This window comes from Olea europaea, chromosome 2 (genome assembly GCF_002742605.1).
Source record: "Olea europaea var. sylvestris chromosome 2, O_europaea_v1, whole genome shotgun sequence".
NCBI lineage: Eukaryota > Viridiplantae > Streptophyta > Magnoliopsida > Lamiales > Oleaceae > Olea > Olea europaea.
In genome coordinates this window covers 14,859,646-14,931,734 of record NC_036238.1, presented here as the reverse complement: position 1 = coordinate 14,931,734, position 72,089 = coordinate 14,859,646, and the positions used below count along the sequence as shown (strand labels likewise).

Genomic DNA, 72,089 nt, shown 5'->3' with positions numbered 1-72,089 from the left:
TGTCTAATATCTCGAAGTTAAAAAAAAAAAAAAAAACCATGAAAAAAATAAACACATTATTGGTTCCTAGAGAATCAAAGTAGATTTGCCAATTAATCACGAAAATGCTGTGGTTCGTACATATAATTTCTTAATTTGTTCAGAAATAATTCGCGAGATCATGTGCCCTTATTTGGACTCCATTAAAATCAAATTTTGGAAAAATGGTATTTCGAAATAGTGATTTTTTTTTATAAATGTGTGGTTAAAAAAGAAGGAAAAATTTTGAATTTACACGCAATATTATTTTATTATTGAAAAGAAAAGAGAAAAATGCGTTTCAAAAAAATGGAGTCCAAACAGAAGCTATATTGCGTAGCAAAAAATATTTTATCTTATTACTTATGTTGCATTACAAGAAATTGCATTTTAAAGTGTGTATTTCCTTTGATTCTCCTACAAGAAAGGCCTATTTTACTTTAGTCTAGGTATAAACTAAGAATTTCTAGAAGATTACAAATCTATATAGTTCAAATTCAAGTTAACACAGCGTTTTTCCTTTATAAGAATCAGGGAACAAGACAACATAGGAAATACAAATTGTAAATTGACATGCAATACTGTGTCACAAATTTTTCTTTTGTTCTAATTTATTTCAAACATTTGTCAATTTAACCAAAAACGTAATGGTTATTTGTTTGGTAAAAAATGCTTAGAAAATTTTTCTTCTAGTTTATGTTGTTCATATGATCGTTTAAAAATGATTTCAACTAATAAAGCATGCCTTTGAAATAAAGAATAATAATGTTCACATTTTTATTTTTTATTTTTTTTATCATTTTTTTGGTTCTCCATGAACGTACTCCTTGTTAAGGGAATAAATCTCACATCGGTTAAATATCGAAATATTGACCAATTTAAATAGATATTGGACCCCTCCTTTTACTAAGGTTGACCTTATTAAGATGGACCTAAAGTTTTAACATGGTATCAGAGCCCATTAAGTTCCAATGAGCTATTCGATCCGATTAAGTCTAAAAAATGAGCACACGAATTTCAAAATTGGTCTACTCAAAAAGAGCAACCATCTTGCGGGGGCATGTTAAGGCAATAAATCCCACATCGGTGAAATACCGAAATATTGATCAACTTAAATAAATTTTGGGTCACTCCTCTTATTAAGGTTGACCTTATTAAGATGGACCCCAAATCTTAACACTCCTTGTGACTTCATTTTTTTAAAACTTATCCGTGTATTCTTTTGTTCATTTTTCTACGAAATCTAAAATTATATTATGTTTTGAATAATAATATGTTTTGAATAATAATTTGACACATACATTATGCACGTGTAAAATATAGCATTTCAAATACTTTTTCGTTAATTACATTTATTAATGGTTGGATATCAAACACTAGGGAAACTCGAGGAGACGAAAGCTACGAGTGATTGGTTGTAGCATCCGTGCCACGTTGTAGTGGAAGTCCAAAGAAAATAAATTCTCCATCTTCAGAAACTTCTGAGCCAGCTCATCGTCAAATCGCGGGCCAACTCCTTTGCAAGCTGGTGTTCCACGTTCTGTGCCGTCAGATCTTGCTAGTGCCAACTTCTTCAAAAGATCCTGTTCCACCTCCTGTGCAAACTCCAGTTGTGCAATCTTCATTACTATTTCCAGAATACCAGTGGGAATAGGAAGAGCTGAGGAAGAGAAAAACACTGAGTTACTTGACGGATGATTTCTTGCTGGATACAGCATTCCTCCACAAGATACATGCATAAAGGAAGGTAAGTATAAACCTGAAAAAATTGGAGCAGATGCTGTCATAATATTTTAATTGGAGTCTTGTCTCTTTGTTTAAATCTTTTATTTATAGCTGCAGAAATGGTGGAAGTTGGTTTGAATTAATACTGGTTTAAAACTTGGACCCGAGCAAGTTTTCCATTCGAAGTATTATAATGTTTTATTATTTTTAGATAACACAAAAAAAAAAAAAATAGAAAAAAAAGAAAAGGAAAAGAAACACATGTTTTTCAGTTTTATTATTTTCAGAAATCAAACCCTAGACCAATAACACAGTTTTCACATGTTAAGCACAGTTAATACTTTTGGAATACGCATATATTACTATAGAATAATGGCACAAAAGAAGCACATTTTATTCCTTTTTGTTCTCATTCTGTAAAAGATAGTAATTGTAACATATATACTTGCACAAAAGAAGCACATTTACTACTAATTTTAGAACACACCTAAATTCTTTACCAATAGCTCAGAATTAGCACCATGAGTTGCCTGTCTACTACTTTTACATTAAGGATGCGTTTGATCGCAAACATGAAATTTGTATGGAAAGAAAATAAATTTTAGGTAATTCAATTGCCTATAATTTATTTGTATAGAAATTGTCAATTAAATGTGTTTGATTGATTTAATTTTCAACTTAGAAAATATTATACTTGTTTATTTTTTATTGGTGAGTTAATGAGAGAGAGTGGATAAATAAGAGAGAGAGAGAGTGAATTCCGTAGAAAATAAAATCTCACTCTTCTTAAAGAAAATATTTTCCTTGATTTTGAGGAAAATATGGTCACGTGACCAAAAGTGGAAAAATATTTTTCATGAAAAAAATGACAATCAAATAGCACAAAAGTAGGAATTTGAGTGAAAAAAACAAATTTTCCATGAAAAATATAGGCAATCAAACGTATCCTAAATTCAAACTTAAACCAATAACAAAAAGGAAGAACATGTTTCTAAGAGCTACTAATCTTAAGGAAAAAAAGCCTTTTTAATAGCTCAAAGTTCAAAAACAAGATCTGTAAAAAGAAATAACTGTATTGTCTAGGAAAATATTTTACCTTTTTACCTAAGTTGCACCACAAAAATTGCTTTATTATGTGTCCATTCAAGAAATCGTACTTGTGGGACATGCATTGCCTCTAATTCTCCTATTGTTGTGATCTACATATAAACTAAGAATCGCTAGAAGTTTTTATGTGTATACATTTCAAATTCTGCTTAATTTGGCATTTTTCCTTTGTAAGAATCAGGGAACAAGACAACATAAGAATCACAAATTATCTATTGACATACAATATTGTGTCCTGTTCTCATTTTATTTCAAACATTTATACGTCTAACCAACAATGTCATGGTTATTTGTTTGGTATAAAATTCTTAGATTTTCTTTTAGTTTATATTGTACAAATGTTCGCTTTAAGTGATTTCAACTAATAAAGCATGTCATTGTAATAAAGAATAATAACTTTGTACTTTATATCATTTTTTTAATTCTCCAATTACGTATTCCTTGTGAATTCCTTCTTATTTATTTATTTATTTATTTATTTTTAACTTTTCCATGAAATCTTTTGTGCATTTCTCTACAAAAGCTAAAATTATATTGTATTTTGAATAGTAATGATACATGCCTCATGCATGTGTGTAATATATCATTTCATCGACTTTGTCCTTAATTAGATATTTGAAAAGTTGGAATATAAAACACTATAAGGTCTGTTTGATTGGATTGAATTCCATGGAAAATGTCACGTTCGAAAAATTTGTTTTCTACTTTGACTGTTTAATACGAATGTGGAAATGAAGTTTGAATTTCAAGATACAAACACTTAAATGATATTTTTGGCCAATTCCATGGAAAATGTATTCATATGGTTTTGATTTTTTTTTTCCCTTTTTTACCTTATGTGAAATTGGTTTTTCTTTTCAAAATACAAACGCTTAAAGCATGTTTTTGCCCAATTGAGTGGAAAACAAATTCCTATGATTTTGGAAGATTTTTCTTTTCTAACTTACATGAAATTGGTTTGCCTTTTCTACCTTTGTAATGAAACAGACCATAAGAAAACATGAGATAAAAACTACGAAGAGTGCTGGATTTTGCCTTGCTTTAAACCTGGCAAATAGTTTTATTAAAAAACTACAGGTTTGGTTGTAGCATCTACACCACGTTGTCGTACAAGTCTGGATGAAATAAATTCTTCATCTTCACACGCTTCTGAACCAGCTCACGGGTCAAATCCCATGACAACTCCTTTGCGAGCTGGTGTTCCACCTTCTGTGCCATAAAATCCAGTGACAACTCCTTAGCAAGCTCCTGTTCCACCTCTTGTGCCAACTCCAGTTCTACAATCTTCATCTAGTATTTCCCGAATACCTAGGGCAATAGGAAGAGCTTGAGAAATAGAAAAAGAACGAGTTACTTGAAGGATGATTTCTTGCTGGATACAATATTCACACGATACACATAAAGGAATTTCCGTTTGGCCCCCATTAAATTTTATTTCATTTTCTCTCTTCTATTTTTAATCACACAATTTTGCAGAAAATAATATTACATGTAAATTGAAAAATTTTCATTCTTTTTTCAACCATCAATTTTTCAAAAAAATACTATTCCACTCATTTTCATTTCCAAAAAATGGAGGCCAAACGGGGCAATACTGGCAAGTAGTCTTGTTACTGCTTAAGTTTTTATTATTTACAGCTGCAGAAATGCAGGAATGGGGGAAGTTGGTTTGAATTAATACTGGTTGAGAACTTGGACCCTAGAAAGTTTTCCATTCAAAATAAATTATGCTTTTACGTCACCAAAAAATAAATAAATAAAAAGGCAAAGTAAGGAAACACTTGTTTTAGACTTTTACTATTTTTAGAACACACGAATCCTTAACCAATAGCACAAAGGTCTTGTTTTGAACACTTTTAGAAAATAAGCAACCTTAGACTAATTGCACGAAAGTTGCATACTTAATACACCTACTTGCACAAAAGAGGCACATTTAATACTATATTAGAATACTCTTAAATCCTTGACCAATAGCAAAAAGTAGTACCATGAGTTGCATATCCACTATTTTACATTACACTCAAATTCTAGACAAATAGCACAAAGGAAGATATGTTTTGAAGAGCTACAAATCTTATAACTGAAATCGAATTTCAATAACTTGAAGTTCAAAAACAAGAACCATAAAAACATATAACTAATTGAATAGAAAAATTATTCCACTTTTATTACATATATGTTGAATTACCAAAAATCCCATTTTGAAGTGTCAATTCCACTAATCCCTCTTGCATTGCTTCTAATTTCCTACAAAAAGGCATATATATATATATATATATATATTTTATTTATTTATTTATTTATTTTTATTTTTTTGATTTATGTAAAATCTATGAAGTTGCTAGAAGATTCCAAATGTATACAATTAAAATTCAAGCTAACATGATTTTTTCCTTATTAAAACCACGGAACAAGCCAACATAAAAAAACAAATTGTCAATTTACATGCAATAGTGTCTAACAATTTGTTCTTTTGTTCACATTTTATTTCAGTCAATATACATCTAACCCAAAAAAAAGTCATGGTTCTTTATTTGGTATAAAATTCTTAAAAAAATTTACTTTTAATTTATGTTATTCAAATGTATGCTTAAAAATGATTTCAACTAATAAAGAGCGCCTTTGAAATAATCAATAATAACTTTTCAAAGTTCTTTATGATTTTTAAATTTTTCTTAGATGTATTCCTTGTGACTTCAGGCATTATTTTATTTTATTCTTTTACTTTGCCACGTATTTTATTTTTTTCAAAGCTAAAATTTATTTTGAGAGTAGAATAATAATGTTACATACCTTATGCATATGCAGCATATAGCGTTTCATGGACTTTTTCCTTAATTTCAAATTCGAAAAATTGGAACATCATGTACTAAGGTAACTCGATGAGACAAAAATATATGGGGGATTGTTTGGACAAAATTGGTAAGCGTATGAGATCGTTGACAAGTAATAGAAATAACGGAATTTTGAGTTTATTGTTCTCACTAGAAACAATGTCTAATATCTAGTTCAATAGTTTTTACCAAATTCGATGTATAGTAACACAAAAAAGATTGAATTTGTAGTTTATACTAATTCTAACAAAGAAAGCAATTAAAAGTGGTTTTATCAACACGAGACGAATGTATTGAATTTCAGAATTCCCCTATTAGTACTATTTTCAATTCTCGACCCATAAAAATAGTAAGTATTTTTTATCGTTAATGACAATTGATAATCCAATTTTAGTCAATATTATTTTTCAATATATATTAAACCAATGTTTAATATGAAACAGTCATATTCCTGATTCGAATTCATATGAAAAATGTGTATTAATTCACAGGATCTATCGCATAAGATTGCACACATCATTAATAGCTAATATCTATTATCGGTATGTCAAATATGTAGTGAAATCCATTGTGAGCCTCCTAGCACTACAAATAGGAAACAATTTATCCAATCAATAGAAAGCAATTAAATAACACAATGTGAATGCATACATAATAAAAAAATCCAAGAATTATTAAATTAACGAGTTGTGAATTGAATTTAACAACTAATAAGGTCCATCATCCATCCCATGTAAAGGAAATCTAGCTAAACATATTTCTAATGATAAAACAACAAGAAGAATGAAAGAATATAACTTGAAATTTATAAATACAAGAAAAAGATATCATGGTCTAATTCTCGTTATTGATTATCGACCACAAGATTTTTTTTTTTTAAGTTTTTAATATTTCTTGATTCAATGCCTTGTGAGATTTATTTTCTTCTCCAACTTATAATGAATTTGCCCTTCGTTTTTGAATGATTTTATGACCTAGATCTAATTTGAGAGGTGAGAGAGAGTTCCTCCCGTGTCTGTCATTGGCTTTTATTTCATACGATAAAATTAGGTTAAAATTCACGTCCAAATTGCCTTGTAAAAGAGATTCAAACAAATAAGGAAGTAGGCTTCTTGCACGCATGATTTTGTATCTGCACAGCTTTTAGTATTTTAGTCATAACTTTTTTTTGATATCCTATTGAGGTGATCTAAAGTGCGTTGGAAATCTAACTCAAACAACTACAATTCTTCTAGAGATATATTATTTTCAATTCGAATATTTATTATTTCAAAATGGGTCTCAAACTCTAGTTGAAAATTTAGAATGTACCTCGTGCGGTTGGAAACTGATTTGTAAAGGTTCTTTGATTATATTTCATTCATTTTTACTGTTCCAAAAATGGGTCTTTAACTCTGGTTGAAAATTTAGATTATGCGTTACGCAATTGAAAATAGATTTGTAAAGATCCTTTGATTATATTTCATTCCTTTTTAATTTCTTATTGCATCCTAGAAATCTCCAATTATCGATTTGAAGTCCGTCATGAGTTTTGAATATTTGCACTTTACTCCCTGAACTTTAAATTTCTTCAGTTATCCCTTTTCGGTTCTTTCTTCCAATTTTTTGTCCAAACATGAGTTTTTCCTAATAAAAGTAATAAATAACAAATTAGGAACTAATGCGCCCAAAGAATAACAAAATTTCGTCATGTAAGATCCCAAATATGTGTAAACTATACTTATGAATGATATTGGTAGCATTTGCACCACGTTGTCATAGAAGTCCCAAGAAAATAAGGTCGCGGTTGGTTTGCCGTTTCGGGCCATTTTCCATTTTTCGTTTTCGAAAATGCGGAAAACGCGTTTGGTCCGACATTTTCGAAAACGAGTTAAAATTTATAACTGAAAACGTAAAACAACTTTTTATTGTTTTTAGCGTTTTCAGTTATAAATATCGAAAACGCTCAAAACGGGCCGTTTTCGGGGAAAACTAAAAATCATTTTGAAAATGAAAATGGAAACCGACAGCACTCTGAACTTTACATATTCACAAACTCCAAAGCCAGCTCATCGATCAAATCTTGTTCCATCTCCTTTGCAAGCTAGTTTTCCATCTTCTGTGCTGTCAAAATCAGTGCAAACTCCTATGCAGGCTCTTGTTCCACCTCTTATGCCAATCTAGTAGTACAATCTTCATCTAGTATTTCTATAACGCCGGTGTAATGCCCCAGATTTTCATAAATACTTGAGCGTTACCAAAAAATCATTTTTCTTTATTTTAAGTGCGGAACAGTAAAATAAAATTCTTTAATAAACAAATTTCTGGAACATTCATAAATTTAAATTTAAATCATGAAAATCGTGTTTTTAAACATAATTAACTAACTAGTTCAATAACATGTTTTCGTTTTTTCAAATCCTCTTGGCGATCCGCATCACCATTCCGCCACAGAACCAATTGACCTGAGCTAACCCGTAAAATTATAGTAAGAACGAGTATTTAAAAATACCCAGTAAAATACATGCAATTTTAATACATAATTATATATTACAAATAAATAAAACTTTATATCACTCTTCTTTTATTGAGTATATAGGTGACCAAGCAACACATCCTTCTTAAATCCTCTTAAAATCTCGAAGGATTTCATATCTCTTATTAAAGAACTCAAAGGTCTATTGACAATTTATGTATATTTAATTGAATACATAAAAGTATAAGGAAACAAACCACTTGTACAAAAGTATTTTACCTCGTCAAATAAAATGAATTTTTGAAAGAATTCCAATATCTTTTCTACTTTCTCAACTGTGTTGATAATATCGTGACTGACTCTTCGAAATTATTTTCTCTCTCTATTGTCTATAGTGTAAAAATTCTTGGTGGAGAATTATGGGACAATTGCATATTATTTATAGTAAAAAAAAATAGTAGTTGAGTCATAGTGCAATTGTGATGAAGAAAAACGTGTACCAAAATTGGACATGAATTAAATTTTTGTAAAACAAATCATGAAATGATATATGTACTTTGATTGAAAGCTGATACCTGAATATTCTACAAATAGGATTACAATTTAACTTTTAATCTTTATCAAATAAATATAGGATAACCATTAACTTTTTCCTCCACACGTGAAACATGGCTGCACCAATACATTAAATCATAAACCAACTTAATTAATTGCAAAGATATCCATTCTTAGAACTACAATATTTTGGGCCTAATTTATCCAAATTACTATATTGATATACTAAATCTCGTTCCACAATATCTAGTTATTTAGCCTAAAGTTTAAAACCTATTCCATTTTAGTCCCCTACTTTTCTAAATATAACATATAAAACAAATAATTTTCATTCTAAAAATTTTCGGGTGCAACAGCTAGTGTTAATAGGAAGGGCTTGAGGAACAGAAAAACAGCGAGTTACTCGAAGGATGATTTCTTGCTGCCGCTGGACACAACAGTCACGAGATACAACAGATAAAGAAAGGTAAGTATCAACCTGAAAAAAAATTGGGAGCACATGCTGTCAAAAGATTTTAATTGAAGTCTTGTCCGTGTTTTAAAAATTTATGATTTAGAGCTTTAGCAACGGTGGAATTTGTTTTGAATTAATACTTGGACCTACAAAGGTTTTCTAGTCAAACTAAAATAATGTTTTTATATCTCTGAAAAAAACACTAAGGCAACACATATTTTGCACTTTGCTATTTTTAGAACACAAGAACCTACACCAATGGCACAAAGTTTTCACATGTTTTGAACATTTACTACTTTCAGAGTACAAACGAAGCCTAGACTAATGGAAGAAAAGAAACACATTTTAGTACTTATTTTGTTAGCTTTCATGTGAAAGAGAACAAAAATAGCACATCTACTTGCACAAAGGAAGCACGTTAAATACTAGTTTTTGAATAAACTTAAACCCTTGAAAATAGCATAGAAGCAGTACCATGATTAGCAATCTACTACTTTTACATTGCACTCGAACTCTAGACAAATAGAACAAAGAAAGAACATGCTTCGTAGAGCTACTAATCTTAGAAGAATTTTTTTTAATAACTCAAAAGTTAAAAAACAAGAACGGTAAAAAGGTAAATATATATATATATATGTTTTAGAAAAAATATTATACCTTGTTAATTATGTTGTACTGCACATAATCGCATTTTTAAGTGTATGTTCCACTACTTGCTCTTGTAGGTTTTTCATTGCATCTAATGCTCCTATAAGAAAGGCATATATTGATGTTATCTATGTATAAGCTAAGAATACGTAGAAGTTTTCAAATGTATACATTAAAATTCAAATTAACGAAGTATTTTTCCATATTAAGAATCAGGATCAGAAACACAAATTGTCAACTTGTGTGCAATATTGAGTCAAAATTTGTTCTTTTATTCTCATTTTATTTTAAACATTTATTCATCAAATAAAAAATTTCCTGGTTATTTGTTTTGGAGGAAATGCTTAGAAATATTTCCCTTAGACTTAAGTTGTTCAAATATTAGCATAAAAATGATTTCAACTAATAAAACATGCCTTTGAAATAAAGAATTATAACTTCGCAATTTTTTTTTTTAACCATTTTTTAATTCTCCATGTAGGTATTCCTTTGTGACTTCAGTTCTTTTTTTAAACTTTGCCATGTATTCTGCTGTTCATTTTTCTACGAAAGATTAAATTATATTGTCTTGAATTATAACGATACATATCTTTTGCATATGTAGAATGTAGCATTTCATCGACTTTGTTATTAATTTCAAATTTCAAAAACTGGAACATCAAATACTAAGGAAACGCGAGAAAATGAAAAGTTATGGGGATTATATGTAGCATTTGCTCCATGTTGTCTTTGAAGTCCTAAGACAATAAACTCTGCATCTTCACAACTCCAGAGCCAGATCATTGGTCAAATCCTGTGCCAACTCCTTTGCAAGCTGGTATTCTTCCATCTTCTTAGCCTTCAAATCCAGTACCAACTCCTTCACAAGTTCTTGTTCCACTTACTGTGCCAACTCTAGTTGTACAATCTTCTAGTATTTCCATAATACCAGTGGGAATAGGAAGGGCTTGAGGAAGGGCAAATCCCGAGTTACTTGAAGGATAATTTCTAGCTGGATACAACATCAAGATACAGAAAGAAAGGAAGGTAAGTCTTAACCTCAAAAAATGGAGAGCAGATTGTCACGGATCGCAAGGTCATGACTTGAAACTTGACATGACACGGGAATGTCATGGCACAAGGTCGAAAAATGAGATAGACTTATGGCAAATAAGATCTATGCTTTGGCAGTACAAGGCGATGAGTGCGTCGCCAAATTCAGTGGGGGAGTAACTTACCCACGCGATCGCATTCGATCCGTCCCGGTAGCGGTCGCAAAACAGTGTGGACAGCACGCTTCATCAAGATGGAACAGCTTGCGATAGGGGACGCAGGCAGATTCGATAAATGTCGCAGGTAGATTCGGGCTGGGGACACATAGATTGTTTTAGGGCAGAATGCAAGCTGCCTAAATCGTGCAATTTTCCAGGGCGTTAATGAGGTTTTTCTAAGTCCCGACCCAATCATTTTGGGAGGTAAAATACATGAACTTGTAGCTGGATATTTTGAGGATACAAATGGGCAACTTGCACAACTTGTCCACTTGTGCCACTTGCAAGTTAAGCGTGAGTTGTATGCAAGCTAAGCACGAGTTGGCAATGATAAATATCAACGATGCAAGTTAAGCGTGAGTTGTATGCAAGCTAAGCACGAGTTGGCGATAACTTGCAAGGCAAGTTGTAAGACCATCCACTTGACGACAACTAAGCATGAGTTGGCGACAACTAAGCACGAGTTGTAAAGTGGAATGTTGAGGAGTTTAAGTTTTCCTATAAATAGAGATGTAGTGCGTAGAGGTTAGAAAGTGTAGAGAATGTAGAGTGAAGAGAGTTTATTCATTAGAGAGATTGTAAAATTTTTCCTTTCATTTATACAAAGAAAGTTTTCCCATCCTTACTTGTTTTCCATATATTACTTACTTCAAAGTTCTCTTCTCAAAGTGGTTATAATTTAGCCTCATTGGTTAAATTATTTGTGAGTGTGGAAAGGCTGACTCAACGTTTTCTCGTGAGGTGCGGGAATTGTAGAACGTTAAGGCCGCACAATTCTAGTTTGTTCGGGTGTAACGAAATTAGGCCCGTAACAAGTGGTATTAGAGCCAGGTTTACGTGGGGTTGAACCAATTTTTCATCTCAGAGGTGAGGTGATGTCCGTGTAAGGTTCATGTGGTGTGGACTACGGAGGCAGTTCAAGGCGAAGGTTTGGTTGTGGTAACCAAGTGCGGCTATGGTAGCCAGATTCGCCGGAGATTCTTGAAAGCTAGATTTGGGTGAAGTGCTCAAATGGCGGAATCTCAAGAAACTGTTGATATTGAGATTGAGGAGAGGGGTCGAGGTACTGCTCGAACTGAAGTAAGGAAAACTCGAGGCAAAAGTAAGGTGAGGGAAACCACCAACATGGCACGGAAACTTGACCAAATCATCTCAAATATGGGTGATCGGGTTGAATCTCTTGAAAGCTCCTTCGAGGCATTGGAGGGACACGCCATTGGAAAGCTAGAAACTCTACAAATTAATGTCCAAGAGATGATGGACACACAGGCATCGTTGGGGGATGATGTCCAAACGATGAAAGATGATGTTTGGGCTGTGGTAGCCGGACAAGCCGCGGTGATGGATGATTTTGGTCGTCTCCAAACCAAAGTCTTGGATGCCGTTTCCGCCATGCATAGCCAAGTTAACCAATTGGCAGTGATGATGGAAAGAATGAGCAAAGAGCTTGATCAATACAAGCAATCCACTGCCGGTACAAGCGGAGGTGCCGCTTCAACTATTGTTGCCCCGATGATTGAATACCCGAAGCCTAAACATTATGATGGGCGACGGGATGCCAAAGATGTGGAAAACTTCCTATGGCAAATGGAAGTCTACTTTGAAGGTGTAAATCTTATTGATGAAGCCATGAAAATTCGGACCGCTTCTATGTATCTCTCGGATATTGCGGCATTGTGGCGGCGTCGTAAGCATAGTGAAATTGCAAGGGGAGCTTGTAAGGTTGACACTTGGGATGAGTTCAAAAGGGAAATAAAGAGGCAATTCTACCCGGAGAATATCGTCTATGAGGCGCGCAAGAAATTGAGGGAATTGAAACATACGGGAACAATTCGTGACTATGTCAAAGAGTTCACGACCCTTATGCTTCAAATCCCAAGCACGCAGGAGGATGATTTGCTATTCTATTTTCTAGACGGTTGTGCAACATGGATACGACAAGAGTTGCAATGTCGTGATGTTAAAACCGTAGACGAGGCAATTGCAGTAGCCGAATCCTTGACGGAGTTTGAAGAAAGTCTTGAGACCGAAGCTAAAACTATCAAACACGCCAAAGAAAATTTTGGGGGTAACAAGGAAGATACAAGGAAAGCTATGCAATGGAGTAAGCCGGATTGGAGGCCAAATCCCAAAGTTGATTACAAACTCGATGACAACAAACCAACTACTTGGAGTAAACAGTGTGATGAGAAGAAGATGAGTAATTTTACACCTTGAGGTTGTTTTATTTGCAAAGGATCACATCTCATGAGGGATTGTCCTAAGTTGGGATCATTAGCATCTATTTCCATTTCGGAGAGCAAATCGGAGGCCATAGATAGCCAAGATGAGGATGAAGTTCAAATGAATTCATTCCAACTGTTTAATGCTATGAGTGCCGAAACAGTTTCTGTGGGGATGGAAACACAACAACTGTCAAGGATGTAGTTAACGGAAGTCTTTGAAGATAATAAGGACATTATGCTCGCGGAGTTGCCGAGGGAACTACCGAAAAAAGAAGGAAAGTGTGGAAGCATTGTCAAAGAAGTCCGAAATTGGGTGCACAAAGGTTCAAAGCTTCGACAAGTGTGGGGACACTACAACCAGAGGAGTTGTCCATCCAAGGAACCAAGGCAGAGGTGCTGAGGGTGAAGGTTGGTGTCGAAGGTGGCATGCAAGACGTTGCAACGGGAAGAGGTGCAAGGGGCACTGTGGAAACCCGATCATCGAGGAGATGGTGCTGCAAGTTGGGAGAACTTTGATGCCCATGGACGTGGAAGACAATGCAAGGTTGCATGATGATGCATCGAACACGTTTCGCTACGAGGACGTTTGTGGATTGAGTGGGGGAGAATGTCACGGATCGTAAGGTCATGACTTGAAACTTGGCATGACACGGGAATGTCATGGCACAAGGTGGGAAAATGAGATAGACTTATGGCAAATAAGATCTATGCTTTGGCGGTACAAGGCGATAAGTGCGTCGCCAAATTCAATGGGGGAGTAACTTACCCACGCGATCGCGTTCGATCCATCCCGGTAGCGACCGCAAAATAGCGTGGACAGCACGCTTCAGTAGGACGGAACAGCTTGCGATAGGGGACGCATGCAGATTCGGCAAATGTTGCAGGTAGATTCGGGCTGGGGACACATAGATTTTTAGGGCAGAATGCAGGCTGCCTAAATCGTGCAATTTTCCAGGGCGTTAATGAGGTTTTTCTAAGTCTCGAACCAATCATTTTGGGAGGTAAAATACATGAACCTGCAGCCGGATATTTTGAGGATACAAGTGAGCAACTTGCACAACTTGTCCACTTGTGTCACTTGCAAGTTAAGCGCGAGTTGTATACAAGCTAAGCACGAGTTGGCAAGGATAAATATCAACGATGCAAGCTAAGCGCGAGTTGTATGCAAGCTAAGCACGAGTTGGCGACAACTTGCAAGGCAAGTTGTAAGACCATCCATTTGACGACAACTAAGCATGAGTTGGCAACAACTAAGCACGAGTTGTAAAGTAGAATGTTAAAGAGGTTTAAGTTTTCCTATAAATAGAGATGTAGTGTCATTTGTAAATGATGTAGTAGAGGTTAGAAAGTGTAGAGAATGTAGAGTGAAGAGAGTTTATTCATTAGAGAGATTGTAAAGTTTTTCCTTTCATTTAAACAAAGCAAGTTTTCCCATCCTTACTTGTTTTCCATATATTACTTACTTCAAAGTTCTCTTCTCAAAGTGGTTATAATTTAGTCTCATTGGTTAAATTATTTATGAGCGTGGAAAGGTTGACTTAACGTTTCTCGTGAGGTGCGGGAATTGTAGAACGTTAAGGCCGCACGATTCTAGTTTGTTTGGGTGTAACGAAACTAGGCCCGTGACAAGACGCTGTCATAAGATTTTAATAGAATTCTTGTCTCTTTCTTCGAGATTTTTGATTTACAGCTACAAAAATGGTGGAATTGTGTTTGAACTAATATCGGGTTAAAACTTGAATCCGAGAAAGTTTTACATGGAAAATAAAATATTATTTATAAATCTCAAAAAAAAAAACAAAAAAAAACACATGTTTAGCACGTTTTATATTTGTAGAACCAATGAACCCTAGATCAATAGCACAAAGGTTGTACAAGTTTTGCACATTAAATCCTTTTGGAATACACGAAAGTCTAGATTAATGGCACAAAAGAAGCAGATTTAATACCTTATTTTTGTTATCTTTCCTTAATAGAGAACACAAGTAGCACATTTACTTGCATAAAAGAAGCACATTTAATTATATGTTAAGAAGACACTAAAACCCTTGACCAATAGCAAAAAAGTAGTACCAAGAATTGCAAATCTACTATCTTTTCACTACACGCAGACTCTAGGCCAATAGCACAGAGAAAGAAAATGGTTTGAAAAGCTACTAATCTTAGAAAAGAAACCATTTTGATGCCTCAAATTAAGTTTAAAAGAGAATGGTAAAAATGATATAACTTAACAAAAATGTTCTACCTTATTACTTGTGGCACTACAAAAAATTGCATTTTCAAGTGTCCATTCCACTGATACCTTTTGTAGATCTTGCATGCCACTAATTTTCCTACAAGACAGGCATACATTGTCGTGAAATATGTATGAACTAAGAATTGCTTGAAGATTAAGTATACATTTGAAATTCAAGCGGGGATTATAAAGGGAACATGTGAGTGTCCATTCCACTAATTATTCTTGTAGGTCTTGCGTTGCGTCTAATTCTCGTACAAGAAAAAGTATACATTATCGTGATATATGTATAAACTAAGAATATTATTAGAAGATCATATATAAATGTAAAATTCAAGTAAGCGGGATTACATATAATCAGGAAAATAGACCACATACGAAACACAAATTTTCTATTGACAAGCAATATTGTGTCGCAACTTTCGTTTGTTCTCATTTTATTTTATAAATTTATTCATCTACTGAAAACTGTTATGGTTATTTGTTTGGTATAAAATTTTTAGAAATATTTTCTTTTAGTTTGTATTGTTTAAATGTTCGCTTAAAATGATTTCACTGGCAAGGCATGTCTTTGAAGTATAGAATAATAACTTTGCACTTTTCTTTTTATCATTTTTTACTTCTCCATGTAGGTATTCCTTTCAGTTTATTTTGCATCTTCACAAACTTCTGAGCCAACTCATGGGTCAAATCCCGTGGCAAATCCTTTGCAAGCTGGAGTTCACCACCTGTGCCGTAAAATCCAGTGCCAACTCCTTCGCAAGCACCTGTTACACCTCCTGTGCCAACTCCAGTTGTACAATCTTCATCTAGTATTTCAAGAATACCAAGAGGAATAGGAAGGGCTTGAGCAAGAGAGAAACAACCGGTTACTTGAAAGACGATTTCTTGCTGGATACAACAGATGAAGGAAGGTAAGTATCAGTTAATTGGGAGCAGATGCTGTCGTAAGATTTTAGTTGAAGTCTTGCTTCTTTGTTAAAATTTTTTGATTTTCAGCTTTAGAAATGGTGGAATTTGTTTTGGATTAATGCTTGCATCTAAAAAAGTTTCCGATAAAAATAAATTAATGTTTTTATATCTCTGAAATAAATCCTAAGGAAACACATGTTTTCGACTTTTACTATTTTTAGAACACACGAACCCTAGACCAACATCACAAAGTTTTGACGTGTTGTGAACATTTAATACTTTTGGCATACAAACGAAGCCTAAACTAATGGTGCAAAAGAAGAACATTTTAGTACTTTTTGTTATCTTTCGCTCCGTGAAAAAGAACAAAAATAGCACATCTACTTGCACAAAAGAACATTTAATACTATTTATTAAAAATACTTAAAACCCTTGACAAAATGCTCAAAAGCAGTACCGTGAGAAGCACATCTACTTGTTTTGAAGAGCTAGTAATCTTAAAACAAAAACTTTTTCAGTATCACAAAGTTCAAAAAAATAAAAATAAATAAATAAAAAATAAAAATAAAAATAAAAAAATAAAAGAAAAAAAAGGGAACTGTAAAAATATATAATTATATTGTGTATTGAAAATATTATACCTTATGTTGCATTACAAGGAATTGCATTTTTAAGTGCCCATTCTATGTTGGAGACGACTTATAAAAAAGGCTATGTAAGGGTTGATTTTTGATATATTTGTTTGGCCAGTTTTAAGCCATAAGAGCATGATCAAAACACAATTTGTATGAATGGAAATTTGGACAGAGTTTCGGTATAAATATTACGCAAAACAATGATTAAGAAGGAGTAGAAATAGAGAATAATCCAAGGCGAGACATTATCTCTTTCCTTAAGATAAATTGCCCTGCTATGGTGCTCACGGTGAATGACACTTGTCTCCCAAGATACAATGGATTCACAACTTGTGGTAGCAGCACTTCAAACCACAAGAAATCGACGAACTTTTGACAGAATTTCCTCTCTACAAAGGAAATGCTATGGAATTAGAAATGAGAGAATTGCAAGGGGGGAATGAATGAGAATGAATGCTCAATGCAATTAATGTACCCAAAATCATGTCCATATGGTTCTTTTTATAGATGTAGAAACCAAGATACAATGGATTCACAACTTGTGGTAGCAGCACTTCAAACCACAAGAAATCGACGAACTTTTGACAGAATTTCCTCTCTACAAAGGAAATGCTATGGAATTAGAAATGAGAGAATTGCAAGGGGGGAATGAATGCTCAATGCAATTGGTGTACTCAAAACCATGTCCATAGGATTCTATTTATAGATGTAGAAATGGTGTAAAAAATAGTGTGGGCCAAAACATACATCCTTTCAAAAAAGTTGCAACACTTGGCCAAAAACTTGCATCCTTTCGAAAAGTTGTAACACTTCATTTCTTCCAACTTTGGTCTGCAATTTCTCATTCATCCGGAATTGGCTTCGAGATTCCAAATATACCACGACAATCTATCCGATGAGTAGAATAAGTTGGTCTATTTACTTTTATAATTTGACTATCAGACCAAGTTCGAATATTTGGTCGAAATGGACTTGTAGTCACACCTTTTCATTTTCCACTTTTACACACCTTTTCATTTTCCAATTTTTGGTTAATAATTTGAACCAATTCTTACAATCCCCCACATGAATGAAAATTTAGGTACGCATATGCAAATGCGATGATATGATGCACTGTAGAGAGGGTGCGAAAAAATATTGCATCAGGGATGGTCGCTTCTGGCCTTGAACGTCCCTTAGTGAAATACTATCGGACTTACTCGGTTAATTGGTAAACCATAGGTCTTGAACCACTCAGCCTTTGGTGTAAGTCAAGACGACAATACTCACACAGATATCTTTCCTATTCTGTACTTAGTTCTCATGACTTGGTTCATTTTGGCCCTGGACCCTTCTTGGTTTCATAAGTGTTTAGAGAATTCAAACCTTAAACAATTCTTATCGAAACGGCCCCACCTCACACTTACATAGGTGACCTCCTATTAAGAGAATTCTGTCCTACTCCACTTGACTTAATCAAGATATAGGGATCATTAAAAGATAATCTTAGCCTCTATTCACTCTGCAGAAAGCATTTTAGTATCCTAGGAATGAGTTAGGAATTCTAATTTCCTAAGTGCTTCACGAAATTTTCGCAACTTAGGTGTCCCTTTGAACCAAGATCTTGGGATCTCCAGTCAAAAAGGTAGGGTTACCATTACAAAAACTCTTATATAGTAGGCTTTAATCTCATTTTTCTCGATAGGCAACACACTTGATTTCTTAGCAAACTTTTCGTAAGTGAATCTGCAATATTCTCCTTTGATTTCACATAATCTATGGAGATAACGCCATTTGACATCAGTTGCTTAATATTGTTGTGTCTATGACGAATATGTCTAGACTTACCATTATACATGCTGCTTCGAACCCTTCCAATTGCTGATTGACTATCACAATGTATACTTATCGCATGTACTGGCTTGGGTGAACATGGAACATCTTCTAAGAAATTTCAAAACCATTATGCTTCTTCTCCAGCTTTGTTCAAAGCAATAAAATAAAATTTCATCGTTGATCGAGCTATGTATGTTTGCTTTGTTGATTTCCATGATACAGCAATTCCACCAATGGTGAATACATAACCACTAGTGGACTTGGAATCCTTCATATCGAAGATCCAATTCGCATCACAATATCCTTCTAGTACCACATGATATTTTGTGTAGTGTAATCTATAGGTTACGGTTTGTGTGTTTTACTTGCAGAGCAACATGAAAAGAAAGAATATGTCAAACTTGACATGTTTTAAATGAGGTGCTTGGTGGAGGAGAAAAAGAATAAACCGTTGCGCTTTAGCTCTTATACTTATAAGACTCAGAAGGATAAGCTGTCCCGTTTGTCGAAACTAAACCTACCTCCTCCCTAGAGAAAAAAGGGGGACAAGAAGGGAAGGAAAAAGCCAAGCCTTCTGTGGGGATGGGGAGACCCAAAAAAGGAGGCTGATTTTGGTTAAGAATTTGAGCCTTCTTCTCCCTAAGCGCCAAACAACGATTAAAAAATCGTTGGGGACAGGTCTGAAGAGATCGTCTCTGCAGTTTTGGAGATGCTCCAACCGAGTTTCAAACGGCTAAAAAAATTTACCACAAATATTGGACTAATAAGTACTCATCTTATGTCGAGACCTTTGACTCGGTTGACATGTTGGAGGCTTGTCTCACCCTGTAGGCTCGCTCATAAGGTTTCTTCTTAAATGCCCAAATGGACGTAAGGAAACTACAGAGGCTGAATAAGGAATTTAGTCAAAAAGCCATTGATGCAGAGGTAGAGGTTAAAAAGCTGAGGGATGAGGCCTCTACTATTAATGAAATCATTGAGGCCTTTAGAGTGAGGCTGAATTAAGGATTGGGCTCCTTACTATTGAAAATGAAGAAATGAAAAAGAAAGTCTACATTTGCAAAGCTGAGGTGAATGCTATGACAAAGCGAGTCGAAAACTCTAATAACTTAAAAAAATAGCTTCGTCGATCTTAGAGGTGGCCAATAAAGAAAATGTGGAGCTAAAGGCTCAGGTAGATGAGCTGATTGCTGAGGTCGCCAACTTAAGACAACAACTGAGTCAGACAAGGGAGGTAGTCGTGAACAACTATTTGGCACACTTCCATGAAATGACTGAGTATGACAGCCTTGGTTTGTACTGAAGGAAGGTCGTATACAATGTAGTTTTTGGGAGGATAGCTGAGTTGTACCCCAAAAGTGGATCTAACTACTGCAAAGGAAGAGTTTCTCCCAACAAAGCCATCCATCCCTGCGAATGATGTTGAAAGCTCTAATCGTGGAGAGAGCAAAGTTGAGCCTCAATAGGATGAAACTACTATATAGATTTTGTTATAGTTTTCCTTGTTCAAAATTGTAATAGCTTTTCCTTGTGATGAATTCATTTTATTTAATGAGACAAGTTTTCTTTATGAAATAAGTGTTGGTATGATGATTCTAAAGCTTGTCATGATTGGACATAACACATGGACTAGCTATGTTAGATTAAGTATCACATATGGGCTCGCCATAATTAAATTTGATGAAACATAGGGGTTCAACATAATTAACTTCAATGTTGCATATGGGCTCACCATAATTAAATTTGAAGAAATATATGGGCTCGCCATAATTATTTTGAATGTAGCATTTGGCTCGCTATGATTAAGTTAAATATCACATATGGGTTCATCATAATTAACTTGAATGTAGAATATAGGCTCACCATAATTAACTTAAACATTCACTACAACAAAAATTGCCTTTTACAACAATCAAAAAACGTTGTCAAAACCCTTTTGCAATGTTTGGGCGCATGTTGTGGGATGCTATGTTGTTGTAGGGTCTTTAGATACGGCAATATTCATCGTGCGTTGCCATTGACTTTTTAGCAACGTTCATTGTGCGTTGCTGTTGATGTTTTAGTAACACTCATTGCATGTTGTCGTTGATATTTTAGCAACATTTATTGCACGTTGCCTTTAATGTTTTAGCAATATTCATTGCACGTCGCCACTGACATTTTAACAACATTCATTGAACATTGTCGTTGACGTGTCGTTAACGTTTTAACAACATTCAATGCACGTTGCCATTAGTGTGTGTTGTCATTGACTATTTAGCAACGTTCAATGTGTGTTGCCATTATTTTTTTAGCAACATTCATTGCACGTTTCCGTTTTCTATCTATTTTTTTTAAAAAAATTATTAATGCATTATTATATTTTTTATATATTACTTTACATATAAAAAAATCATTTTACATTAGTCATTAATTCTATTTATGCAATAAAAATGAATAATAAATTTGTCATCGTTTTATGAATATTAAAGACAGAAATTTGAAGTTGCTGAATAATAGCTAAACCTTTTGGACAACTCTGTGTTATAATAGACATGTTTGTAACCGTCAGATAAGGTAACATACTAACAGTGAGCAAAATATAAAAGACAAAAAATTGATTCTTATATACAAATCATGCAACTTAAAAGCCTAAGCACTTATCCACTCTTTCATCATCAGCTACATCTATATGATCTTGTGACATCGACAGTCTTTCATGCTCAGCTTGTTCCTCAGCCTCCCTCTCACTGTAAGAGTATGCTCCAAACTCCAAAGGCTGAATGTAGGTAAAAAGTCCCAAAAGCATGGCAGAGAATATAAATAGAGCAAACATGAAATTGCACAAAAGCACACAAGTATCTATAGCAATGCAGCATGCAAGCATCAACAGATAAACATGCACAGTTACACACTTGTGTCAGATATAAAGACAAGAAGAAGAGTCATCACACCTGTCTAGTAGGAAGCTAGTCTCTACTGTAGGATCCTTGCCAATTTTTCTCTAGCCAAGCCTTCCAGATTATTTATTTTCTTCAAAGGCTCAAGATAAAATAGTGTGTTAAATTGGACAATAGACCTAAATTCAACAGTCGATAAGGGTCATTTTACTCACACCAAAGTAACGTTTATTTTTTTTTATTTTTGGGATATCCATAATCATCAAAAAACTAAATACAAGGTGCAAATACAGGGGGAAAACAAATAAAACATAAAGCATTAAAGTGAATACTGAATTAGAACACCACTTTGTTAGGAAGAGAGACAATGATTTTATAAGTTTCATTAAATCCCAAAACATCAGAAAGGCATAATATTTCGAAAGATGTTCTCTCAATAATGAACCGTGACAACCTAAGACATCTCAAGTCAAGTCAAACACTGATTCTATTTCTAGTGAAATAATACTAAAAGTTATGATTTTCATATATGAGATATTACATATATAATTTTCCTTTTATGCCTAGTTACTTTATTTGATAAGTAAAAATATATACATATATTAGTTCTCAAAACCAAATGAGCATGTCAAAGATTAAACAGATTGAGATAAACCAAATGAAGTTGTCTGTTTTTAAGCTCACAAATATCATGGATGAATGTAAAGTTGAGACATCATGAACAACCTTCCCATCTCCTAAGAATGAAAAAGTATAAAAAAGAATTTGATGAGAGAGTATATGTATGAGAGTTTTGATGTAAAAAAATAAGTGGACAAAGGAAGATTTTGTCAAAGTGTATATCAAACCAAAAATCACCAATCTTATTTATAAATCGTAAAAGATTTCTTCAGATACAAAAGAACTTTCTACACATCAAAATTCGCCAATAGTCTAAAAGCAACTGCAACAGTCCTCTAACACACAACGACAACAAAAAGCGGCCAAGTTGCAATTAGATTGTGTTATTAGGCCAATGCAGGCTAAGCTAGTTTGCAAACCTAAAATATCAAACTATTGGCTAATAAAAACTTTTCACCATCAGTCTTAGGACAAGTTTTTTCCTATTCCACTCTAATTTTGCACTTCCACTTTCCAACTTGTAGGATTTCATCATAAAAAATTTATATTTAGATAACGAAAAAGAAAAAAGATCTTTTATGGATTCTCAATAATGCTATCAAATTTGCAAAACTATCACAAAAATCCTATAGTGACAACACATGCTTTCTTGAGAACGTGTAGATTAGAAATTAACATGATAACATCAATTTCTTCCCTTTTTTCTTGCTTAAAGCTTTATATGTGAATCCCTCTAATATCATCATATATGTGAATCTTAAAATCAAAATTCTACAGTTAGCCAAACTTTTGATCTGATATTGCCAAAAACCAGATGGAAATTTGAAGTTGCGCTCCAACTGGGAAAAAGATTTAATACCAAACTTCTCAAAAAGACCCTTCATATGCTTAGAAATGACAATTGAACTAAAAACAATTATAAATCTAAAAATTACAACCTTGCTTTAAATTCCAAGAAAGCAATTAATTCAAGACCTAATCATACAAAATTTAATCAATTATTCTACTAAAAAAATAACAAATAAAATTTACACACATACCCACAATATATAAATATAAAGATACACAAATATATATGTACGTACATGCGAGTAACTTGGCTATCTTGGTTGCAGGTAATGTGAAACTAGGTGCAAGGGTTAAAGAGATTCTAATCCCACCTCCAAAGCACGTTATCTGGGTCAGACAAGCTATGGCAAAGCAAGTAAAGCTTGTTGACACCATTACTGATGAAGAAATTATAGTTAATTCCACAAACAAAAGCAAATCCCTCCCAGCCATGGCTTCGTCTAAACTAGTACTTTACTGTAAATTCCTCTAGGAAAGGAGAAATTGGTGTTAGATTTATGTAGTCAAGTATCCGAGATCACGGGCGAGCATGAAGCTTTGGCGGCGCAAATTATAGGCTTGCAAATGCGAAAGCCTTAGCCTTCGACCTTGCAGTGGTGGTCCTTGGCAGGAGGCTTCTTCACTTACAAGCCACTGTTGGTCTGCCATTAAGGGGAAAAGAGTTTTGAAAGAGAGAAAGTGAGACAAGTGAGAGGCGAAGACGAGAAATAAGGGAAAATTAGGGCTAATTTGATTTTGCTGAGTTTTTCTTTTTGTTTGGGACGGTTAACTTTTAACAATGTTCATTAAACGTTGCTAAAAGTGAAAAAGTTTCACATTTTACAACTTTCAAATGAACGTTGCTAAAAGGGGAACTTTTGAAACTGAACGTTGCGAAAAGTGGAACTCTTTGCAAAAAATGACATTGGCAACATTCATTTAAAAAAATGTTGCTAAAGCTCAGTAAATTTAGTCAATTGCAACATTCACTTATTAGAATGTTGCTATGGACTCCTTTAGCAACATTCATTCAATGACTGTTGAATGTTGCATTTTAATTGTTACAAAAGGGCTTTTTTGTTGTAGTGATTACATATAGGCTCGCCATAATTAACTTTAAAAATCATATATGGCTCACCATAATTAATTTAAATGTAGCATATGGGCTCGTCATAATTAACTTGAAGCATATGGGTTTGCCATAATTAATTTGAATGTGGCATTCTTTACAAAGAGTAGCTTCATGAAGTATGTGGCATTCATAGTAGGGATCTATTTGAAGATGGCAATAAGCACAACGCATCTTTATTGACAAAAGTACATAAAAGATGAGGAGAATCAAACAGTATAAGACATGTATTTACTGATAGTACGTTCTTAGATGTTCGAGATTCTACGGATAAGGTTCTACCTTTCCATCTAGATTTTCGATCCTAAAAGAACCCAACCTCAACTTGTTTTATATGGAACAAGGACCTTCTCAGTTCAAACCTAATGTGCCTGCACCAGGTTCCTTAGAGGAAAGGAAGACCCTTCTTAATACTAGATCACCCATTCAAAATGACTTCTTCTTGACCGTTGCATTGTAGTATCTAGTCATTTTTTGTTGGTAGGAGGCCAGCTTTATTTAGGAGTAGCCTCTCATTTCTTCAAGGAAATCCAACTCGTACCGTCGTATCTCATCAGTTGATACCTAGTTGAAGTGTAAGCGGAGAGGTGAGGTTATCTCAACCAAACTCGTGGCTTATGTATTGTAAACGATGGAGAAAGGGGTCGTGCCTTCCATTGTGTGATACGAGTGAGTGGAGAATTTTGAATTGACAAATAATATTCTTTCAGATGAATTTGGAGGTGTTGGCCTCAGTGATTTTTATTAGGGGTTTAGCCTCGATCCATTTAATGAAGTAATCAATGTCAATAATTGCATAGCTGGCACTTCCATTTCCTTTCGAAAAGGGGCCTATGAAGTTTATCCCCCATTTGGTGAAGGGTCAAGAGCTGGATACCACAATTAATTTTTGAGATGGTTGCATTTAAATGGTGGAGAAGCACTGTCACTTGTCACATTTTCTTACAAACTAAATAGCATTATTTTTTAGCATTGGCCAGTAGTATCCCTATCTTAGCACTTCAAGTGTGCTATGCCTAGTTCGCCAGTATGATTGCCACAGACTCCTTCGTAAATCTAATGCATAATATAATTGGCCTCTTCTCCTTTAGTGCACCATAGGAGGGATGATGAGAAGCTTCTCTTGTAAAGCACTTCGTCTTGTAGCACATGGTAAGCGGCCTTACGCTTGAGTTTATGGCCCTTCCTTGTCCTCTAGTAACGTTTGTTCCTTAAAGAAGACGATGATTGGTTGCATCCAAAGTGGGGCTCTTTTAATCCACATTATACTTCTTCCTCCTTAGATATAGGGGCCTGGAGAGGTGTTCAATTGGTACCACTTTGAGCAGCTCTGTATCTTCGCTGCTAGCTAGCTTGATAGAGCATCGACATACACATTATCAACCCTTGGTATCTTGGTGAATTCGAACTTCCCAAATGACATAAGTGACTCCATGACTTTTTTGAGATAAGATGTCATGCCTTTATCCCCTGAAGTAAAGTTGCCATTGACCTGGCTTACCACCAATTGTGATCCGCTACTAACCATCAATATCTTTACCTACATCTTCTTTGATAGCCTAAGGCCTGCCAGCAATGTCTCTTCTCTACTGCATTATTGGAATCTTTATACCCAAACCTTATTGCACAAATGAGCTTGTGCCTACTTGATTTTCTCGGACAGTGGTGATACTTTGATCCTTGGGAAACTTTATGCATAAGTGATGGATAGAAGTGATAGCCCAGAGTTCTTTCAATGCAGGTTGCCCTAACACTCCATGGTAAGCGTATGTGATCCAAAATGAGAAACTCTATGAAATGATGAGCCGTAAAGGAGGTGTGCCATTTTCATAGCTGATGTAATCCTTCTCTGGGAATGATATCGCCAGTAAAACCATATAAGGAGGTAGTCATAGGGGTGAATTTGTGACTTGTCAACATTTTATCATAAGTGGTTCCAAATAAAATGTTGATAGAGCTTCCGTTATTTACCAACATACGATTCAAAACATTTTTGGCCATAATGGCCTTACACTAAGGCGTTGTAGTAGGGTAATGAACACCAACAATGTCTTCTTATGTAAATGTTATATATAAAGTGGTGCCGAACCCATGGGGTTGTTATTGACTAGGTAAATCGTCATGGGGTTTCTTAGCTTTCCTGACGTAATTTCTTTGAATGTTTCTTCACCCATTTTCAACATGTGGGCCCCTAATTAGTGCCAATCTCTCTAATGGGATTGTTTTCTGCATCCGCACGAGGTTCCTCTCTTTGTCTTTGGGATTCATGTCTAGGCTTTTGGTCTTGCCTAGTTTGAGGTGTGATCCTTTGGGACTGGCGTATGTTTAGTATATGGGCCTGTTGGCTCCACATGATATGGCTTGGACATACAATCATTTGTACCATGGCTGTAAGTTCGGTGGTAAGTGCAATATTGCCTGTTCCTAGGCTCATTGCTTATTCCTCTGCCTCAGTCCCTAGGTTAATTCGAAAGTCTTTGTACATTCGAGCCAACTCTTCATACATTAGGGAGGGTGCTACATTTAGGGTGGTAGTGGCTAAGGCCTAGCCTAAAGTGGGAGAGAATGTGTGTCCTACCTGGGTCTATTGCTGGTTTACGAAGTGTGAAACAAGACCTCGCCTCTACTTCTGAGGATGCGGAAGACCTAATGAAGTTTAATTGCGGTGGTCAATCAACTTTTCGTTGAAAATTTTTCTCTTCATCATCTTCACCAAAGTATTGTAAATAGTAGGATTCTTATTTTGCACGTTTTCCTAGAAGTGGATGTTCATGTTGAGGCCTCCCCTCAATGCTGAAAGAGCTTTCCTATCAGTGACCTGTTCATAATATGTCAATTCGCTGAAAATTAAGCCAAATAGCTCTTCAAAGTTTTGCCAACATATTCAGCCTATGTAAAGGGGCCTCTCCTTCTTCGCTTGACATATACTGCTTCAAGAAAGCCTTCTTAAGATCTGGCCAATTTCTGATACTACTAGCTTATATGCAGTTATACCAAATTTTAGTAGGCTCCATCAATGTGAGATGAAAAGCTCTACATTTCAGCGCTAGCAAGGCTCTCCTAAGGGACATGTAGGTCTTGTAATTATTAAGGTACTTCGTCGAATCTCCATTTCCTTAATATTTAGGTATCTTTCATGGTATGAAGTGGTTCAAAACATGGACATTCCTCAGCTCTCATGAGAACAAAAGACTTTCATCATCATCATCCAATTCAAAAGATCTGCAAGGACCATCTGATTCTTCTTCTTCAGCTTGGTAGCAAGATAGTTGCGAAGTCCTAGTTGGTTCCTCAAGTTTGTCGCATCACTTTTTCCTCGCCTATTTCTATGTGGTCGAACCCTCTTTGGTTTATGTCCTTGCTTGCTTTCTTGCTACCTCTAAACGAGGATAATTGTTGGGGCCTCCTAGGCCTTGATTGTCCAATCCTTTCAAAGATACTAATGGATCTCTGAGGTTCCTATTCTTGGGCATATTCGAAAGGAAAGTATTCTACCCCCAATAGTAGGTTTTCACCATATTCGAAAGGAAAGTATTCTACCCCCAATAGTAGGTTTTCACCGAGTTGACTGGAGGTGTAATTTGTGGACATGTCCATCTCTACATTCTCTCGATTGGGCTAGGTTCCCTTTTATGCCTCTGCGGGTGGTCCCCGTGTCATTTTCTTCCATTTCCTATTGAAATGCCTTCCACTGGAACACTTGGTAACCTACTTGCCCATGCATTTGCATGAGTAATTGTTGCATGGCAACGTTCTGCCGAGCCATGTTCCTCATGTTTGTAGCCATCTCTCCCATTCTACCTCGTCGATATTGGTGATGGGGTAGATGGGTGTTAACATTCATTCGGAGAATTTCTTCTTCAGAAACCTCTTGCTAACTACTTCTAACTTGAGAACCATAATGACTAGAGCTCATTGTGTATCACTAGCTCTTTTGTAAACAATGAACTTCGAGAAACGCTTCTCCAATGCCTACTATCGTTTGTTCTTCAAGAGCCCGAACCTTTCTTCAAAGTTGGGCTGTAGGGTAATTTCCTTCCTATGGCTTCCACTACTAGGATGTTCGTGGTTGTAGTGTAGTTTCCCACAGATGGAGTCAATCTATTGACCTCGAAAGGTGTAGCTCCAACGTAGCCAACAGATCCCAAGACCTTTCATGTTCATGCAAGCCGTGTTCTTGCACACTTGGACAAATCGTTAGCCACATATGGCCTCTTCCGATAGGGATGGAGTTAGCCACTTGCACTCCGATGATCAAGTTAGTCGGGGGAGTACATATGAGAGTAGGAGGACTTTAGACGTGAACATCTAGTGTAAAAAGAGTGTCAGTTTTGGAGAGTAGATAGTGAAATGGTAAAGTTATAGATTGAGAGTCAAAACTTGTATTATTTTCGAAATGATACAAAGTACGAGCTTTTATAGTAGAAGATAGCAAGTAAGAACCGTTGGATGAAAATATACATGGCCTCATCTTAGTAGCTAGGGCCTCTTGTCATAGGTATCAATCAGTTATACCTAAGCTCAAATGCATTTAATGTTATAACGATTTGCAACCCTAGGCTTGACATATAGACTTGACTTGTTTATTGAGTAGAACCACCTATTCAATGAGCTGTCGCATTACTCACTTGTTACAAAATCTTTTCTAATATGCCTCTATCCACCTCACCTCCTCCATGAGGGCTTGGCTCCCCATGGGGATTCGGCCAAATTGCCCGTAACGACCCAGAATTTAAAGATTTAAAATCGTTACTAAAACCTTTATTTCGAAATTAAATAAATTATGTCAAACATTCTACATGAAAATCTTTCTAGTTCCATCTATGAAATAAATAAAGTCTATGGAAAACATAATTAACTAAACCATGTCCCAAAAATTAAATTGCAAATTTAACATGAAGATAAAATTGAAATAATGCTAAAAAATAAATAAATAAAATTTCATAGTCATGTTAATCATAATTTATTTATTTTGAATTCTATAATTTCTGGCATCATAACTTCACCGCATCGCCCGCCAACTAACGACCCGTTCTAATCTATGAGGAGTAGGGAAAATGGTTAGTACATGAAAATACTCAGTAGGATATAAAATTAATGATGTGATCCCGTATAAAAATTTTAAAACATGTATCAGAAAATCATACATTCTCATATCTTTAAATCCGGTAAGAGCTCATATCATATTATGGCCCTGTTTGATTCTCATTTTTCTCAAAATGCATTTTTCTCTCTCTTCTTTTCAACCACACATTTTTCATTAAAATAATATTACATGTAAATCAAAAACTTTTCATCCACACATTCCCCATCAATTTACTATTCTAAAATTTATTTTTCCATAAAAATGGATGTCAAACACCCTCATATCATTGTACCGGAATGACCATATCACATAATAACTTTAACTTTCATGAGTACAAAATTCGTCAACATGAAAAAAATATTTAAACATGATAGAAAAACACTGCACCTCAATATCCTACCTCGTAATAAATCAGTTTTTTGGAAGACAAACTCCAAATTCACGTTCCAAACTTATTATTATTTTTTTTTTCGTATTTGTTGCTGCTATCACCGTATATGGGTGTCTAAAGGTGAAAGAGAATATTGAATTTTAATAGGCCTAAAAGTCTTTCAAAGAAACGTGTTTTTTCCCCCCATAAAGAGTCTCAATTCTATACAATCATTATTTCTTCCCTATCTAATCAACACATGGTAACCTATGACTATCATCTCCCAACAACCTAGGCAAATAAATTATTTTAAAATCAAACTGCCTATCTATAATTTAAAATACACGTGCACTAACAACTCCTAACCAATTCAAAATAAAAATGAACACTCCATACACGTGACATGTGGCGGGGACATTTTCATCAAAGGTTAAAATTAAATTGTAAAACTAGTTTTCATCTACCTTTTTCCAACTAAAATATCTAAGAGCTTATTTATCCGAATCGACTTCTTCTTGGGCCTAATATACATAATTAATTACAAGTCATCCAACGAGTACAATATCGATATATTTATCATTACTCTATCTATATTTAAATATTTGACCCAACTAAAATTCAATTTATTATATTTATCATTTTAGTTCCCTAACTTTCCAAATTTAAAAATATAGTATGAAATTAAATAAATTCTAGTATATGCAAATTTTCGGGGCTTTACATTGCCACGTGTAGAATGATGTGGAGTGTGGGCCTAGGTTCTCTTACTGTGTGACTGCCACTTGGCAATGCTTAGAGCCTCGTTGAAAGAGGCGTAACAAAGTCCAATCAATTTCAGTGTTGATTTCACTTTTCATTCTTCGACCGAAGCCTATAAAATAATCGTTAACATCATTGTCCGCTAAAGTTTACTTGGTATCAAAATTCCTAACAGAATTCTTATCTCATTGTTCAAAATTTTTGATTTACTGTTGCAGAAATGGTGCAAGTTTCGTTGAATTATTATTTATTAAACTGGACCTAATAAAGTTTTCCGATCAAAATAAAATAATTGTTTATGTCTTTTAAAAAAATTAAGGAAATACCTGTTTTGCACTTTTAATAATTTTAGAACACATGAACCCCAATAGCACAAAATTTTCACATGTTTTGAATTTGTTATGCTTAAGGAATACTAACCAACCCTTGACTAATGGCACAAAAGAAATACATTTAGTACTTTTTTTGTTCTCTTTCGTGAAAGAGAACATAAATAGCACATGTACTTGCACAAAAGAAGAACATTAATGTTATTTTTGGAACACACTTAAATCCTTGACAGATAGCACAAAATTAGTATCATGAGTTGGACATCTACTACTTTCACACTACACTCAAACTCTAGAGTTATAGCACAAAGGAAGAATATGTTTTGAAGAGCTACTAATCTTAGAATAAAAACCTTTTTATTAATATCTCGAAAAAAAAAAGAAAAAAAGAAAAAAAACTGTATAAAGATATAACTATATTGTGCAGCAGAAAGATTACACCTAATTACTTGTGTTGCATTACAAGAAATCGCATTTTGAAGTGTGTATTCAACTAATTGCTCTTGTAGGTCTTGCATTGCCTTTAATTCTCGTACAAGAAAGGCATATTTTATTTTTAGTCTGCATATAAACTCAGAATTTCTAGAAGATTACAAATCTATGTAATAAAAATTCAAGTTAAAACGTTGTTTTTTCCTTTATAAGAATAAGGGAAAAAAAACAACATAAGAAATACAATTGTCAATTGACATGCAATATTGCGTCGCAATTTTTTCTTTTGTTCTAATTTATTTCAAAACATTTATTCATTTTGTTTGGTAAAAATGATTAGAAAAAAATTCTTTTAGTTTATGTTGTTAATATATTTGCTTAAAAATTATTTCAACTAATAAAGCACCCCTTTGAATTAGAGAATAATAATTTGCACTTTTTTCTTTTTATCATTTTTGTGGAGAACTACTAGTGATTTCATTTTTTTTTTTTTAATTAACTTTTCCATGTATTCGTTTGTTCATTTCTATATAAAGGCTAAAATTATATTGTGTCTTGAATAATAATGACTCGCAAATACCTCGAAGCTGCTGTTCCAAGTTCTCACCCTCAAATCTAGTGCCAACTCCTCCGCAAAATCCTGTACCACCTCCTATGCAAGCTGCAGTTGTACAATCTTCATCTAGTATTTCCAGAATGCCAGTAGGAATAGGAAGGCCTGAGGAAGAGAAAAACACTGCGTTACTTGAAGGATGATTTCTTGTTGGGTAAAACAGTCCTTCACAAGATACACACATAAAGGAAAGTAAGTATAAGCCTGAAAAATTTTGGAGCAGATGCTGTCATGTAAAAAAATACCACTATATTGCGTAGAAAAAATATTCAGCCTTCTTACTTGTGTTGCATTACAAGAAATCACATTTTCAAGTGTGTATTCAATTTATTGCTCTCGTAGGTCTTGCATTGCTTTTAATTCTCCTACAAGAAAGACATATTTTACTTTTAATCTACGTATAAACTAAGAATTTCTAGAACATTACAAATTATCTAGTTCAAGTTCAAGTTAACATGGTGTTTTTCCTTTATAAGAACCTGGGAACAAGACAACATAAGAAATACAATTTGTAAGTTGACGTGCAATATTGTATCACAAATTTTTCTTTTGTTCTAATTTATTTCAAACATCTGTGCATTTAACCAAAAATATAATGGTTATTTGATTGGTAAAAAATGCTTAGAAAAAATTTCTTTTAGTTTATATTGTTCATATGTTCGCTTAAAAATGATTTCAACTAATAAAGCATGCCTTTGAAATAAATAATTATTCTTTTCTCTTTTTCTTTTTTTTTTTTTATTATCATTCTTTTGAACATACTCCTTGTACTTCATTTTTTTTGAAACTTATCCTGTATTCTTTTGTTCATTTTTCTATAAAAGCTAAATATTATATTATGTCTTGAATAGTAATGACACATACGTTAGGCACTAGGGCTATCAATGGATTGAATTTTGAACCAAATCCAATGAAATTAATGGGAGATGAATTTAGAGTTTTAATTCGATAACCCGATCAAGATTTTAATTCGATAATACATTAACAAAATGATGCAAATATGGATACAAGTTAGTTCGATCCAATTTGTTATAAAAATATAATATATTTTATATATTATCGCATAATTTACTACACATAATTTTTTTTAGTTTGAAACTTGTATTATACTTTGTACATAATTTTTAAAAAATAAATAATATTAGATAACAATATAAATAATATTAGATAACAATATAATATTTTTTATTGAAATATTTGGAGAGTTTTTATTTTTTTATTAATTAAAATAAGATAAAAAATAATTAATTTATTAATATAAATTAAACAACCAAAGGAGCCAACAGTTGGAGTTGCTTTCATTGTTCCCAACTCCCCAATTTCCATATCAAATGCTCATTAAAATATCACAGAATTTGCAATATATAAATAGGTAGGCGAAAAATTGGATAAAAAACTATTTGAGCTTTTTAATTTTAGGGCTTGGAAGTTGATTAGTATAAGATTTTTATCTTTCTAATTTCTTCAATTTTGGATTGAATATCCAATAACATAGCAAATCGAATATGGATTTAACAATCAAATATCCGTTGAATTATCGAATTGGATTGGACCGGATCGTATCTAATATGGGCATGCAGATCCACTTTCATTTTTGAATAGTTGATATCAAATACTAGGGAAACTCGAATAGACCAAAGCTACGAGGGATTGGCTGTAGCATTTGTGCCATGTTGCTATGGAAGTCCAAAGAAAATAAATTCTCCATCTTTAGAATCTCCTGAGCCAGCTCATTGTCAAATCCCGGGCCAACTCCTTTGCAAGCTGGTGTTCCACGTTCTGTGGTTTCAAATCTAGTTAGTGTTAGAAAGAGTTTCTCCACCGAGGGGTTAGAGAACGAATTACAAATGTAGATTGAAAGAAAATTAGAAGATGAAGAATATAAAACGAATGTAGGAAGGGTTAAACACGATATAAGATCGTCGTCCTCAAACGAATTTTGCCCCCACTAGAAAAGATTATGGTGCTTAAAGGTGTAAGGATTTTTAATTAAAGATGGGCTTGTATGTGTGAATAATTGTGTGTTAAATTATAGGCTATCGAATTCGGTTGAGCCCAATTAAAGTAATCTAATAAGGCTTCGATTTTGGGCTTTAATGTATCAAGTTAAATTATGAGTTTACATATGTGTAGAGACCGGGCTCAAGTCCTAATTCTATGATGGGCCGAATTAGGTCAAAGGGCATCCCTATATAAATAGGTTATGGTCCTCAGATTACACGCAACGTATTATTCATTCTCAACTGCATCCCATCACAGAGAGAAAAAGGAGACTACGTGTAGATTTGGAAGATCATACCGCGAAATTCATATTGCATTAACCATGTCTGATTCAGGTATGCTTCCGCTTTAATTCTTGTATTTCTTGATGATTTAACATGAAAGATCCAGTAATTTAAAGCACTAAATTATCCAACAAGTGGTATCGGAGCCTCTTCATGTTAAAACATTGAGAATCAAATAATTTATTTTGGTTCTTGCAATATTTTATAAAGTTTTCAGATTTGATGATTTACGATTTATATTTTGTTGAATTTGAAAACTTTTGCGGTATAATTTTTTGTTATTTTCGTAATTTGGATTAATGGTTGAGAAAATTCAGATTTGGAATTCGAATTTTGGTTTCAGATTTTCAAAAAAAAAAAAAAATTCAAGAAGATCTGGCCGGTGGCGGGTGCGCCGCTGGCATCTGCAGCGCAGCAGCCCATGCCGCAGCAAAACGCAATAGCAGCCAGGCGCTGTTGCCTCATTGCAGCAACGTCGGGCTGCTGCTTGTGCGACGCCGGCGTGGGCCGATGCTGCTGTTCTTGGCGGCGCCAGTGACCGGCTCCGCTAGGAGAAGAAAGAAAGAAATTTTTTATTTTTTTTTGTTTCAGTTTTCTGGATTTTTTGGGGGCGGGGGCCTCTTCTGTAAATTAGATGAATTGAGGTCCTTAGTTGCAATTAGGGTTAGGGTTATAAAATTAAGGTTTTAGTCCCTAACCTTTAAATTATATTAAGTTTTGGGCCTTTAAGTTTCGAATTTAATAATTCAGTCCCTAAGGTTGTAAAATTAATTAATTCGGGCCATTAAAGTTCTAAATTTATAATTAAAGCCCTCAAACTTTAATTACTAGTTCAAATTGGCCCCCTAAGTTCATAATTAATTCAAATTGACCCCTAAAGTTTCAAATTTTTAAAATTTGATCCCTAAAGTTTTGAATTGGTCAATTTTGGCCCCTAAAGTTTCAAAATTTGTTCTAATTGATCCTATAAAGTATTGAATTAATTAATTATGGTCCATAAAGTTTCAAGTTTATTAATTTCAACCCCTAAAGTTTGGAATTAATTAATTTTGCCTACTTAAAGTTTTGAATTATTAATCCTAAGGCCCCTAAAGTTTAAAACTAATCAAAATATGCAAAATTGGTGATTCTCTTTATCAAATTTTGGTACTAAACACTCTTTTAAGAGATATAATATTCGAAAAGAGTTAGTTAATTGAACATGTTGCCAAAGCAACCTCTCTTGTGAAAATTGACTAACTTAGAATGTTAAAAAGTGTTTGTGCATGTGTTATTCATGGGAATATTGGTCGGCCCAAAGGAAGATCAATATTTAGCCGAATACACGTGCACCTGTGGTGATAAACGTGTGACGATTATTTGATTTAATGTGTAATCAATAAATCGATCCAAAGAAAGATTTATTGATTGACATGTTGTTTTATCATCAATGTTTGATCACTACGCCAAGAGTACCGCTTACAAGTAAATATCTCTATCTAAAGACTAAATATTGATGTTGTGCTTGGTATCTTGTGATGGACCCTACCACTATTTGATATTATTATTATTTGCATATTAAAGATATTCATGTGAGCTATTCATAATAAATGTTCTCTAATTCAGTTTCAGGTTCTGCTGCTAATATCTCTGCTAGCATCAATTCAATTCCAATGTTAAATGGCACAAACTTCAGGGCATGGCAAGAGAACGTTATGATTGTTCTCGGAGTCATGGACCTAGACCTTGCTTTACGGGTGGATCAATCTGCTGCACTTACTGATAAGAGTACCTCTGATGATAAGAGGGAGATGAAAAAGTGGGAACGATTGAACCGCATAAGCTTAATGGTCATGAAGCGTGCTATTCCAGAAGCATTCTGGCGCACTATGTCCGATAAGGTGACTACGACTAAGGGTTTCCTTGAGGACCTTGAGAAGAGGTTTGCCAAGAATGAAAAGGCTGAAACAAGTACACTTTTGGCAAATCTTGTCTCAATGAGGTATAAATGGAAAGGAAACATTCGGGAGTACATTATGGAAATGTCTCACATTACTTCAAAACTAAAGGCACTCAAGTTGGATTAATCTGAAGACTTGTTGGTGCACTTGGTTCTGATATCCCTTCTGGCACATTTCAGTCAATTCAAGGTGAGCTACAACTGTCAAAAGGACTCGTGGTCCCTTAATGAGCTCATCTTACACTGTGTTCAGGAAGAGGAAATACTGAAGCATGAGAAGACAGAAAGTGCTCATTTAGCCACCACCTCTAAGGACAAAAGCAACAAGAAAAGGAAGATTAATAAAGAAGCTGCAAGTATGGCACCGCAAAAGAAACAGCATAAGGAACCAACTGAAAGTGGTTGTTTCTTCTGTGGAGCTGCAGGTCATAAGAAGAAGAATTGCACCAATTACCACGCATGGCGTGTAAAGAAAGGTACTCTTCTTCATTTGGTTTGTTCTAAGGCTAATTTAACTTTGGTACCTAGACATACATGGTGGATAGATTCTGGTGCAACAACTCACATCAGTATGTCTATGCAGGGTTGCCTGAGTTGCCGAAAACCAAGTGATGATGAAAGATACATCTATGCAGGCGACGACAATAGAATGAAAGTAGAGGCAATAGGAAAATTTAGATTATTGTTAAAGATTGAATTTTATTTGGATCTTGTTGAGACATTTATTGTACCGTCTTTTAGACGGAATTTGATTTCTATTTCTGTTTTGGACAAATTTGGTTATACTTGTTCTTTTGGAAATGGAAAATTTAGTTTGTTTCATGATTCAAAATTGGTTGGTTCCGGTTCTTTATCAGGTTACGATAATCTTTATTCAATTGATACAATTGCTTCTTATAATGAAACCTTGCATGTAAGTACTTCAGGTGTAAAGCGAAAATTAAACGACGAGAATTCTGCCTCGTTGTGGCACAAGAGATTAGGTCACATTTTCAAAAGGAGAATTGAGAGACTTGTGTCTGACGGGATTCTCGACCCTCTTGACTTCACAAATTATGATTTGTGTGTCAACTGTCTAAAGGGAAAACAAACCAATAAAAGGAGATTTCAAGCCAATAGGACTTCGGACGTCTTAGAATTTATACATACAGATATTTGTGGATCATTCCCTACGGGTTCTTGGAATGGTCAACAATATTTTATAACGTTCATAGACGAATTTTTAAGATATGGCTACATATATCTCATTCATGAAAAATCACAGTCACTGGATGTGTTCAAAAACTATAAAACTGAAATTGAGAACCAACTCGGCAAAAGGATTAAAAGCGTCAGATCTGACCGTGGGGGTGAATACTATGGCAGATATGACAGTTCAGGTGAACAGCGTTCAGGACCATTTGCTAAATTCCTAGAGGAATGCGGTATCATCCCACAGTACACTATTCCCGGTTCGCCCACTATGAATGGTGTTGCTAAAAGATGAAACAGAACACTTAAGGACATGGTGAGGAGTATGATTAATCATTCTACCTTACCAGAATCTCTCTGGGGTGAAGTATTAAAGACTGCAGCTTATATACTCAACAAAGTTCCAACTAAGGCCATTGATAAAATCCCATATGAGCTTTGGATAGGCAAGAAGCCTAGTTTGAAGCATATACATATTTAGGGGTGTCCAGCTGAGGCAAGGCTCTATAAGCCAAATGAAAAGAAACTGGATGCAAGGACCATCACTTGCTATTTCATTGGATATTCTAAAAGGTCCAGGGGTTACAAGTTTTATGATCCCACAACTGAGGCAATTTTCGAGATAGGAAATGCTAGGTTCTTTGAGGATGTTGAGTTTGTGGAGAGAAGAAAGGGTTACAGGCTTTGTCTTTGAGGAGGAATATGTTGAAATTCCTCTAATTGCCATTGATAATGATCAGGTTTCTATCCCTGATATTGTTCAAGAAGCAACTCTGGACCAAGACAATGTCATACCTCCCTCTCAAGATCAACAAATTGTTCTAGAAGAACAAACTCTACAGCCTCAAGAACCAATGCCATTAAGAAGATCCACTAGTGAGAGAAGAAGTGCGGTTTCGAATGATTACATCGTATTTCTTCAAGAACATAAAGTTGACATTGGAATGGTGGAAGATGATCCGATCAACTTCTGTCAAGTCATGGAAAGTTCTAACTCTCAAAAGTGGCTTGATGCTATGAATGAAGAGATAAAATCCATGAAGGATAATGACGTATGGGACCTCGTTCCATTGCCTGAAGGTGCGAAACCCATTGGTTGCAAATGGATATTTAAGACCAAGAGTGATTCAAAAGGTGATGTAGAAAGGTATAAGGCTCGTCTTGTCGCAAAGGGCTTTACACAGAAAGAAGGCATCGATTATAAAGAGACTTTCTCTCCGGTTTCTTCAAAAGACTCTTTCAGGACTATAATGGCATTGGTAGCGCATTTCAATCTTGAGCTACATCAGATGGATGTTAAGACAGTGTTTCTCAATGGCGACATAGATGAAACAATTTATATGGTACAACCAGAAAACTTTGTATCGGACGATTCAAAGCAAATGGTTTGTAAATTAAAGAAATCCATCTATGGACTCAAACAGGCATCTCGTCAATGGTATTACAAGTTTCATCAGGTGATCATCTCATTAGGTTTTGAGATGAATTTGGTCGATGATTGTATATACCACAAGTTCAGTGGGAGCAAGTATATTTTTCTAGTTTTATATGTCGATGACATATTGCTTGCCAGCAACGATATAGGCTTATTGCACGAAACCAAGAGATTTCTAGCAAAGAATTTTGAGATGAAAGATCTTGGTGATGCCTCTTTTGTATTAGGAATTCAGATACACCGAAATCGTTCTCGAGGTATTCTTGGATTATCACAAAAGAGCTATATCGAAAAGGTACTTAGAAGATATAGCATGCAAGATTGTAAACCATGTGACACCCCTGTGGCTAAAGGAGACAAGTTCAGCTTAAGTCTGTGCCCTAAAAATGACTTGGAAATTAAAGAAATGTAGAAGATTCCTTATTCCTCAGCTATAGGGAGTCTGATGTATGCTCAGGTTTGTACGCGTCCGGATATAGCGTACATTGTTGGGATGCTAGGGAGATATTTAAGTAACCCGGGAATAGATCATTGGAAAGTAGCCAAACGGGTCATGCGGCATTTACAGAGAACAAAAGACTACATGCTCACATACAGAAGATCGGATCAGTTGGAGATCATCGGTTATTCTGATTCCGATTTCTCGGGATGCCAAGATTGTAGGAGATCCACTTCAGGCTATATTTACCTACTTGCTGGAGGTGCTATTTCCTGGAAGAGTGCCAAGCAGACACTCATAGCTACTTCCACCATGGCAGCGGAGTTTATAGCGTGTTATGAGGCATCAAATCATGGAATATGGCTGCATAATTTTTGTCACTGGGTTGCGTATTGTGGACAATATAGAAAGACCACTTAAGATATTTTGTGACAATAAATCGGCAGTGTTGTAGTCTAATAACAACAGGAGCTCGACGAAGTCAAAACACATAGAGATCAAGTTCCTTGCTGTTAAAGAAAGAGTTCAGAGTGGACAGGTGTCAATAGAGCATATTGGGACAAACTCCATAGTTGCGGATCCGCTTACTAAGGGATTGATACCCAAGGTCTTTCATGAGCACACTGCTCATATGGGTGTAATGTCTCTTGAGGATATCTAGTTTCAGTGGGAGTTTGTATTTTTTGACTTTTCATATTGGACACATGTACTGTTATTTTGGATACGGTTTAAAGTTAAAGTTATTTTCAATTATGAAGTTATTTGGTTAATTATCTCTGAACTTGTTTAAAATGATCTTACTAAGGTATTAAGGTGGACCAGTTGGAAATAGGCATGTTACAAATCACATTACATGTAATTTCCATGCTACACATCCATGCTTGATTCATGTCATTCAGTTATATTGATATATGTGACCATTGATGGGTTTAGCTACGTGAAAGTAGCGAAAGCCGCTTTGGCCGCTTTGATCCTATGTTGATATGATTGATGGACGGGATTGTTTGGGGATACATTCGGTAATGATAGCAAAATTCTGAGCACTCATAAGGTTATGTTTAATGCACAATTATAAGGTAACACATATAGCCCAAGTGGGAGATTGTAAGGATTTTTAATTAAAGATGGGTTTGTATGTGTGAATAATTGTGCGTTAAATTATAGGCTATCGAGTTCAGTTGAGCCCAATTAAAGTGATCTAATAAGGCTTCAATTTTGAGCTTTAATGTATCCAGTTAAAGTATGGGTTTACATATGTGTGGAGACTGGGTCCAAGTCCTAATTCTATGATGGGCCGAATTAGGTCAAAGGGCATCCCTATATAAATAGGTTATGGTTCCCAGATCACACACAACGTATTATTCATTCTCTACTGCATCCCATCACAGAGAGGAAAAGGAGACTACGTGTAGATTTGGAAGACCATAACGTGAAATTCATATTGCATTAACCATGTCTGATTCAGGTATGCTTCCGCTTTAATTCTTGTATTTCTTGATGATTTAACATGAAAGATCCAGTAATTTAAAGCACTAAATTATCCAACAAAAGGGTCATCCGGCAAAGGGTTTGAAAGATTGATCAAGCTTTTTAGAGATTCAAACACTAAGCACTTGTTTGATTCTCTATGAACTCAAGAACACAGTGGAAAAGGAAGAAGATGGTTTTGTTTTTCTTTCTTCTCTCTTGTTTGATCTTATAAACATGAATTATAAGTGTTTTTTTCATTCTCTTTTGATGATCAAAAACTAACTATTTATAGTTATGCAACATAGCTTCACGAAGTGGTGCCAAAATTAAATGAAAGGCTGCCAAAAAACCACCCAAACCAACTCCAACGGTCACTAAACTTATACCATGCGACCGCATGGTGAAAATCCATGAACTGAGGCCATTTGCCCTCGGTTGGTTGCCATGCGATCGCATGGTTTTTTGAACAACTATCACAATCCCTAATAGAGTGAATAAGATTGTATTTTTAATGCTGATTACTCATGATTATTTGCTAATATACAAGTATATTTGGGATTAATAATGATATTTTTATATAGTTGAATGAAGGTCAATCCTAATTGTGGTGTTTACAATTTTATTGTAGAAATGGAGTCCAAAAATAACAAAGTTCAAGGCCCATAAGAGAGGACTCAATTCAAGTGGACTTAACCCAGCCCAATCAAAATAAAATAGATTGGAAAGATTAATGAAGGGAGCAAAATCTATGGAAGACGTCTCTTGCTGTGAAGAAATCCCGAATTGGAAACACATCTGTACTGCCCTTCGTATTTTCACCATATCTCCCTCATCCGATGTCATATTGAGCTGATTCAAGAGGCCTTGGAAAGATAATTTAACGTGCTACAATTTCTCATGAAATAGAGATTTTGAAATTCTCACGTTTTCTAAGTGAAAAATGGCCCACAATCCAAGGATAAAAATCTGTGAATTGAAGAGGCGAATTCGGGATTGATTCTTTCTTTTCCTGGTGAAGATGGCTTGAAAGGAGTGGAAGAGGAAAAAAAAAAGCAGGGGACGACCAAGAAGGCTAGGACCTAGGTGGATCGATTCTTTTTCTTCCCTTTTGGCTATCAAAAGAGGGAAGCCACTCCAAGAAAACGGGAGACCAGATTCACCGAGTTTTTCCTTCTTACCATCTCTTTCAATTTCTTGATGTTAACTCTTTATTTAAACTTTTCTTCAATTTTAGCATGAATTAATTTCTATCTTCTAGAATTTGAGATGTAGCCTAACTACGATTATGTGAATCTTCCTTTACTTGAATTAATTGGTATTTGTTCGAATTGTTGAGTATTTCATTTTGGACTTAATGCTTGTGAATTGACTAATCACCATTCATTTGAGTTGGGATTCAATTTGAGACAGAGAAATAATAATTGTTTCAGCCAATGTTTGAGATGCCACATGAATTCTGTAGGATAGAGATATCTATGGACTTGTGTAATCTTTATGGGTTTATTTTTGTTCTTAATGAATCTTGACAGGCTTAGAATTTTCACAAAGATATAGAAAATTTTCTTGTTGAGATATTTCGTTAATGCTTTAGAAAGATTAATGAATAAATTAGAAAGACTTGATTATCAACAATTAGGAATACTTACAATTAATTCAATTAGGATATTCACATGAGTAGTTATGGTGAATCGAAAACTTTAGAGTATTGTTTTCTTGATTTTAACTTGCTTGTTCAATTCATCTTAGTTTAAGCTTTCTGGTTTAATAATTCATTTACATTCGAATTGTCAAATAGATCATCATTCAACAAATTTTGATAATTATTCGTAATTTTTCATTCCTCATGAGACGATACTCTTACTCATTCACTTTATTACTTGTTGTGACTCGTGCACTTGTGATTTCAACCAACAAGTTTTTGGTGCCGTTGTCGGGGAATTAGATAAAATTATTGATAATATCAATACTAGTTAAATTTGATCTAATTTGATTTATTTTTTTTTATTTCCAGGTTTTGCTTAGTACATGAGAAGCAAAAAGAGCTTGGAATTGCTGCCTTATGATCCAGAAATTGAAAAAACAGCAAAAAGACTGAGGAAAAAGTAGCGAGAAGCTCGAAAAAATTCAAACACTATGGCAGACAACGAGAATCCAAGACATGACACACGAGCTCTAAGGGATTTTGCTCTACCACAGGTCACAGGAATCAATTCAGTCATTAGGAAACCTAGTATTGCAGCCAACAACTTTGAGATTAAGCCAGCTATCCTACAAATGATCCAAACATCAATTCAATTCCATGGATTTCCGAGTGATGATCCCAATGCCCATATAGCAAGTTTTCTGGAAGTTTGTGACACCTTCAAGCAAAATGGTCTTACTGATGATGCCATTCGCCTCCGGCTATCTCCTTTCTGTCTTCGAGATAGAGCAAAAAGTTGGCTAAATTCATTACCTGCAGATTCAATCACTAGTTGTGAAGATTTAGATCAGAAGTTTCTCGCTAAATTTTTTCCACCAGCAAAGATGTGCAATGAAATTTCAAATTTTTCTCAATTGGAGGGTGAAACACTTTACGAGGCTTGGGAGCGATATAAAGACCTACTCAGGCGATGCCCTCACGATGGATTGTCGAAGTGGATGCAAGTTCAGAACTTCTATAATGGACTTGCTGCCTCTATAAGAACTCTAATAGATGCTTCTTCAGGAAGAGCATTTATGGGCAAATCCCTAGACGATGCATATGATCTGTTGGAGGAGATGGCGATGAACAACTATCAATGGCCAAATGAGAGAATTTTACCGAAGAAAGAAGTAGGAGTGCATGAGGTTGAAGCTATCACTACCTTGATAGCTCAAGTCCATAATCTTACTCAACAATTGAAAACCAACCAACTGACAGCAAATGCCATTCAATTGACACCACCGGCTTGTGATTTTTGTCATGGAAACCATCCGAGTGAAGAATGTCAAGTGGGAAATCCTTTCTTTCAATCCCAAGCGGAGCAAGCACACTTTGTTGCAAATTAAAATCGGCAAAACAATCCATATAGTGCAACATACAACCCTGGATGGAAAAATCACCCCAATTTTTCATGGAATAATCAGAATGCATTGAAACCTCCACATGGTTCGTCATCTAGTGATCCGCCGAAAGAGAAGTCAGCACTTGAAGAAGCAATGGCACAATTAGCAACTAACACCAACAGATTTATAACAGATACTAAGACCAATTTTCAGAATCTTCGATATGGAATTTAGAAGTCCATGTCGGTTAATTGGCTAATATGTTAACTCGGAGACAACAAGGAAACTTGCCTAGCACGATTGAAGTGAATCCAAAGGAACAGTTCAAGGCAATCACTTTGAGAAATGGAAAAGAGTTAGAAGCTCCAATTACTAGTGAAAAGTTGAAAAAGAAGATCAAGAGATGCAACTCCACACACCAACGCTTAGCGAGGAGATTTCTGACAATCAACCAATCCCACCACAGGATCTATCACCAAAAGTTCCATTACCTCAACGACTCAAAAAGAATAAGCTTGATAAGCAATTTTCTAAATTTTTAGATGTGTTTGAAAAATTGCATGTTAACATTCCTTTTGCAGAAGCTCTCAATCAAATGCCAAGTTATGTGAAATTTATGAAGGACATCTTGTCAAATAAGAGGGGATTGGAAGAATATGAGACAGTAGCCCTTACTGAAGAGTGCAGTGCAATTCTACAAAAGAAATTGCCTCCAAAGCTCAAGGATCCAGGGAGTTTTACTATCCCTTGTTCAATTGGAAATTCTATGTTTGAAAGAGCTTTATGTAACTTAGGTGCAAGTATTAATCTTATGCCTTTGTCTATTTTTAGGAAACTTGGACTAGGTGAGGCGAGACCTACTACAGTATCATTGCAATTAGCGGATCGCTCAATAAAACACCCAAGGAAAATTATTGAGGATGCGCTTGTTAAGGTGGACAAGTTTATTCTTCCAGCCGACTTCCTCATTCTAGACCTGGAGGAGGATAGGGAAATTCCTATCATTCTTGGCATACTATTCTTAGCTGCTGGCTGAGCTCTAATTGATGTCCAAAGGGGAGAATTATGGTTGAGAGTACAAGAGGAGGAGGTAACCTTTAATGTTTTTGATGCCATCAAGTATCCGGATACAAGTGAGAGTTGTTTCAGCATCCGAGCAATCGACTCCTTGGTCACTGAAGTATTTAACCAACAAAAGGAGTCGTTGGAAGTTTGTTTGGTTAATCCCAATCCGACTATGGTGGAGGATCCAGAAGTGTTAGAATATGCTCTGTGGATGGATTCTTTTGGTCCTAACCGTGAAAATATTTTGAAGATTTGGGACATGGAACATCACGGCCCCTTCCATCTATTGAGAAACCTCCCACATTGGAGCTTAAGCCCTTACCTGAACATCTTCAATATGCGTCTCTTGGTGAATCATCTACTCTTCCGATAATTATTTCATCCAAGCTTTCGATTGAAGAAGAAGAAAAGTTGTTAAGAGTGCTTAGAGAACATAAGGCAGCTATTGGATGGATACTTGCAGATATCAAGGGAATTAGCCCTTCTATTTGTATGCACCGAATTTTGTTGGAGGAAGATTGCAAGCCAACGATGGAGCATCAAAGAAGACTCAATCCGACAATGAAGGAAGTGGTGCGTAAAGAGGTCTTAAAATGGTTAGATGCTGGAGTGACTTACCCAATTTCTGATAGCTCATAGATCAGTCCTGTGCAAGTAGTACCAAAAAAGGGAGGAATGACAGTGGTGAAGAATGCTAACAATGAGTTGATCCCTACAAGAATAGTTACCGGATGGAGAATTTGCATGGATTATTGAAAATTGAACAAAGCCACTCGGAAGGACCACTTCCCCTTACCATTCATTGATGAAATGTTGGATAGGCTAGCCGGGCATGAGTACTATTGCTTCCTAGATGGCTATTCGGGGTATAATCAAATAGCCATAGCACCAGAGGACCAAGAGAAGACCACCTTCATATGCCTTTATATCACTTCCACCTTCCGTCGAATGCCATTTGGACTTTGCAATGTGCCAGCCACCTTCCAAAGGTGTATGATGTCAATCTTTTCAGATATGGTAGAGCGGATTATTGAAATTTTCATGGATGAACTTTCTGTATTAGGATCGTCTTTTGATGATTGTCTTGGGAATTTGGCGTTAGTTTTGAAGAGATGTGAAGAAACTAACCTTGTACTTAATTGGGAAAAGTGTCACTTCATGGTAAAAGAGGGAATTGTCTTGGGTCATCGGATCTCTTCAAAGGGAATTGAAGTGGATAGAGCAAAAATTGAGACAATCGAGAAGCTTCCACCACCAACAATAATAAAAGGAGTACGGAGCTTTCTTGGATATGCCGAATTTTATAGAAGATTTATTAAAGACTTTTCCAAGATCTCCAAACCCCTTTGTAGCTTGCTTGTGAAAGAAACACCTTTTGTGTTTGATGAAGAATGTGATAAGGCGTTATTGCTACTAAAAGAGAAGCTTGTGTCTGCTTTGATTGTTATAGCTCCGGATTGAGATCTACCGTTTGAATTGATGTGCAATGCAAGTGACTATGTGATTGGTGCGGTATTGGGGCAGCGAAGGAACAAACGGTTTCATACCATTTACTATGCTAGTAGAACCCTTAATGATGCCCAACTCAACTATGCCACCACTGAGAAGGAACTTCTTGCTATAGTCTTCGCTTTTGACAAGTTTCGACCATATCTCATTGGGAATAAGGTGATAGTCTACACTGATCATTCCGCAATTAAATACCTTATCATAAAGAAGGAAGCCAAGCCAAGACTCATCCGTTGTGTTCTCTTGCTACAAAAATTTCATATTGAGATTAAAGACAAGAAGGGAACTGAAAATATAGTGGCAGATCATCTCTCACTGCTAGAGTCATAGGAGCAACTTGAGTCCCAACAACTGCCCATAGATGATAAATTCCTGGATGAGCAACTTTTAGCTATTTCTTCTAACAATCCTTTACCATGGTATGCAGATTATGTCAATTTTCTTGCAGAAAAAATCATTCTCTCCAACTTTTCTATCAACAAAAGAAGAAATTTCTGTCGAAAGTAAAGCATTACTATTAGGAAGAACCAATACTCTACAGGCTTTGTGTGGACCAAATAATCAGGCGATGTGCTCCGAAAGAGGAGATGACAGATATTTTGATGCATTACCATACACTAGAATGTGGAGGGCATTTCGGACCTCATCGGACAGCAGCTAAAGTTCTCCAATCCGAATTTTATTGGCCAACATTTTTCAAGGATTCTCATACTTTTATTGCCTCTTGTGATAGATGCCAATGCTCCGGGAACATATCTAAAATAAATGAAATGCCTTTGTAGAATATTCTAGAGGTGGAGTTGTTTGATGTTTGGGGTATTGACTTCATGGGACCCATTCCTTCATCCTACAACAACAAATATATTCTTCTAGCAGTGGATTATGTATCTAATTGGGTAGAGGAAATCGTAACTCCTACTAATGATGGAAAAGTGGTGCAGAATTTTCTTCGGAAGAATATTTTTTCCAGATTTGGGACTCCTAGGGCCATTATTAGCGATGAAGGGACTCACTTTTGTAACAAGCAGTTTAAAGGTCTATTATTAAAATATGGAGTAAGACATCTAAGAGCATTGGCTTATCACCCTCACACAAATGGACAAGCGGAGATATCAAATAGGGAGGTAAAGCAAATTCTAGAGAAAACAGTTAACAATTCTCGAAAAGATTGGGCCAAAAAGTTAGATGATGCGCTATGGGCTTATCGGACAGCATACAAAACACCTTTGAGAATGTCTCCTTATTGGTTAGTCTATGGAAAAACATGCCACCTTCCTGTAGAGCTCGAGCACAAAGCTTATTTGGCGATGAAGCAACTAAACATGGATCTTCAAGCAGCTGGTGAAAAGCGTTGTTTGCAAATTAATAAGATGGACGAGTTTCGTAATGAAGCTTATGAGAATGCAAGGATTTACAAGGAATGGACCAAGGCTTGGCATGATAAGCACATCTCAAAGAAAGAGTTTCTACCTGGACAACAAGTTTTACTTTACAATTCAAGGCTTCGTCTTTTTCCAAGAAAGCTCAAATCTCGATGGTCAGGCCCATTCACAGTTGTTAAAGTTTTTCCCCATGGAGCAGTGGAAATCACTCATGATGAGAAGGGGACATTTAAAGTGAATGGACAACGTTTGAAGCTTTATTTAAGTGGAGAATTTGACAACAAGAAGACCACCATTCTTCTTAATCCGGCCTAGAAGAAGAGCAACAGTCAAGCTGCTGACTATAATTAAGTGCTTCTTGGGAGGCAACCCAAGCATTCAAACCTCTGTTTTGCTTTTTTTTTTATTCCCTTGCAATTTGTTTAATTTTATATATTCTTCTTTTCGTTAATTACTTTGTGTGTTTTCTGATTTCAATTTATTTATTTATTTTGGGTGTGGCAGTGACGCAGTTCTCCACCTTCTTGCTCCAGTACTTGAATGCATTGATGAGGATGTCAAGAGAGATGAAACTTGATCCATCTTCACCAATGAACAGGGAAGTTTCTTCTTATCATTTTTTTCCCTTTCTTTGTTCCACATTGAGGACAATGTTAGGTTTTAGTTGGGGAGGGGGGTGTTGAGCATGAATATATGCATTCTTGTTTGCATGAATTTAGATTTGGTATCATGAATGCATTCCAATTTACATGAATTCAGCTTTGGTATTTTGGCTTGATTACAATGTATTTTTGCTTGAGTCAATAGTGCTATCTGAATATGATATTGAAACACCTCAGAAATTTTGAATTCCTATTTGCATGAATTTAGATTTGGTATCATGAATGCATTCCAATTTACATGAATTCATCTTTGGCATTTTGGCTTGATTACAATGTATTTTTGCTTGAGTCAATAGTGCTATCTGAGTAAGATATTGAAATACCTTAGAAATTTTTTCTTTTCATACACGTAAACTAAGCTCATGTGGTTTGATGGATGTGGAACTCATACAATTAGAGAACACTCAAATTAAAGTTGCAACCTTTTACACTTGTGAGCAATTGGGCCATTCTCATTTTTCTGAGAGATGTTATCATATTCTTAATATTACCTTCAGCATTGTCTCGTTACATGATCTCATTATTCCCCAAATTTGGTTAACTAATGGGAATGCCATTACACGGTTTGTGGTATGTTGGTTTGATTATACTCAGGAAATGATGAAGGTCAATTTAGGATGTAGTTTAAGCTTTTCAAGCCGACCAATGTCTCATTGAATATAAGTCACTTTGAACTAAAATCTCTAAGCCATTTATTTCCTCACCCACTCCACATTGGAGGTTGAGCCTAAGTTAAACATCTCCTTTACCTTCAAATATCAAGTATGTAGTATAGATTGTGGAACATGCTGTTGAAAAAAAAAATCAGAAATGAATGAAGAAAGGGTATGAAAAATATTTTAGAGCAAGGTGTGTTGTTGCAAAAATCCCAAAAAAAAAAAAAAAATCTATTTTTTTACCATTGGACACAATTGCAGTTGCATACTTTGACCAAATGTCTCACATGTGGAGCCCCCTTGGTGGAAAAATGGGCACCAGACAACCTTTAAGTCTACGAGTTGATGAAGATCCTCAATATATACTTGAGAATTAATATTTTTCTTCAATATTCTTATCCTTCCTTTCAATTTCACCCCAGTCATATTACAACCCTTTATTGACTTTTTTTTATCCTAAGTGGGTTAGTGGTTAGAATGGTTGAGTTCCTATTAGTTGGCATCCTCTCATGAGATCAATTTTGTTATTTCACTCTTTTGCTCCTATTTCACTCATTTGCCCGCAGACAATTATTCCTTCCATATATTTGAGTGGCAATTTTTTTCAACCTTCATTACCTTTGTTGGCAATAGTTTTTTTTTTTTTTTGGTCGAATACTACACTTAATATTTGCAAAAATAACTTTTTTCTGGGATGTTCTCAACATTGTATGAGTTTTGCTTCGATGGAAAGATGTTGAAGAGCTTAACACACACACACACACACGAGTTCTAGGAGTGTGCTTTGACAAACAAACTTTGATAGCATTGTTGATCTCTGGTAAATGCTTTGTTTGATGAGCCTAAATATTTTTGCTTAATTCGTATAAAAGGATTTTCACTTGGGACAGGTAGCAATACTCTTTCTTCGCTTGAATTGCTAGGAACTAGCAACACGCTAGTTGGGGGGTGTGATAGAGTGAATAAGATTGCATTTTTAATGCTGATTGCTCATGATTATCTGTTAATATACAAGTATATTTGGGATTAATAATGATATTTTTATATAGTTGAATGAAGGTCAATCCTAATTGTGGTGTTTACAATTTTATTGTAGAAATGGAGTCCAAAAATAACAAAGTTCAAGGCCCATAAGAGAGGACTCAATTCAAGTGGACTTAACCCAGCCCAATCAAAATAAAATAGATTGGAAAGATTAACGAAGGGAGCAAAATCTGTGGAAGACGTCTCTTGCTGTGAAGAAATCCCGAATTGGAAACACATCTGTACTGCCCTTCGTATTTTCACCATATCTCCCTCATCTGATGTCGTATTGAGCTGATTCAAGAGGCCTTGGAAAGCTAATTTAACGTGCTACAATTTCTCATGAAATAGAGATTTTGAAATTCTCACGTTTTCTAAGTGAAAAACGGCCCACAATCCAAGGCTAAAAATCTGCCGAGTTGAAGAGGCGAATTGGGGATTGATTCTTTCTTTTCTTGGTGAAGATGGCTTGAAAGGAGTTGAAGAGGGAAAAAAAGCAGAGGACGACCAAGAAGGCTGGGACCAAGGTGGATCGATTCTTTTTCTTCCTTTTTGGCTATCAAAAGAGGGAAGCCACTTCAAGGAAACATGAGACCAGATTCACTGAGTTTTTCCTTCTTCCCATCTCTTTCAATTTCTTGATGTTAACTCTTTATTTAAACTTTTCTTTAATTTTAGCATGAATTAATTTCTATCTTTTAGAGTTTGAGATGTAGCCTAACTAAAATTATGTGAATCTTCCTTTACTTGAATTAACTGATATTTGTTCCAATTGTTGAGTATTTCATTTTGGACTTAATGCTTGTGAATTGACTAATCACCATTCATTTGAGTTGGGATTCAATTTGAGACAGAGAAGTAATAATTGTTTCAGCCAACGTTTGAGATATCACATGAATTTTGTAGGATAGAGATATCTATGGACTTGTGTAATCTTTATGGGTTTATTTTTGTTCTTAATGAATCTTGACAAGCTTAGAATTTTCACAGAGATGTAGAAAATTTTCTTGTTGAGATATTTTTTTAATGCTTAAGAAAGATTAATAAGTAAATTAGAAAGACTTGATTATCAACAATTAGGAACACTTACAATTAATTCAATTAGAATATTCACATATGAGTAGTTATGGTGAATCGAAAAATCTAGAGTATTGTTTTCTAAAACTTGTTGGTTGAAATTGCAAGTGCACGAGTCCTAAAAGTAATAAAGTGAATGAGTAAGAGTATCATCCCACGAGGAATGAAAAATTACAAATAATTATCAAAATTTATTAAATGATGATCTATTTGACAATTCGAATGTAAATGAATTATTAAACCAAAAAGTTTAAACTAAGATGAATTGAACAAGCAAGTTAAAATCAAGAAAACAATACTCTAGAGTTTTCGATTCACCATAAATACTCATATGTGAATATCCTAATTGAATTAATTGTAAGTGTTCCTAATTGTTGATAATCAAGTCTTTCTAATTTATTCATTAATCTTTCTAAAACATTAACGAAATATCTCAACAAGAAAATTTTCTACATCTCTATGAAAATTCTAAGCCTGTCAAGATTCATTAAAAACAAAAATAAACCCATAAAGATTACACAAGTCCATAGATATATCTATCCTACAAAATTCCTGTGGTATCTCAAACATTAGCTGAAACAATTATTACTTCTCTGTCTCAAATTGAATCCCAACTCAAGTGAATGGTGATCAGTCAATTCACAAGCATTAAGTTCAGAATGAAATACTCAACAATTGGAACAAATACCAATTAATTCAAGTAAAGGAAGATTCACATAATCGTAGTTAGGCTACATCTCAAATTCTAGAAGATATAAATTAATTCATGCTAAAATTGAAGAAAAGTTTAAATAAAGAGTTAACATCAAGAAATTGAAAGAGATGGAAAGAAGGAAAAACTCAGTGAATCTGGTCTCCCGTTTCCTTGGAGTGGCTTCCCTCTTTTGATAGCCAAAAAGGAAGAAAAAGAATCGATCCACCTTGGTCCCAGCCTTCTTGGTCGTCCTCTGCTTTTTTTTCCTCTTCCACTCCTTTCAAGCCATCTTCACCAGGAAAAGAAAGAATCAATCCCGAATTCACCACTTCAATTCGACATATTTTTAGCCTTGGATTGTGGGCCTTTTTCACTTAGAAAACGTGAGAATTTCAAAATCTCTATTTCAGGAGAAATTGTAGCATGTTAAATTAGCTTTCCAAGGCCTCTTGAATTAGCTCAATACAACATCGGATGAGGGAGATATGGTGAAATACGAAGGGCAGTACAGATGTGTTTTCTAGGGATGGCAATTTGAACCGTCAAAATCGAAAACCGCGGTTAACTGAACCGAATGGGGCGAAAAAAACCGAACCGATGGTGCAATGGGGCGGATATGGTTTTTATTTTAATGAACCGGTTCTTGGCGGTGCGGGTATGGTATTTACGCCGTCGAACTGAAATCGAACCGATTACCCGCTAAAAAAAAAACAAAAAAAAATTGAATTGATTATTGGGTTTTACACTACTTTTCTATCTAGCCCAAAACAAAATCCCCCTCTCCCCAATTACATCTATATGACTCAGTCGGCCAACCCACTTATCATTAGCCCATAATAATAGTATCAGTATGACATTATATAAATGCAAATCTTACTCTCCACAAACCACAAACTCACGCACGGCTCCTTTTATTGTTAATTTTTTTCTATTGTGTGTAGAAAATTCTACTTCTTCATCATACTCTAGAGCTTGTGCAACGTTTAGCGAGAAGAAAGCTTACAAAGAGGTAGATTTTTTTTATTTAAATCTTAGTTAAAACCATTCTAGAATAGGTAGTATCGTTGTATTCTCTACTTACATTTCTTATTTACTATATAAGAATCAACTTTGAGTGTTGATCTATGCTAGTAAGATTTGTGGGGAAGAATGAATCAAGTAATTTCGATGCACAATAATTAAGAATGAAGGAAAAGTTTAGTATTGTTATATTTATAATATTGTTTGTTAAATTTGTATTTTACAATTGAAAATTGGGATAATGTTTGCTTTTTCATTTGAAATATTGTTTCATAATGTTTGCATTTTCGTTTAAAATATTGTGTTTTTGTTTTCATTGACTTTTTTCATAAATTGTTTTATATCAATTTGATGGATGAACCTATAGAAAATAATTTATTTTCGTGGTTATTAACCGAACCGAACCGTGCTGAACCGAGATGATAACCGAACTGAACCGATTTACGTGGTTATGGTATGGTCAAAAAATTGGTGATGCGGTTATGGTTTTGGCCGAACCGACCCATAACCGAATAGTTGCCAACCCTAGTGTTTCCAATTCAGGATTTCTTCATAGCAAGAGACGTCTTCCACAGATTTTGCTCCCTTCATTAATCTTTCCAATCTATTTTATTTTGATTGGGCTGGGTTAAGTACACTTGAATTGAGTCCTCTCTTATGGGCCTTGAACTTTGTTATTTTTGGGCTCCATTTCTACAATAAAATTGTAAAGACCACAATTAGGATTGACCTTCATTCCACTATATAAAAATATCATTATTAATCCCAAATATGCTTGTATATTAGCAAATAATCATGAGCAATCAGCATTAAAAATGCAATCTTATTCACTCTATCAATCCCTCACTTGTTCAAAAACAACAATGTTCCATATTCGAATTATACGATACTCATGCATAAGGATTAGATATCTTTCGATTTGAATCTGACCATAGTGTAATTCAAACGAAGTAAAGTCGAAATTCAAGGTAGCATGAAGCTTTGAACCAAGTTTTTCATGTGACAATACCGATAAGAACACACACACGAATATCATGTGCTCTCAAGTTTCTCACTACTCGCTTAGCGCTTTTATGGCCTTGCGCTTATCATTTTCAACAAACTTTTAAGAGAGATACTCCAACTCTCTATTAAGGCGACACCACCTTGAAGTTCGTTTAGGTAAAAATTCTTCCAGTACCTTTGTTACTTTTAGAGGTACTTGTGTTTAGCACTGAACTTTTATTAAGAGCTTAAGGCTCAACTCTCATTTCAGTAACAACCAGCATTATTTTATCTAGGATAGGATTATTGTGGATTTGAATAATGCTGCAATTATCCATATATCAAATGACTTGTTATTACCTTTTGAACCCGTGTATTACCTTTTGACTAACGACAGGTAGGGTTGCCGTCATTGGTGGATATTTTAGTTAAGGAGTTTCAATCCTATCCTACTCGAAGTAGATGCTACTAAATCTCTATTTAGAGGTTTAGTTAAAGGATCCGCCAAATTTTCAATTGACCTTACATAATTTAGAAAAACTATTCCATCTTTGATTAATTTCCTTATATAGTTATGTCTTAAACTCATATGTCTAGATTTTCTATTATACACCTCATTGTATGCTTTTGCTAATGTGGCTTGACTATCACGCGTGATAGGTATTGAAGATATATTCTTCGATCCCAAAGGAATCTCATAGAAGAGATCCTTAAGCCACTCAGCTTCCTTCCCTGTATCTGATAGGGCTACAAATTCTGATTCCATGGTCGAGTGTGTTATGCATGTTTGTTTCTTTGACTTCCAAGAAACAGCACCTCCTCCTAGAGTGAACACCCAACCCGAGGTGGATTTACTTTCACCGTGCTAGATATCCAACTAGCATCGATAAATCATTTTAATACCACTGAAAATTTAGTATATTGTAGACCTAATTTCTTGGTTTTCTTTAAGTATCCAAGAACTCTCCCGATAGCTTTCCAGTGATCATTGCTAGTAAACCTACTAAGTTTACTTATTGCATAAGCTATATACGGTCTTTTGCATTGAACTGCATATATAAGACTTCCAATGATGCTTGCATATTCCAATTGAGCAATTGCCCTTCCATCATTTTTTACTAGTTTTGAACTTAGATCAATAGGGGTACTACACTCCTTTAAGTTCAAGTATTTGAACTTGTTTATCACATTCTCGATATAATGTGACTGACTTAGATGATAACCCCCCAGTATTTGAGACTTTGATACCCAAAATAGTATCCACTTGTCCAAGATCCTTCATTTTGAAGGTGGAAGATAGAAACCTCTTCATTTCTTCTATACTGTCCATGTGATTACTTATAATCAACATGTCATCAATATATAAGCATTAAATATCATGTAATCATCACATATTTTAGAATATAAACATCTATCTACACTATTATGTTTAAACTCCAATGATATTATTGCTAGGTCAAATTTCTCATGCCACTTCTTAGGTGCTTGTTTTAAACCATTTAGCGATTTAACTAACTTGCATACCTTATCTTCATTTTCAAGTAGAACAAACCCTTCGGGTTGCTCCATATAGATCTCCTCATCAAGATCCCCATTTAAGAATACTGTCTTGACATCCATTTGATGAACATGCAAGTCATCTATCGAAGCTAATGCAAATAATATCCTAATTGTTGTTATTCTTGCTACTAGTGCATAAGTGTCAGAATAGTCGATTTCTTTCCTTTGTCGGTATCCTTTGACTACTAATCTAGCCTTGAAAGTATTTAGAGAAACATCAACATTATATTTTCTCTTAAATACCCATTTACATCCAATAGGTTTGGATCCGAGTGGTAGATCGACAAGTTCCCAAGTTTTATTAGACAATATCGAATCCATTTCATCTTTAATTGCATCTTTCCAAAAGATGCCATCACGAGAAGTAATAGTTTCTTTATAAGTTTTAGGGTCGATTTCTACTTATAGAAGAAAAGGAATTATTCTTACGACATTCAACTCATTTCCTTCTACTAATTAAAAGGAGATAAGTTGATAATCAATTTCATCCGGTCCCAAAGACTTCTCAACTCGAGTTATCTTACTTCTTCATAGTTCACTAGACTCATTAATATCTTTAGAAGACATTTCATCCCGTGTTCCACTTGAGCTCGGGATATTTTCTTGATTTTTCCTTAATTCATTATCTGAAGATAACAAATCTTCAAAGAACTTTATATCACTTGATTCGATGATCACATTGGTCTCAAAATTTAGCAATCTATAAGATTTGTTATTGTTAGCATATCCAACAAAAGCACATTTGATACTTCTTGGACCTAATTTGGTCCTATTAGGGTTCGTGTTCTTGCAATATGCAAAACACCCCTATACTTTGAAGTATTCAATGTTTGGTTTCCTTCCTTTCCACAATTCATAAGGACAAACATTTGTATGTTTTGAAGGAATTATATTAAGTATCCTACATGCATTTAACAAAGTTTCACCTCACAAATTAAATGGCAACTTAGCATATATAAACATGGCATTAATCATTTCTACTAATGTTTTATTCTTTCTTTCAGCCAAACCATTTTGTTCGTGTATCCTAGGTGTGGAACATTGGTGAATTATGCCATGTTGTTCACAAAACAAATTAAAATTACTAGAAAAGTATTCACCACCTCTGTCACTTCTTAAAATTTTTATTTTCTTTCCTAGATAATTTTCAACTTCATTTTTATTAATCTTAAACATGTTAAAAGCTTCATGTTTATGTTTCATTAAATACACGTAGGTATATCTAGAAAAATCATCAATGAAAGTAATGAAATATCTATTTCCTCCTCTAGTTAACATGTCATTTAATTCACATATATCCGAATGAATTAATTCCAAAATACTAGAGGTTCTTTTTACACTTTGATGTGGGTTTTTAATCATTTTTTTATTCTACACATGTTTTGCATTTATAAATATTATTTTCATCATATGAAATCAAATCACACTTTTTCATACGTTTCATAGTGCTTTTACCAATGTGTCATAATCTAGCATGCCATAATAAAAATAATTCAACAACATAAGTAAAATTAGATTTATTTATTTCATTGTTAACGGTACATAATTTCACCATTCCATCACAAGAATAGCATTTTCTAACAAAATTTCCTTTAAGGGATAATACAAGTTTACCGGATTCATACACACATTTGATACCCGATTTTCCTAAGAGATTTCCACTGACCAAGTTCTTAATCATTTCTGGAACATGTAGTATATTAGTAAGGGTAATGATTTTTCCAGAAGTGAAGAATATATCAACATTTCCCTTGCCAATTACTTTGGACCAAACTTCATTGCCCATTTGAATCTCTTGATCTCCATCTACTTCTTTATAGGTTTTGAATAAAGATTTATCATATGATACATACACTGTAGCACAAGTATCATACCACCACCCGGGAACCTTTCCCTTGATTACATTTATTTCGCTTACGGTGGCCACAATCTTTTCTTCTTGAATGAATTTTATTTTACCGTCGGAGTTGTTTCTTTTCCGGTGTCTACAATCCTTTGCGTAGTGTCCAGATTTACCACACACAAAGCATCCTCATTTGATCTTCTTCTTGGACTTGTTAAAGTTCCTTGAAGACTTCCTTTTATTGGACTTTGTAGGCGGTTCAGATTTCTTAAAGGCATTGGCTTTAGAAGTTCCTTCCGAAGAATTTTCACTTCTATCACGCAATATGGATTCTTCTTCAATCCAAAAATGTTTTTTTAATTGTTCCAAAGTATCTTCGGAACTATGCATTATTTTCTTCCGGTATCCTTTCCAAACCCTTGGGAGTTTAGCAATTATAGCCCCCACTTGAAAGGTCTCCAAAATTTCAATCTTTACCGCTTTTAATTTGTTGAGAATAACTTGTAACTCATGTATTTGGGGAAGAAGGAGAATATTATCTAAAAATTTAAAATCAAAGCACTTTGAAATTAAAAATTTCTTAGTACCTTCTTCTTCCGCTTTATACTTACTCTCCAAAACATTCCAAATTTCCTTTGCCGACGTAGTATTTGTTTATAAATCATATAGATGATCTGATAGTGCATTCAAAATGTGACCGCGGCAAATTAATTCATCTTCTTGCCTTTTTTGTCTTTCAGCCCTAACTGCTTCGGTTTCTCCATTTGTGGGTTCCGATAGAGGCGTCAACTCGGGATCTAAGATGTAGAAGATCTTCAATGCAATAAGAAGAAACTTCAATTTGTCTTGCCAACGCGTGAAATTTGTGTCATCGAACCGATCCAATCGCACCAAGTCTTGATTCATAAGTTTTATGGTTGACATTTTAGTTTCGTTCTCCATATCAACTTCAATATTCGTTTGAGATTGTTAGAAATAGTTTCTCCACCAAGGGGTTAGAGAGCGAATTACAATTGTAGATTGAAAGAAAATTAGAAGATGAAGAATATAAAACGAATGTAGGAAGGCTAAAACACGATATGAGATTGTTATCTTCAAACGAATTTTGCCCCCACTAGAAAAGATTATGGTGCTTAAAGGGTCATCTGGCAAAATGTTTGAATGATTGATCAAGCCTTGTAAAGATTCAAACACTAAGCACTTGTTTGATTCTCTAAGAACTTAAGAACACAATGGAAAAGGAATATGGAAGAAAATGGTTTTGTTTTTCTTTCTTTTCTCTTGTTTGATCTTATAAACATGTAAATTACAAGTGTTTTTTTCATTCTCTTTAGATGATCAAAAATCACCTAATTTATAGCCATGCAACATAGCTTCACGAAGTGGTGCCAAAATTAAGTGAAAGGCTGCCAAAAAACCACACAAACCGACTCCAACGATCACTGAACTTATACGATGCGACCGCATGGTGAAAATCCATGCGGTCGCATGGTTAGTTAGAACCGAGGGGCCTCGGTTGGTTGCCATGCGGTCGCGTGGTTTTTTGAACAACCATCACAGTTAGTGCCAACTTCTTTGCAAGATCCTGTTCCACCTCCTGTGCAAACTCCAATGGTACAATCTTCATTAGTATTTCCAGAATACCAGTGGAGTAGGTAGGGCTGAGGAAGCGAAAAACACTGAGTTACTGGAAGGATGATTTCTTGTTGGATACAACAGTCCTCCACAAGATACACACATAAAGGAAGGTAAGTATAAACCTGAAAAAATTGGAGCAGATGCTGTCATATTATTTTAATATATATATAACCTGGACCCGAGCAAGTTTTCCATTCAAAATATTATAATGTTTTATTATTTTTAGATAACGAAAAAAAAATTGCAATTTTATTATTTTTAGAAATCAAACCCTACACCAATAACACAATGTTTTTTCATGTTATTCAAAGTTAAAATACTTTTAGAATACACATAAAATTATTATAGATTAATGGCACAAAAGATGCACATTTTATTCTTTTTTTTTTTCGCTTTCTGTAAAAGATACTAAAATTAGCACATATACTTGTACAGAAGAAGCACATTTAATATTAATTATAGAATACACATAAATTCCGTACCAGTAGCTCAGAATTAGCACCATGAGTTGCCTGTCTACTACTTTTACATTAAACTCAAACTCTAGACCAATAACACAAAGGAAGATCATGTTTTTAGGAGCTACTAATCTTAGAACAAAAGCCTTTTTAATATCTCAAAGTTCAAAAACAAACACTGTAAAAAGATATAATTATATTATGTAGGAAATTATTTTACCTTATTACTTTAAGTTGCACTACAAAAAATTGCTTTATTACGTGTCCATTCAAGAAATTGCACTTGTGGGTCATGCATTGCCTCTAATTTTCCTATTGTGATCTACATATACACTAAGAATCACTAGAAGTTTCCACATGTATACATTTCAAATTCAGCTTAGTTCGGCATTTTTCCTTGGGAAAATTGCAGCCGAGGTACCAAACCTTTCGTTTATTAGCAAATTTTGCCCAAACCTTTAGTTTGTACCACCGGAGATACCAAACCTTTAAAAAATGTGTGGGGCCAGTCCAAAATGATGGTTTCCGTCTGTTTGACCGCCAAAACCGTCAGTTGACCCCTTTAATGATAATTTCAAGAATTTTCTTCAAATAAGTGAAGGGCAACATGGTCATTAAACACATTTCCCTCCTATTATATACTTCATTGTTTATTTCCCTTCATTTCTTTATCACTATATATTACCTACCTTCTCTCTCGCAGGTAGTAAAAAAAAATCAGCAAGAAGATGGAGGGGAATGTATGCAGATGTGGTTCCCTAACGCAGATGAAGACCTCGTGGACGAACTTGAACCCGGAAAGAAGATTTCTCACTTGTCCTCGAAGCCAAGATGTGGGTGGATGCACCTTCTTTATGTGGTGTGACCCTCCAATGTGTGAGAGATCGAAGGAACTAATTCCTAGTCTATTACGAGCTAGGAGGGAAATGGAAGCTGAAATCGATACCCTTCAAGCAACAAGACCAAATGTGTGGAAGATCTGGCTCTTCGGCTTTGTGTGTGGAGTGTTTGCAAAATGGATTTGTTCCTAGGTATGTAGGGTCAGATTGTAGGATTTTAGTTTTTTGTTCCAGATATTTTCCTGGCCTCTATGTCAAACGCGAAATTAAAAGAGCAGATTACACTTCAAACTTATCTGAAGAAGGTGCGGCATAGGTACTAAACCTTATAACGATTCGCAGAATCAGTACCAAACCTTTTCTAATGGTTTAAGACAGAGTACTAAACCTTTAAAAACATTGCAGTAAAGGTACCAAACGTTTGATAATACGTTCATAGGAAGTATCAAACATTCTCATATATTTCATAATCGCCTGCACATCAGATCTTACGAATACAATTTCAGAAACCAACAACGAAAAGCAGAAACATAATGCAAGATATTCAACATCAACATTATCATCACATTGAACAATTTCATCAAAAATTCCAATTACATCTACAAAATACATAGCATTGGAAGCATATATTTTCAGTTCAGTTTACAAAAAACCACAGCATTTCCCCAAAAAGGTAACTATACAAGAGAAACCACATGATGTTCAAGATTGCAATCTTCTATGCTTGGACTTCTTTGTCTGTGACTTGGAGGTTTGCGTTGAATGTGCTTTTCTCTTCCCCTTTGCTGATCTCGTATGTGTATCTTCTTGTGTGGTTGGTTGAGATTGTTGCTGTGAATTATCTTCACCAGGCAGTGCCTCCTTACAGCTTCTTCTGTTACGTCCAGACCTCCACAGCGTTTACACGTCATCTTCATGCCAGTCCTTCCCATCTTCACGCCTGCAGGTGGCTCTGCCTGTGACCTCTTCCTCAATTTTTTGGGTCTGCCATCCTGTTTTTTCTTATGAGGTTGAGTGAGAGGATGCTTTTCCAATTCTGGCCACAGTTCAGGCCCTGACATCAGGTGGATCACTGGGAAGTAACATTTCAGGTATGTCTCATTGCTATACCATAGGTCGATGTACTCATTTATGCCAATATCCCTTGAAAACATGCCTGATATTGCATGGGGACATGGTGTTCTAGTGAGCTGCCATTTTCTGCAAGCACATGCATGTTCTATCAAGTCAACGCTCCACCTCAAACCGTCTCTACTGCTTATCTCAAATTTCTAGTTGCCTGCATAGTCTGCCTTCAAGTACCTTGCCTCAGACTTAGCCTTCTCAATGATTTTCACAATTCTTGGCCCGAATGCATGATCCCACCTCTCTGCCGCTTCCCTTTTTGCATTCATCCTTATCATTTGCTGATGCTGAATTTTCTCTAGCATGGAGATGATGGGCCTGTCTCTGGCAACAACAATGGAAGAGTTGAATGCCACATACAAATTATTAAGAAGAATATCACATCTTGAATGTTCTTCAAAATGGGATCTGGTCCACTGGGAAGGAGGTTTTTCAAGGAGCCAGTTGTAAGCCTCTTCACTTATGTCTTTTAACTCATTCATTGCACTCTTCCACTCTGACACTGTTGTTGCCCTTACTGCAATCCAAAATAGGTTCTTAAGTGCCAGACCTTTGTGTGCCAAGGTGAAATTACTATAAAGATGTCTAGCACAACACCTATGCTCCGCTCCTTCACAGTATTGCCTTATGGGATCCACCAAACCCTTTTGTTTGTCGAAAATGAATGTCCAAGCTCGAGGGTTGTGCATCCCTATGTCATCAACCAACAATTCTATGAACCATTGCCAGTTTGTTTTGTTCTCTGCATCCACAACTTCCCATGCTAACGGGAACATACAATTCTCACCATCAATGCCAATAGCTGCCAACAACTGTCCACCTTCTGCAGATTTTAGGAAGCATCCATCCAACCCAACAACTGGCATGCACCCAGCCTTAAACCCTTCCTTACAAACCCCTATGCAGATGTACAATCTCTTAAAAGTATGTCCCTAACCTTCGATTTGGACTGTACTTCCTGTATTTGTTCTCTTCAATTCCTCACCGTAATCCTATAAAATTTTATACTGCTCAGCTACAATCCCATTAATAACTTTTGCACATTTCAATCTTGTCCTGTAGAACTGATGCTTTGAAATCTCATACATGCAGTCCGCTTTCACAGTCTCCATAAAACTACTCATTGGAATGTTTCGATCAGACCTAAATTTTCTCACGTACTTCTTTGCCAGAAAACCTGAATTAACCCTTCTATTTTGCCACACCATGGTACATGTGTGCTCATCTACAAATGTGTTAATTCTAAGACTCTTGTCGGGTTGTTGGTACGCATACAAAACCCAAGGACAATTATCTTGACACTGAACTCTCAACTGTGTCCTCATATTTTTCACGTATCTCAGTTTTCTGGAATTTTTAACTGAGTATTGAACTACTGCATTCCTTAGAATCTTGACGTTGTCGAATTTCATCCCTCGCAGAAATGAATTAAACTAGAATGCATTATCATCCAAATGAATTAAACCAGAAATGAATTACACAAAACAGTGGACATTACCTAGCTCGAACTGTGGATCTTCCATATCAGTTGCAAGGTTAAACTAGCACACATTCTCCCTTCTAGCAGATGATCCCTCAGCCTCGGTATCACTGGGTAAGCTTCTAAGCTCGCTGGAGTCTTCGTATTTTGTTCCAGATTCTTCCCTAGCAGCTGCCTCCCCTTCCTGCATATCCCTTACACCTTCCTGCTCACCACTTGCACCAATGTCAAAACCTTCACTCAAGTGTTTTCATCATTATCCTCCACAGCAATATTTTCTTCCTGCTCGTACTCCGAGTCAGTGAATTCCTCTCCTAAAATACCCTCCTCATATTCATCATCCAGCTCAGGACCTTCACCAAACTCCACATCAGTTTCAGCAGCCTGCACCTCTGGTTCGGCATCATACAACTCATGTTCAGCAGCTTGCTGCTGTGGTCCAGAAACATGCACATCAATTTCAGCAGGTTATACCTCTACTTCGGCATCATGTTCAGTAGCCTGCGCCTCTTGTTCAGCAGCATGCGGCTCCTGCTGAGCCTGCTGCTATGGTTCGACATCATGCAACTCATGTTCAGACCTCAACTGTGGTTCAACATCATGTGGTTTCTCTGGTTCAGCAGTATGCACTTCTGATTCATGTGAGTCTACGTCAGCCCCTATAAAATTAACCTCTGTATACTCATGCTCTGTTCCATGCACTGTATAAACTTCCTCTTCATCTGCTTCCATGTCATCCACTTCATCAACTACATACACGTCATCACCTTCTACTGATTCATCAAAAATCTCAATTGCAGAGCATGGTTGCTGCTCATTCAATGCTTCACCGGACTTTTGAACCTTCACTAACTCCTCACCAGTCTCACAATCAAACACTCGAACATCCTTCTATTCTATTTCATCCCAAGGCAACTCCAAAACCTCAACTACAGGCAAGCAATACAGTTCAGCTGTCCTATTATCACCAAACCACTTCACTAAATTCATGAAATCTGAGTCTTTAACCAACTAAAATGAACCTTCACTCATTCTTTTCTTCTCCATCTTGTACAGATATCTAATTCTATCAGAATATCCTAACATCTTCACGGCATTGTCCAAAAGAAATCTATTGAAGAAATCAGGGTTGATATAGTCTATAGAACTTATTTTCGGAAGTTAAGCCCTAGCCCTTTTCAGTTCGAGCAACGAACATGTGCAGAAAAGATAGTACACAATCATTACGCTCTAATACACCAAATCACTTAAAATTTTTGAATTCCCCAGTACGTGAACACAATCGAACAAGGGAACTTCATAATCATACAACTTCACACCGTAAACCAAAAACAGGGGAAGACACTTACCATACACGGGTTGGGGAAGAGAGCCTCGAATGTGGGCTGCAATGTCCACTGGATGTTCATCTTCTTCGAAGTTCGTTTCGTCTTCTTCCTGGGTTTTCGCGGGTTCCATAGTGGACGGTGAGTGGAAGGAAGTTGCAACTGACGTGTTTGATGTTGAGGAGGGAAATGTGTGTAATGACCATGTTTCCCTTCACTTATTTGGGGAAAATTTTTGAAATTATCATTAAAAGGGTCAACTGATGGTTTTGACGGTCAAACAGACGGAAACCATCATTTTGGACTACCCCACACATTTTTTAAAGGTTTGGTATCTCCGGTAGTAGAAACTAAAGGTTTGGATAAAGTCTGCTAATAAACGAAGGGTTTGATACCTCGACTGCAATTTTCCCTTTTTCCTTTGCAAGAATCAGGGAACAAGACAACATAAGAATGACTAATTATCTATTGACATACAACATTGTGTCAAAGTTTATTTTCCCGTTCTCATTTTATTTCAAACATTTATATGTCTAACCGACAATGTCATGGTTATTTGTTTGGTATACAATTCCTAGATTTTCTTTTAGTTTATGTTGTACAAATGTTGGCTTAAAAATGATTCCAACTAATAAAGCATGTCATTGGAATTAAGAATAATAGCTTTGCACTTTTATATCCTTTTTTAGTTATCCAACTACGTATTCCTTGTGAATTCCAATTTTAAAACTTTTCCATGTATTCTTTTGTGCATTTCTCTACAAAAGCTAAAATTATATTGTATCTTGAAGAGTAATGATACGTGCCTTCTGCATGTGTAGAATATATCATTTCATCAACTTTGTCCTTAATTAGATATTTGAAAGGTTGGAACGTAAAACACTAAGAAAACATGAGGAGATGAAAAGCTACAGGATTTGGTTGTAGCATTTGCACCTCGTTGTCATACAAGTTTGGATAAAAAAAAATTTCATATTCGCATGCTTCTGAACCAGCTCATGGGTCAAATCTCATTACAACTCCTTTACAAGCTGGTGTTCCACCTTCTGTGTCACAAAATCCAGTGACAGACGACAATAACATCAACCTTTTGCAATGTTCAAAAAATATTACTGTAAAGCTTTTGTAACGTTCCGGCATACATTGCAAATCTCGATGTTGTTATAGAGTAGAAGGATACAACAACATTTTTTCAGCATTGCGAATAATCTTTTGCAACGTTTCTTTTGCATTCTAAAACTATGTATATATTGTACAAAACGCAAATAATATCACTCTCAAATTTCTTTTTAAACAAAAATTTCTTATTTTGTCAATTAATTAGAAATAAGAAAATTACTTATTTTGCTATTGATATTACAGTAGATTTTATAAGAATCAGTTTTTGTTGTTTTAAAAAAGAGAATGAGTTCCAAGAATACTGAGCTAATTGTTTGGTAAACTTTGATTAAAAGCTATTGCATATTCCTACAAGCTTTTTCCATCCCAAAATTTATAGATGTAGTACCGATAAATGTTGACTACCAACAAATGTAGATTTGAAAAGAATCAATTTAATTAACTTATAGTTAAAAATTGATATATTAATGATAGATAGTGGGAGAAATTAAAAGTAGAATCAGAGAATTTGATACTTCTGCGTCTTGAATGATAAAAATTAGTCCATGATGAGGTTTTTTCTGAAAAACAATAAAAATCACCTAAAATAGTCGTGTTTGTCTAACAATTAGAAATTGTGACGGTTGAGATAATCTCAAAGACAATCGAGTCGAATTAAGAGAAGTACTATATGCAAATTAAATAACATAATTGAAAACGCTTTTGATAGTACATGAAATTGAGATTAAAATTTCATTAGTATTTTTAAACCATACAAAATAAAAAATGAAAATAGATTGAACATCATTTTCTTGCCGATCCATTTCATCAAACTAACTTGAAACCACTATTAACATATTAAACAGTAATTTCAAGTTAGTTTGCTGAAATGGATTTTATTTTCTTTCTAGCCCAAATGGATGATTTGTATGCATTACTTAAACAAATCCAGTTGCATAAGAAAATTGTACATGAAACATTTGATCTAACATAAACATTTTCACTATCAAACACACTTTAAAAACACCAAAGTAGTGACACACAATTCTTTTGAAAGAAGATGAGAGGCAGGTACAATGCCATAAAACAAATAATGGTCCAATTTTTCTACTGCACTTACCGAATCAATGTTACATAACCCAAATAGACTGCATATATACATAATTCAATCACATCAAGAAATAAAAAAGAGAACTCTCTATAAAGTGCATTTTGTTTAAAGACAATGTCCTCATCTGATGATATCAGGTCTATTTACTTGCCTCTTAGATTTGGACTTGCTAACTCTCTTTGGCAGCTCAGGTTTCAATGCATACATCTTCACGAAAAATAGTCCATCTAGAGACAAATGTATTTTATACTAATATTAGTTATTAATAAATGAAACGTTTATTACATGCGCTTGAGGTTTTATGTAGGAACATATTTAATGGTATTTGCATACTTAAGAAACAAGAAACATGTATAGTGTACTTTTAGATTGAGCTAGTATTGGTTATCAAACCCAACTACAGTAACCAAAGATATAATCATATTTATTATATATTATAAAGACACGATCATACCTTCATTTTGTACATGTGAAGTCTACATTGATGCTGGAATTGTTTGAAGTACAAAACTGATGTAGTAACACTCCAATCTTGTTTACCCAAAACGAAACCTTTTCAACACGAATTAGCATCTTGACGAGAATTCATATTACAAAAGGTATTTTTCACAGTCAATTAAAGTACAAAGAGAAAATCAGGAACAAAAATCTAAAAATTATGTTATAGAGAATCAATGAACATATGTGGAACTACATAAGTATTGAATCATCCATTTTGTAGAAGAATAATGACGACGCTGAGAGATCCTACATCAGTATATATTTTAACAAATATATAATAAATTTAATGAATATAATATAATCTGACTACACTTGTTAAATTAACTGTTGAATATACCAAAAACTTGAGTTGTTAAAAGAAAAGAAGGAAAGGCAATCCTGTAATGTGAAGTTCAATTATGACAGTTGAGTCATCTAATGAAGAAAGAATGCAGTGAATAGCAATATAATCTCAATCAGAAAACACAACTCCGATTGAGATAGATCCTTTGTGCTTTAGGAGTCAACTTTTTACTCCAAATCCTCCAAGGACCCTTTAAGACCTTAATCTTTTCCTTATATAAATTCAGACAAGACATCTAAATAACTTTCTTTGACGAACTAAAAGTCTTAAATTTCTCATTGGACATCTAATATCATACAAACATGGGTTTGTGATAATTCTTTCAGTCTCACATAGTTTGTTCCAACCATGTTTCCTCTATTGGCAAGATCACTGGGAACTTAAACTTTTACCTAGGTGCCTTGATCATTTTCCAATAAATCATAGCCCTTCACAAAGGTGCCTTGAGCATTTTCCTACCATTAGAAATAATAATTTACCAATCGGAACTTGGTATGTTTTATTTACAATCTCATAATCCCAATTAGGATCACTAACAACATACACTTCTTTATATAAATTATTTTAATACCTAATCCCTAATATTTACACTTAATTAGTTTGCAAAATAAAATATCCAAGACAATCACATGATTGACAAAGCTAGCACCATATTTCCAGACTATTGACATGCGACACCAATATCTGTTTATTGAAAAATGTCTCCAACCCACCATTGACATAAGCAGCACTTTTGGATAGAATTTCAAAAACAACACTTGTACATGAATTTTGCACAAAAATTGGTTAAAAATACCAAGATCCTGTAAACGTTTTGCATTTTTTAATCGTCCATCATTTCCCTCATTTATTGGATATTAAACACCATCTCATAACCGTCCATTTTTCCTAACCGTTCATATTTCATAACTCCTTTGATGTGAGGGAGTTTATAAAGGGAAGTACTGGTATTGGTCCCCGAGTCGAGACTTTCATGAAATTGCACCATCGCAAAGAGGGTTTGAAGACTTGGAAACACCAAACACAATCTGAAATTTGGTATTTTGAAGATCAATGGCTGGAGGTTAGCTTCTATTATTTATTTTTCGCATTTGATCTATATGTTGCTTGTTTATCCACACATGATAGATCAAGATAAAGTCTAACAGTTGGTATCAGAGCCATATTTGCTTTGCTCGCTAAGTTCTCTGCAATTTTTCTAGAAATTTTCAATAATTTTTCCTGAGATTTCAAAATCTTATTTCATAGTTTTTGATGGAAATAAGGATCGGAATCATTAGGAAATTATATTTCTAACATTTTTGGGATTTGAAGTGTAATTTTTCGTGTCCAGAAGATAGAGAAACCGTCGGATTTTTCATTGGGTTGAAACCAGATCAAAATGACTCGGTTGAAGACAAACTATAGAAAGTAGTAATTAAAAAAAAAACAAGAGGCCTTTTTTCCTTGAACTCATGGGTCCACTTGCGTGAAATAAGGCTATTGTTGTATTGTTAAGTTTGGCAAAGATCAATTCTACCAATTTGTTACTACACGTGATTACCAAATAGTGAGTTGGTAAAAAATGGTGCAGACTTCCAGGTCCTTTTCATAACAAATTGGTTATGTTATTATTTTGAAATATTTTAATAACATTTTTTACTACTGAACATTGATACAGCCGGAATTTTTTGAGTTCTTATATCATTGTGGACTCATGTGGTGGAAGTTAATGGGAATTGTTTATTGACTTTGTTTTTGTGAGCTATGGTTATTTAATTTTGTTATTTTGTATGTATAATTTTCTTGTTTTGTTATACATGCAATATTGAGATAAATAATTTAGAACATTAAAATTTTAATTTTAGTGCCCATATTGCTTATGGATTTGTTCAATTTATACGAGCACATTTTATGAATTATATTTATATTGTTGAGTGATTCATATAATTTTAATTAATTAGATAGTAGCCACAACATCCTTAATTAGGTAAAATTATATATTAAAGTATAGAATCAAAATTTGGGTAAAGACATTAATTGTGGTTGATCATATTTAATATAGTGAATTTTATCCCACAAGAATTTTTATTTGTATGATCAATTAGGATAAAATATTAAATTACTTTCCTAATTACCCACATGAATTGGGAATTGAAACATGGTTTAATAGTTTTATCATAAAGTTTATACATGAATCTAATTGAGTAAGACTTTAGCCCACAGGCAAGTTCTATGTCACTAAATTCATATTTTAAAGCATAATTTTACATTGGTAAAATGTAATTTGATAATTTTATCATAAAGTTTATACATGGATCCAATTGAGTAGGACTTTAGCCCATAGACAAGTTCTAGGTCACTAGATTCATATTTTGAAGCATGATTTTGCATTGGTAAAATGTGATTTGATAATTCTATCATAGGGTATAATTGAATATATTTGAATTAAAAATTTAGCCCATAGGTAATTTTTATGTCATTATATTCAATTTTAACATGACTTACATTGGTAAAACATGCAATCTACTCAATAAAAACCTCAATTTTAAAATAAGCATTATGCAGCTTCATAATCTGCGAATTTCTCTGATATTAAATGCGATGTTGCCGAACTAAATGATGAAAACTATAAAGCCTAGAAGGAGAGAACTCTCTTTCATTTGGGGTGGATGGACATTGATTATGCAATTAGGAAAGATGAACCAAAAAAAGACTCCAACTAGCACTCCAGATGAAATTGTTCCTTATGAACGATGGGAGCGATCCAATCGCCTTAGTGTGATGTTCATAAAGAACAAGATTTCTGCTGGTATTTGTGGTTCCGTCGAAGAGCATAAAAATGTTAAGGAATTGCTGAAAGCTATTGATGAGCAATTTGAGACTTCAGCAAAGCACTTGCCAACACCCGGATTGTGAAGTTTTCATCCATGAGGATCCCTATTGAGAGAGATGTGTGTGAGCACATCATGCAAAGGAGGGACATTGCTGCTCAATTGAAGACTCTTGAGATTGATATGTCTAAGTTTTTCCTTGTGTACTATATATTTTGAACACCCTTTCACATCAATGTGGACTCTTTAAGATATCCTATAATACGCATATGGATAAATGGTCAATTAATGAACTTCTAACCACGTGGTTCAGGAAGAAGGGAGATTGACAAAATGGAAATGGGTAAAAGTGCATTGACGGCAACACAAGGAAATGACAAAAAACACGCCAAAAGAAAATGGAAAGGTAAAATACCTCCCCAAAGTGGAATAAAAAAGGAATCCAAGTATTTTTTTAGTAAAAAGAAGTGACACATAAAGAAGGATTACAGGAAGTTCCAAAAATGGCTTAAGAAGAAATGTAAATCAATCTCACTTAACTGTTATGAATCTAATATGGTTGATTTTATTTCTAAAACATGGTGGATTGATTCTGGTTCTACAATCTATATTTCGAATACCTTATAGGGTATGCGAAACCTAATGAAACCAGTGAAAGTGAGCAGTGCATTTATTAGAAAAAAAATGCGCTCACATGTGGAAGCTGTTGGAACATGCAGTTTAGTTTTAAGCAATAGATTTATTTTGAATTTGGAAAAGACATTTTACATTACAAGTTTTTCTAGAAACTTGATTTCAGTTTTCAGACTTATACCTTTGGAGTATTCCCTCAATTTCTTAGAAATATCTTTCAGTTTATTTTTTATAACTCTGATGGCTTTTTTCTCTATTAATCTACAAATAATACTACTTACAATGCTATGCATGGTCACACTGGTATGAAATGATGTGTTAGAAATGAAGATTCCTCTATATTGTGGCACCGGAGATAGGAACATATCTCCATAGAAGAGATTGAGAAATTAGTAGATGATGGAGTACTAGTACTTTGAATTTTACTGATTTCGACACTTGTATGGACTGCATTAACGAAAAGTAGACCAACAAGTCTAAGAAAGGTGCTAAGAGGAATACAGACATATTAGAGATCATAAATTCAAATATTTTTAGTCTAGAATAGACTCATATGGTCCGAAATACTTCATCTCTTTCATTGGTGATTACTCACGATACATATGTATCTACTTGCTTCATAACAAGAGCGAAGCACTAGTTGCCTTTAAAGTTTTCAAGGCCAAAGCAGATAAACAATGTAGAAAATACATTAAGATCGTGAGAACAGATAGAGATGGATAATATTATGGTAGATACACCGAGGATGAACAAGCACCTAGTCCATTTGCTGAGTTTTTTCAGGAGCATGGGATAGCTACCCAATGCACCATGCTTGGTTTCCTGAACCAAAATGGTGTAGCAGAATGAAGAAATCGAACTTTAATGGACATGATGAGGAGATGATAATCCAGTAGATCAAGATATTCAAGAAAATGCCTGAAATTGTTGAACTGGTTGAACAATATGATCTTCGGGAAAATGTTGATACAACATTAATGAGATCTACTAGAATAAAGAAATTAGCAATACCTGATGATTATGTTGTGTATCTGTAAGAATCGGACTATAATATTGGAGTCGAAAACGATCTTGAAATGTTTTCACAAGCAATGGATGTGAAAACTTCATTTCTCAATGCAGATCTAGAGGAAGAGGTTTACATGAAACCATCAGAAGGATTTTCCTCTAGTGGTAGTGAGCATGTGGTGTGCAAGCTTGAGAAATCTATATATGGAACTTCTCGTCAGTGGTATTTGAAATTTTAATGATGTTAGCTCTGCATTTGGATTTGTAGATAACATTATGGATCAACGTATATACCAAAAGGTCAGTGGGCAATAAGATTTGTTTTCTTATTCTATATGTGGATGACATTTTAATTGCAACCAATGATAAGGGTTTACTACATGAGGTGAAACAAATTCTCCCTAAAAATTTTGAGATGAAAGATATGGGTGATGCATCTACGTCATTGGTATTAAGATCGAAAGGGACAAATCTCGAGGTATTTTAGGCCTGTCTCAAGAGAACTATATCAATAAAGTTTTCGAGAGATTCCGGATGAAAG

General features: G+C 34.9%; 3 protein-coding genes across 3 annotated transcripts; all 3 read left to right on the top strand.

Annotated features, from left to right (window-relative positions):
• Positions 1-41,215: 41,215 nt before the first annotated feature.
• LOC111411971 lies at positions 41,216-43,722 on the top strand. The gene is made up of 2 exons (XM_023042686.1): positions 41,216-41,837; positions 42,686-43,722. The coding sequence occupies exon 2, from the start codon at positions 42,808-42,810 to the stop codon at positions 43,702-43,704; it is 897 nt and encodes a 298-aa protein (XP_022898454.1). The 5' UTR covers positions 41,216-41,837; positions 42,686-42,807; the 3' UTR covers positions 43,705-43,722.
• A 382-nt stretch (positions 43,723-44,104) lies between these two features.
• On the top strand, positions 44,105-44,737 carry LOC111372937. The gene has a single exon (XM_022995368.1). It carries the CDS (start codon positions 44,105-44,107, stop codon positions 44,735-44,737), a length of 633 nt encoding a protein of 210 aa, XP_022851136.1.
• Positions 44,738-46,245: 1,508 nt separating this feature from the next.
• On the top strand, positions 46,246-48,505 carry LOC111372922. Its single transcript, XM_022995351.1, has 5 exons — positions 46,246-46,598; positions 46,817-46,937; positions 47,058-47,904; positions 48,162-48,259; positions 48,377-48,505. The coding sequence occupies exons 1-5, from the start codon at positions 46,246-46,248 to the stop codon at positions 48,503-48,505; spliced, it is 1,548 nt and encodes a 515-aa protein (XP_022851119.1).
• Positions 48,506-72,089: the final 23,584 nt, after the last annotated feature.

What these genes read in the sequence shown, in the direction of transcription:
- LOC111411971 (XM_023042686.1), top strand. Translation starts at nt 42,808, where the DNA reads ATGGCAGACAACGAGAATCCAAGACATGACACACGAGCTCTAAGGGAT.
- LOC111372937 (XM_022995368.1), top strand. Translation starts at nt 44,105, where the DNA reads ATGCAACTCCACACACCAACGCTTAGCGAGGAGATTTCTGACAATCAA.
- LOC111372922 (XM_022995351.1), top strand. Translation starts at nt 46,246, where the DNA reads ATGTGCAATGCAAGTGACTATGTGATTGGTGCGGTATTGGGGCAGCGA. An exon ending in CTCATCGGACAGCAGCTAAA is followed by an intron (nt 46,938 to 47,057) that starts GTTCTCCAATCC and finishes ATGCCTTTGTAG; the next exon opens with AATATTCTAGAGGTGGAGTT. An exon ending in ATTTAAAGTGAATGGACAAC is followed by an intron (nt 47,905 to 48,161) that starts GTTTGAAGCTTT and finishes TGGGTGTGGCAG; the next exon opens with TGACGCAGTTCTCCACCTTC.